Source organism: Arachis stenosperma, chromosome 9 (genome assembly GCF_014773155.1).
Source record: "Arachis stenosperma cultivar V10309 chromosome 9, arast.V10309.gnm1.PFL2, whole genome shotgun sequence".
In the NCBI taxonomy this organism is placed as follows: Eukaryota; Viridiplantae; Streptophyta; class Magnoliopsida; order Fabales; family Fabaceae; genus Arachis; species Arachis stenosperma.
The window spans coordinates 7785480-7853588 of record NC_080385.1 but is presented as its reverse complement, the minus strand read 5'-3'; the positions used below and the strand labels follow the sequence as shown (position 1 = coordinate 7853588).

Sequence of the window (68109 nt, the reverse complement as noted above, 5' to 3'; positions counted from 1 at the left end):
CTCACCAACTCCTTTAGAACCACTTGCATGCTGGGCCTTTCTTTTGCATGAATTCTCAAACACTTTGCTGCAAGTAGAGCAACTTGGATGATTTCCCCCTCATTTTCTTTATTCACAATCCCAGTTTCAAGAATATCAACCAAGCTATTCTTTTCCAAGGTTAAGATGAACTGCTTAGCAAGAAGGGGAAATCCCCCTTCTGGTTTCTCAACATAAATTTGTTTCGCCCCTGCTATTATCAATTCTGCTAGCACAACACCAAAACTATACACATCACTTTTCACAGTAAGGTAGTTTGTGTGAAAATACTCTGGGTCCAAATAATAAAGATCTAATCCAATTTCATGCATCGAACTCAAACTTACATTCGTACAAAAATCAAGCAATAATTTGGCAGTATAAGTGTCATCAAGGAGAATGTTGGCACTTGAAACATTTGAATGGATAATTGGTATTCTGGTACCTGAGTGCAAATAATCTAGAGCTGTAGCTGCCTCTATTGCTATCTGTAGACGAGTTTTCCATGAGAAGTTGATGTTGTTTCGCTTGTGAAGCTTGTCAAAAAGGGTACCATTATTGAAAAATTCATAAACCAGTAAAGGAACTTCACTCTCTAAACAATAACCCAAGATGGGGACCACATTCCTATGCCTGATTTGTTCTAGAAGAACCAACTTATTCAAGAATTCCTCAATTCGGCTCTGATCTATTTCCCTGAAGCTGAACTTCTTGATAGCAACATTAACATCAAGCATGTTATTGGACAAAATTCCTCTGAAAACCGTACTATTATATCCTTCACTAATGATTTGTTTTTTATCATAGTTGTTGGTGGCCTTGCTGAGTTGCTTTGCAGTGAAGATTTTAGCAGACGGGAAGGAAAACTTTTGTTCAACGAACATGTCTTTCAATTTGAATGGTTTCCATTTTCGATGCATCAGGTACACACTGGAAATTCCCACAATCAAGGTCAAAAGTCCAACGCCTACCCCTGCAAACAAATATATACATGGTGATGGTTGAGACGATGGGAAGCTTGTCAGAAAAGAATATTAAGAACTGTAGACATGTTCATCCTATCTAAAGTTGATATTTGTGAACCATTAATTAATAATTTAGTTAATAATTTTAAATAATTTAATATTTTTAAATATTAATTTTACATAAATATAATTGTATGTAAATTTTTATATATATATTTTATATAAAAATAACAATTAAAATTTATTAGATAGTGTAATGCATATATTGCACTTATCTCAACATATTATGGATTATACACTTTTCAATTAAATTTCTATGTTAGTACACCTACCTCCTTTGCATTTCACCGTCAGAAACATTTACCTCCACGTCTTCGATAATAGCATCACTTCTAACTCCGACAATGTCCACCACATTTTCAAGATTAAGTTCCACAACTACTCCAAGGACACACCTTTTTTCACTCTCTAACAAGCAATATAGATTGTTGGACATTAGGACATCATGAGAAGATTCTCCTTCAACATCAGATCATATGCAAATTTTCATTTAGAATGGATTTCGAGTGCTTCATTCCTTCTCTCTCGTAATCCAAGATGGCAGACAGTTTGAACCTCGCATTGAAGTTATCAGTACAGCAAGCAATTTCGTTGTCACTGCTTATATAGAAATTGAAGCAATTACTCAACATTGGTTCGGAGAAGAAGCTGAAGGAAACTATCGGAGTGGTAGACAATATGGCCATGGAGATGATAGGACAGAAGAGGAGAAAAATGGTGACGACGACGGGTCTTAACAAATGAGATTTGTTGTCTATATTTATGGGATCCATCGAAGACAACAAGTACTTCAAAGACATAATCATTAGTTTTTTTTGTATGAATTGGTTGAAAACAAGTTGAGGATTTTTCTTCTTGTGAATATTAAAGTTGCAAAGTGTGCATTGTGTAGTTTGAAGTTGTAATATTAGAGTGTTAAAATTATGTAAGATATGATGAAAATTGAGAGAGAACAGTGTCGTTTCAGGGACCATTTTGTCCCGTTAGAATTGTCAGAGACCATTTTGTCTTCTGTTAAAGTTGACGGAATAAAGGACCTAAGTGACTAACGAAATTAATTGTTAAGGACCAATTAAGTAATTAATTTTAATTAAAAACTAAAGTGCCTGGTTCAAAATTTTTTAAAAACTAAAATAGATAAATACTCAAAAAATATTATGAACCTACATAAATTTATTGTCTTTATAATATTTTTTTTAACCTATATAAATGATTGTAGAATTTTATTTAAAAATAAATATTTATCATGAAGTTAAAATTATAAATTATACTTTGTTTGAGCGTTAATAAATATATTATTTTTATATTTACTTGTCACATCAATTATTAATTTAAATTCAACTCATTTATCAAAAACAAATAAAAAAATAACTTTTTTATTTATTATCAAAACAATTCTACTTATGTAAATATATATATATATATATAAAAAAGTAAGTATATCGACTAAATTTTTTATTATATTATTATCATTGTATTATATTATAAAATTTATTATAGTATCATTTTTTATATTAATAAATAATTTTGATAACTAATTTTAGTATATGTCATTGTGTCATTCACTCAATGTAATATGAAAATATTTTACCGTGAATACCAAGAAAGAGTGAATTGAGCTAATTGTTTACCAATTATTGCACCCTTGGTTACAAGGCTTCGGTGGCATCCTTTACCTTCTCTCTTTCCATCTCCAGACTCCCCGGTAGGACAAAAGCACTCGAATGACCCTTCAGTTTCGCGACAATAATGTTCACTGATGCAGTTATGCATGTTATAGTTCTTGCATTCCTGAATATCTGCAAGGGCGGTGCGCCATCATTTTGGTTTTTCAATCCATTAAATGTTAAAAAAAAATTATAAATATCAAATAACAATAATATATTATCAATAAATATTATTATTTTAAACAAATATTTACTCAACAATAATTTGCATATAAATTTACATACAAAAAAATATAATTTATAAAATATTTATTAAATTTATGCATATAAGTTAATACAATTTATACTTATATTTAAGGTTAAATTTCTAAAATAGGAGCTAAAAATTTATTTCGTTTTGGATCTTTTTTTGCTACAAAATAGTTCCAAAAGTTTAACTAAATTTTAAAATTATTTTTTTTTATCAATTTTTTATTTTTATTCCAAAAATACCCTTAACTGAAAAGAAAAAAAAAAAAAAAAAAAAAAACGGGCTAAGGGAAAGGAGGAGAGTATCAGCTCGAGGGGGATTGGGTGTTGGTTCAGGGAAAAGAGAGGCAAGGGAAGGGAACGGGAAGGAGAAGAGCCACCACCGCTGCTCTTCGCTGTCGTCACTACCGCTCCTGCTCTTCATCGTTCAGTCCTTGCCGCTGGATCTCACCGTTTGGGTGGACGTCGCTGCTCCTCGCCCTCACCGACGTCATCGCCTCGCCTTCGCCGTCATCGTCGCCTCGCCATCGCCCTCGTCTCGCCGCACTTCCTCCTTCCCGTCGTACCTCGTTTCGCCGCACCTTTTTTTCGCCGTTGCACCTTGTCTCGTCATTTGTTTTGGTAATTATATTTATGAATTTTTTGTTTTTGTAATTGAAGATGAATTTAGGAATTTTTTTATTATTGTAATTGCATATGAGTTTTGTTAATGAAAGAGGGAGAATTTTAATTTTGAATTTCGTTGATAATTGGGTTTTGAGTTTTGTTGTTCTTTTTATGATTCCATTATCATTGTTGTTGTTGTTCTTCTTCTTCTTATATTTTTTCTTATGATTTCATTATTGTTCTTCTGATGATGACCATGATGATAATGGTGGTGGTAGTGGTGGATTTTGGTTTAGCTTTGGTTTCTTTTTTTTTTGTTAATTTTAGAGAAGTTCTGATAATGATGATGATGATGACTATGATGATAATGGTGGTGGTGGTGGATTCTAGTTCAGCTTGGACTTTTATTCTGTTTATGGTTGACGTTGGTTGATTTTGGGAAAGAAGGGGGAAGAGTATTTTCCTGCGAACGACGATTTTAAAACTTAGTTAAAACTTTGGGATCATTTTGTAGCGAAAAAAAAGTTGGGGACTAAATAAATTTTCAGTTCTTACTTTAGAGACCAAAATCATACTTAACCCTTATATTTATTAAAATTTATACACATAAATTAATAAAATTTATTTATTAAAAATAATTTAATATTTAAATTAGTCAAATACCTACCAAATTTACTAAAAAGTGCTCTCCTAATTTTTTTGGCACCTACTCAAATTAAGATGTTAAAAATATTTTTTATGAAGATTCTTATATTAAAAATGTATTTTATTTGTTTAGGCACATACATTTTAAAAAAAATAATAGTTTTGTAGTACATCAAAATCAAACTATATCATTCATAATCTAATGATAAAAAAGAAGTATCTTTATCTAAAGATAATTATAAAATCTTCATAGTAGTATCTATTTTTTTTTTTTTTTTTGGATACTATCATAAAAATTTTACTATTGTCTTCATATGAAAATGCTTCTTTTTTACCATTAGATAATAAAATATATGGTTTGATTTTGATGTGTTACAAGAATGTTATTTTTTTTAAAGTGTAGTTAAACAAATAAAGTATACTTTTAACATAAAAATCTTTATAAAAAAATATTTCTAACATTTTCATTTGAGTAGTTACTTTTTTTTTTTTTTTTTTTATCAAAATAAACATAGTACCTCGGCAGCCGTCGGGATGGTAGGGGTTTCCCTCAAAGCCTTTGTTACATCTGCATCGGTGACCATATCCACTCTTGAAATCCTCGCAACTGCTATTACCGCTGCATATATACTCAGACATGTTGTGGCGGGAAACTTCACAGCCGTATTCTCCAACGCTCCAATCAACAACCATGGGAACCCTCTCCAACGATACCCCCTTCATCAAATGACTCACCGAAAATTTGTAGATACCCTTTTTCGCTATAAAGGAGTAGCTGCAGTTGTTGAATCCCCATGATCTATTGAAATTGGAGAAGCTATGTGCTTCTATGCTCATATTATTACTATTATTGCTCTTCGTTGCAAAAGGAATGTCCACCTTACAGCACCCTATCCCCGTACAACTCCCATCGTTTTGCACATCAGCCATGCTGTTGCACCTTGTTAAGCACCCTGCTGTGTTCCCTACGCTGCCATGAATATTGTTGATGAACCCATAAGTGTCACACCCTACACTTATGAAGCTGTTTTCTCCCTTAGAAATCGCGAACGCCCGGCTTTCTATAGGAAGCCTGGCTTCGTTGCCATGCTTCCTTTCACTGATGTAATCATCTCTACATACCTTCGAAGTCAAAGCCGGCACGTACAGTTGACCTTTGAGGAAGATGTTCCATATTTTTAGGTCAACGCCTTGGAGATACAAAGTTGAGTTGTCTTTGCAGAAAAGTTCCAAATTTTGGTGCAAAAAACAGCTTTTACTGGTGATTGATGAAACTCCTATGCCAAACGGGTATGGAATTGAGACATCCCCACATGTTTCGGTGCAGCCAGGAAGGGCTTGGGTAGCTGCGGCTACTATCTTTGCTAGAACAATTACCATCCCAAACACCAACCGTATTTCAAGTTCCATTACGTTAAGAAATAATTAACCGTTCTAACATATCCGATGTGTCTTGAGTAGAAGGTGGTTTAATTTGTTTTTGAGTAAGGCTTTAATTTCGTTTAACTTTCTCATCCGGTTTGAGTTGATCTGGAAGGAGGACTTACTAGTATAAAATAAGACAATAAAAAGGGAAGAAATTGCCTTGTCCTTTCTCTTTTTGTTTTTTTATTTATTCACTTTTTCCACAAGCGTTTGATAACTGATTTGCTTCGTTATTTCCTTGTGTTTACTGATTTACTCAGCTTTCCGCGTTTCTGAATTCTGCAAGAACTTGCTACAACAGTCAACAGGAGACTCCGAGTAGGGTTGGATATTTTTTTTATGGTAAAAACTCATGTCAGATTTCACGTGAAGTTGATATTTGAGAGTTGTTAGATAAAGTTAAATAGTCAAATCATCTAACGGCTCTCAACTATCAACTTCATGTGAAGTTGACTGTTGACTGCACCTAAGTTTTTATTTTTTTATTATTTTTTATTTTATCAGTTACAAAAAGAGTCCAAAAATTAAAAACGAAGCATATGTTTTTATCATTTTTTTTACATGTATCCCAGCTATCAGCATGTACTCTATTATATAATGAGAGGTAAAAAATAATTATCTTTTATATCGATTATATAAATAATTATAATAAAAACAGCTGCAACTTAAATAAATGTGTAAACTATTGGCAAAATGTTTTTATTAACTTTTTATTTTAGATAATTTTTTATCCTTAATGTTAATATTATTTTTTTATACAGTTATAAATAAACTAAAAGAAATCATACTTACACTATATTTGACCTAATTTAATTTCTTTCTTATATTATAGTACTTAAATATAGCATAATATATCACGATTAAAATTTTTTATAATTTATTATTAAAATTTGTCTCTCTCTAAATTATTTTAAATATGAAAAAAAACAAAAATAAAAGAAAGAAAATGGTCATAAGTGTTAAATAGATCTATTATGATTGAAAATATTTTTTTTTACCTTTTCTCATTCTTTTTTAATTTTATCTCTTTTTTAAATAACTTAATAAAAATAGATTAATATTTAAAATAATTAATATTTAAAATTTTGAAAAATAATATACATTTAGTAAAATAACATGTTTTTAATATAGTGAAAAAAATTGGATTAATAAACAAGTACTATATATGTACAAAAAAAACAAAACTAAATTACAAAATAGTTTTATCTTATATAATAATAAATTAATAATAAATTATTAGTAATATCCCTGTAAAATAAATAGACAAATAAAGTACTATATCGTGCCAAAAAAAGTCATCTATCTTGAAAAAACGAAAAAGTGGAAAAAAAACAATAACAAAGAGAGATAAAATGATCAATAAAAATTGGTTAATAGTTAGAAAAAAAATTGTAATTTTCTCATTCTTTCTGTGGGCTAAGGAAACAATTTGTCTCTTTTTTATGGTGCTCTCCAAAAAAAATATTGTAATTCTCAATCTTATCTTTTTAATTATTTTACTATATATCTTAATAGTAAAAAAGAATGAAATATAAGTGTACCAAAAAAGTATTGTGGTAAATGTGAAAACCTTCCTATATAATGATAGGTAAAAAATAATTATTTTTTATATTAACTATATAAATAATTATAATAAAAACAGCTCCAACTTAAATAAATGTGTAAACTATTTTATATTTTTATCAAAATTAAATTAAGTATTTTTTGAGATATATGAATATAATTTGAGAGAAAATATTTTTTAAAGTTAGTTTTATAGTGTCCATTATTTAGTATTTAATTTATATTTTATAACAAATTTTAAATATTTAAAATTTATTAATTTTATATTTTTAAATTAAATATTAACCATTTAATTTTTTATAATTAGATACTAAATTTTTAAACATCACAGCAAATAATTTTTTAAGTTAATAAACATTTGCTTTTAGAAAAAAAATTAATTGAAAAAATATTTGCTGAATACATAAACAAAAGATAATTACTATAGTGTCTATACTCTATATGTAACTGTCTAATTTATTAAAATAAATTATTTTTAAATATTTAATATTTATCAAAATTCAAATTTATGGCAAAGTCAAAGGCACCAAAAAATTTGTCTAAACAATAATCAGCGCACTGGCGAGCATGATGATATATATATATATATATAGCAGAAGAACTGCAGAAGCCTGGTTTCTATCTATTTTTGGGTTGACCTCAGTCCTCAGAAATCGGAATCATGTCTTCCTCCTCCAACAGAAAGCACGATGTTTTCCTTAGCTTCAGAGGTGAAGACACACGTGTCGGCTTCACAAGCCATCTGCACAGTGCACTTGACAGGCACCAAATCCACACATACGTCGATTATAATCTCACAAAGGGAGAACGAGTTTGGCCCAAACTATCCGAAGCTATCGAGGGCTCACGTGTCGCCATCGTGGTTTTCTCTGAGAATTATGCCTCTTCAAAATGGTGTCTGGAAGAGCTGGCTAAAATAATGGAGTGCAGAAAATTAGAGGGACTTGTAGTGATACCTGTGTTCTACGAGACTGATCCTTCGGACATAAGGAACCAAACAGGGACTTACGACAAAGCGTTGGCGAAGCTTGAGAGAGATCTTGGGAGTGCCCTCAGATTAAAGGTGCATAAGTGGAAGGCTGCTCTCACTGAAGCTGCCAACTTATGTGGATGGGACTCTCGCACACACAGGTAACTGTTTTCTATTTTCATCTTTCAATGAGAAGGGTTTAAAAAAAAAAAAAAGTGTTTGTTATGAATAGGATAGGGGGTATATAATTGAGGTGCCAATACTTACTGACAAAAATGGAAGATTCTAAAATAGGAGTGAGGTGTTCATATAGTAGAAAATACTAAAATCTATTGTGCTGTTGTATGTTTGTCATTTTGCGATTGAAGAAAGTAAACAGTACAATTAATTTACTAATTTTAGGATGTTATTTTTAAGGCTGTTTGTATAGAATTTAGAAAGACTCTAGAGTGTTGAGATTATTCTAGATGATTTCAGAAGGTTCTAAAATACTTGGAAGACTTTGAAAGATTTTAGAATGTCGCAAAAGCCTGTGGGGGATCATAGAGCATTTTAGAAGAATATGAATATGTCTAGAAGTATAAAGAGTGGTATAAAGTAATTTAAAAGTATTTAGAAACATATGACAGGTTAGATATTATAATGAAAGTTCTGGATGATTGATTTAGACGGTTGATTAGATTTAATCATAACTGTTCATAGGGTGAAAACTTTGAGTTTGGAGTGCAAATCATTTGTAACAAACGCTTGCATAGTGATGTGCTCTTTCTACCAAAACTTCCTTGTGTTCTTGGATTCTCTTGTCCTTAGCTTTCTTGCCAAGTGTTGAGGGTTAGGGACTTAGGGTGACCTTGTCTTTGCTAAAGTGATTGAGTGAGTCCAAGTATCAACACGATGGTCTTGGAGTATGTTAAAGGCAGTGACATTTAAGTGTTTACCTTTTCTTCTTTAAAATTGTCTTTATTTAAGTTCATAACAATTTAACAATAAGCCTACATAGACAGGGCTTTTGCTTCCAGCTTAAATTACCTTTGTAGTGTTTTATAAGTACTATAAAGTATAAACATTAAAAGAACTTAGAAGTTACATATTTATAAATTCTAATAGAAAGACTAGTCGGGACTTTTCCAGCTTAACCCAAATCTTGGGTTTAAACTCTAATTGTTCAGTTGTGTTAAAACTTAAAATCTTACTCAAATAAATAAATATATATATATATATATCTTAAAGAGAAAGTTTGACTGTCTAAGACTCTAAGTTTTACTGTTTTCTTTTTCTTTTGTTTATTCTTTCATATGGTAGGGACAATTCTCAACTTATTCAGAACATTGTTAATGACGTTCTGCAAAAATTGTACCTGAGATACCCTAATGAAATAGAAGGACTCATTGGAAATGACAAAGCCAGGACAGACATTGAATCATTATTGGAAAAAGTTCGAGTAATTGGAATATGGGGCATGGGGGGTATAGGCAAGACAACCATTGCAAAAGCTGTGTTTGCCAAACACTTTCCTCAACATGAAAGTTCATGCTTCTTGGCCAATGTAAGAGAAGAATGGACAAAGCTTGGACCAACACATTTACGTGATAAGCTTCTCTATGACATACTGAAGGAACATATTCCCTCATCTAATGTTGTAGGATCCACATTCATCAAGCGCAGGGTCCTTAGTAAAAAGGTCCTCATTGTTCTTGATGATGTGGATAGTATTGAGCAATTAGAGTATTTGTGTGGAGATCATGGTGACCTTGGACCAGATAGCAGACTCATTATAACAACAAGAGATAGACAGATGCTTGTGGGAAGAGTTGATGAAATATATGAACTCAAAGGATTGAACTTTCAAGAATCTCTAACTCTTTTTTCCTTGAATGCATTCAAGGTAAAGTACCCTGAAGAGGGATATAAACATCTCTCAGAAAGGGTAGTTGATTATGCCAGTGGAGTTCCGTTAGCTCTAAAGGTTTTGGGTTCATATCTTTATAAGAAGAGTAGAGAGTTTTGGGAAAATGCATTGAAAAAACTCAGAGATTATCCTAATTTGAAAATTCAAAGTGTGTTAAAAGTGAGCTATGATGGATTAGACGAGCTAGAGAAAGACATATTTCTAGATATTGCATTCTTTTTCAAGGGAAAAGATAAAGATTATGTCATAAAGATATTAGATGCTTGTGATTTCTACACGGCACTTGGAATAGATGTTCTTGTGAATAAAGCTCTTTTAACAGTATCTTATAAAAATAGACTTCAAATGCATGACTTGCTAGAGGAAATGGGTTTGGATATAGTTCGTCATGAATGTGAGAAAGACCCTGGAAGATGCAGTCGACTGCGAAATATTAAAGAAGTTTATGATGTCCTTAAAAATAACAAGGTAAAGGTAAACATAAACCTTTTATCTGATTTTTTTATATAGAAATTTGGCTATTAATTTGTTGTTGTTTTGGTTTCATGTCTTTTTCAGGGGACTGACAGAATTCAAGGCATAGCATTAGATTTATCTGAAGTTCAAGATTTGTACTTGGAGGCTGATACATTTAGCATGATGATCAATTTAAGATTCCTTAGATTCCATCTTCCTTCGGGTAGGAGATCAGCTGATGTGTTCCACCCTAAAGCCCTCAAGTCATTTTCTGATAAATTGAGGTACTTTGAGTGGCATGGATACCCCTTTAAGTCTCTTCCACCTAATTTCTGTGCTAAGTTGCTTGTTGAGATTCACATGCCGCGGAGCAATGTTAAAGAACTTTGGCAGGGGATTCAAGTATGTATATGTGAATGTATGCTTTTATATTTGACATTATTGAATTACCATGGTTTCTCATTTTGAATTGACACTTTGATAGGACCTTGTGAATTTGGAGGGCATTGATCTGAGTGAATGCAAACAACTGATAAAGCTTCCAGATTTATCCAGGGCATCGAAGCTTAAATGGTTGTGTCTCACAGGCTGCGAAAATTTGTGTGTTGTTCATCCATCTGTTTTGGGTTTGGATACACTTGTGACTTTGATATTAGATGGATGCAAAAAATTGAAGAGCCTTAAAGGTGAAAAGCATTTACCATCTTTGGAGAAGATCAGTGTCAATGACTGCTCAAGTCTCAGGGAATTTTCGGTGTCATCGGATTTAATTGAAAGGCTGGATTTGAGTAACACCGGAATCCAAATGTTGCACTCATCAATCGGGCATCTACACAAACTTGTGTGGCTCAATCTAGAAGGTCTAAGACTTAAGAATCTTCCAAATGGGTTATCTTCCTTGAGATTTCTTGAGGAGCTTAGGATTTCTAACTGCATACAAGTAATTGACAAACAAAAACTCCATATCTTATGTGATGGCTTAGAATCTTTGAAAATACTGCATTTGAAGTATTGTGACAAATTGTCTGAACTACCTGATAACATCGATCGCTTATCAAAGTTAAATGAATTAAGACTAGATGGAAGCAGTGTGGAGAGGCTGCCGACAAGCATCAAGAATCTTCAACAACTAGAGATTCTGTCCTTAAAGAATTGTAGGAAGCTCCGGTTTCTAGCAGAGCTTCCACCATTCATCAAAGAGTTTTGTGCTGATAACTGCACATCATTGGTGGCAGTATCCACTTTGGCGAGTTTTGCAGCAAAAATGAAGGGAAAGAAGAAACTCATTTCATTCAAGAATTGCATGAAACTGGATAGACGCTCACACCAGCGCATTATAGAAGCAGCACAATTAATAATGATGAGTGCTTCATATTATGATGTAATATTAAGGTGGTACAGTGCAGATGCACAAAACTACAACTGTAACAATGTTGAAGTTTGTTTAGTAGGAAGCAATATCCCAAAGCAGTTCAAATATCGAACAACATCCTCCTCCATTGCCATTCTACTTCCAACGCAATACAACATGCCAGGTTTCATTTACTCTCTGGTTCTTTCTCCATCTCATGGAATGAAGAAGCATGGAGTTAAAATCCAATGCCAATGTTACTTGGCAGATGGTAAAGAGGTTGGGAATACAAGTACACTGCATTACAATGCCATCAGGGATTTGAATTCAGATCACATTTTTGCATGGTATGATCCACTCCATTGGGACAGCATTTGCAGATGTCGCGGGCAAAAAGTGTGGTTTGAATTCAGTGCCACAATTGATAACAACAATGAACATCATGATGGCCTAGTCAATGTGAAAGAGTGTGGGGTGCACCCAGTATTTTCAGGCCTTGTGAGTGTTCTACAGGGAGTGGAATTGGACTTGGAGTTGAAAGTGGACTTTGGGGTGAAGATGAATTTGGCAATTGACATTATGAATCACAAAGATGTGGATGAGTACAAACTATTGGTTGCCTTGGAGAATGGATTGGAGTTGGATGATCAACTGAAAATGGATTTTGAATCGCGAAGTAGAGCAATGCTAATGCTAATAGGGAAGGAAAGCAGCGGCACGGAAACTAAGTTACCCGCTCAAGAATGTGATTCAAGTGAAAAATGTTCATGTTCATGTGACTGCCTACTAGGTATGAAGAATAAAAACACTCACAATTTCAATAAACACATTGTTTTACACAGAACTTTACTGTGAGGGACTTTTTATTGAGAGTTAATCTTTCTCAATTTTCTTTTTCTATATTTTATGTAATAAGGCATTTGTATTTTTATTTGAGCAGATGTCCTTGGGTACTTATGGAGATTAATCAGGATTTTGAATGGTGACACTGCATTAATCATGATCATGATCTCAGGAATATCTGCTGTAATGGCTTTAATTTTGTAAGAGAAGTTGAAAAAACAAAGAGAAGACAAGGCAACTCCAGTTACCTAGTAGCTTGAAGATGAGAAGGTATTGTTGTTTCTCTTCAGGTTTTGTTTGTGCCTCTGAATTTTTGTTTTTGCTTGCTTTTTTTTAGTCCTATTTTTACTTGGCAATTATTCTCTCTCAAATAGTCAAATCTCAATTTATAGTTGATTTGGATTACAAGTTTTAGTTACGGTTGCAATTGTTGTCAACCAAGCTTGTAAGCTCAATGTTAATATGCAGTGCAACTGCAAGCAAGACTATTGACAGATCCAAACAGAAATGCAGATGACTCAGCGTCGAGATGTCGGCTTGGTTATCTGTGTTTTCTAGTTTGATACATATCTTTTATAAAATAAATAGTAACTCATTTTCTTGGCATCTTCTTTTCTTTTCTTTTCTGGATTGGTAATTCTTTTTGCTTTTTACTTTTTGGTTAATAGGTACCTTACAAATCAAGGAGCAGAGATTCACCTTCAAAGGAAGAAGCAGGGGCATTTTGATTAGTGAGACTACTGGTTTTCTCAAGTTTCCATAAGATCAAAGAAATCAAGCTCAACTCTGTGTTTGGTTGTTTGAGGACTGTTTGTTTTTAAGGTAAGATCACAGATTTGTCTCTTGTGAATGAAAAGAAATGAAAATGGTACTGAGAGAGTTTTATTTGTATCAATTAATAGGATCTTCAGATACTGATGATTAAGAGCTTGTTTAGACACCATTTAATATGAGAAGAATTCTATTTCCTTTAAAAAAAGAATTTATTTCTATTTGAAATTTAATTCCATGATTTAGAATAACTATAATATATTAATATAATAGAATTCAAATTTAAAGAGAATGAGAGTTGATTTAGAAATCAGACCCTTCTGGTCTACTTTATAAATGAAGGAAAGATGAAAATTAAAATTCTCAAAAGAATTCAAATAAATTATTTTTAGTTGTTCCGAAGTAAAAAAAAAAAAGAATTCAATTCTCGAGTGAATTCTAATTCTTAGCCTTCCAAACAAGCTTTAAGTCTTGTAAACTACCCAAATATAGGAAAGCTTTGAGCAGTCTTTTAAAATAATATGTTTTCCTAACATGTCCTCTAACCTAATAAGTTAAACAGAAAAAAAAATACTTTTTTTTTTTAAAAAAAGGTCTTTATTTTGTCTTACTGCATTAGTGTATTCAGATATTCTGTGAATAAAAAATTAAATAAATTCTGTCCTAACATAAATATATCTTACCTATTTTTCTATATATGTATAATTTTTCAAATATGTTTCTATTTCTTAATGTCTCTTTAGTTCCACACCTCTGTAATGAAATGATCCTAATTGTTGTTCGAATTCATAAATTGGTGTAAATGTCACGTCATTTTCGTGTATATTAAGCATAATAAATTGTCGTAAATTACCATTCGCATCAATAATTTCTTTACCGCAATCCACAAAATAGTAATAATAATAGTGAATCAGTGGTGCAATTTAAAAAAATAATTAATATGATAAAAGGAAACCTTTGTCAACACTCAACAGAATGGAACGATATCATTGCTCTCGTTGGCTAGACAAATTAGGGGGACAGGAAACGAAACTCTCATCAACATAAAAATTATAAATTTAAAATAAAAACTACCCAAATACAAGTAACTCGTTTCTAGTGTATTCGATCATTTTAAAAGGGTTCTTGTCAAATGATCTCTGGCTGTAGCCCATGCTTGAGTTAGTGTCTACAAAATAGATCAAATAATATGCGGTCTGTTATTCTAGAGAAAAAAAAATGCACAACCAAATTGGGGTTCACAAAAATTTCACTTATTGTATGTTTGAGGTTCAGAAAGTAATGTAGGTTTGGACTTAGGGATGAAAATTAAACAAACATTACTTTAATTTTAGCAACACTTAAGTCACCATAGCTACCATAGGGATGAAAATTAAACAAACATTACTCTAAATATATCATTTCTCTTGGTACCTTTAATTATTTATTATTGCAGAACCATACTATAGATTTAAGTTCTTTTAAATTTTTTTATTTTCTATTTTTGAATTTCAGACCTTCTAACAGGATTTAGACCATATCAAGTTTAATAACATGTCAAGATTAATAGTTATAAAAGCCTATAACAGGCCTGGCCTAAAAAAAAGTAAGGCCTGATCTTGCCCTGTTTCTAACCCTATAATTTGACTACTCTAGCAAACTTTGGTTTATATTGTCAAAAATGTTTTTTGTGCCTTAAATATGTGAGATTAGCTTTTATGCACTATTATCAGTTGCAAAAGAATTTATGCTCTATGCCGTTACATAGACAAAGTAGTTTTCTTTTTATATGATAGCATGATTAGATGTTAGCATACAAGAGAATAGAAATTAAACTCAATGTGCAGTCAAAAGGAGTACAACTTGGTGACAGTAACTGAAGTGAGATGAAAGAGAAATGCATTACCTGCTCAGACAAGGGAGCATCCGCATCCAAGCTACTGGATGTCACTTTTTCAGCAATAAGAGCTCCATTTGTTTCAAGTATGATCCTTCAAGGGCAAAAAACAAATAACTATTAGAAACATAGATTACTAAGGAGTAAGGACCTCGTTGGTTCACGCGAATATTGCTGATTTCATTTCTTATTCACTTTAAATTACAAGAATGGACACTTTGTTTTAACATTTCTTGGTTTTAGGATTTTGTAAAGGAAATAGTAAGAACATTAAAAAACTTGTTTTTTACTATTTCCTTTATAAGATCCTAACCCAGAAAATCAGATGCACCATTTATGTGATTAAAAATGAAATGAAAATACAAACATGTTTTCTAAAGCCAGGTTGTAAACTTTATTGGGAAAGAATTTGTGGCAAAGAAATATATACACACCCTCCATCAACAATTTCATCAAGACATAAAAGAATTAGATCCAAGTTCTCAAGTGCCTCTCTCTTGTCAACATTGCTCCTGTGAGAAGACATTTAAAGGGATAAAAGAAACAGAGGATGAAGAGTATATGGCAAAATAAATTCACATCATTGGTTTCAATTTAAATAGGAAAATACAACAAAGAATACCTTAACAAAAGGGTGACCGCGTCAAAGAAACCCTGAAGAACCGACGCTAAAATGAGCTCATTTTCATCATCACCACCAGTGACAAAGAAATGCAGGTCTTGTACAAACTTGTAGATAATGATATTGTTCTCTAGTAGTGTTACCTCAGCTGCGGATGATTGTAAACAACATTATCAGCTTCTAAAGCAAAATATTTCCATGAGAAAGTTAGTGGATAACATCAAGGACACTAATAATTAGAGTTGAACTTCTGTTGACAGCATTTGGATTGTTGGAAGACTTATATTCAAACATAACTAAGGTCATTACTCATTAGTGATATTCATATCATTAGTCAGTATAATAGAGAATTGATATCACTGTTAGTGTCTCGATAACTACCCTTTTCGATAAATATCTACTATGAGATCTCACATGCGTGCAGTTAAACAATGGGGCTTCGAACTATTAATTTCTTTTCCTTTTAATTTTTTTTAGCTAATATACTAACAAATAGCAAGGATGTTGAAAATTTATGCTTAACTACTTACACACTTGATAAATTGTCTACTCCAAGGTCGAAGATTATGGCCAACTAACAAGTGAGTGCAAAAAACTAATTCTGAAGTGAAAGTAAATGGAATCTATAAGCAGAATGGCTACTGAAAAACAGTTTTAAGGACAAACATGCATAGTTGAATAACCTCTTCAAAAAACTACATATCTGTTGCATCAAGAATAATTTTAGATAATAGATAGATGATAGATCGATATAGCCACCCCCGTGGCACTAAAACCCAATAGAAATTAAGTGACTTCTTATTATATATCTCCAAGCTCTTTTGCTCACCTTCTGTACGCGCATTTGTTTTAACAGTCTTGCTGAATACAAACTTCTCAAAAGCTAACTTTGCATTGTTTGTTGGCCAGTCATCAGAGTAATACTTGACTGCCACACGCTTCCCTTCAGAGTCTAGAAGAAGAATGTTCTTCACTGAAGGACACATGCCCTATAGATGAAAAACAAAGCAATAAATCAAAAAGAAAGCAAAGAGAGGCAAAATTGACAAAATAAAATCAAAGGGCAGGTAAAAAGGGTCTGTGAAAATTAGCTTATTCAATTTCACAGCATTCATAGGAAAATCAAACTTCTGTACTCAACACTTTCCTGTTAAAAGTCCACTATATTTCAATATCTATGGCATTTGAACTTGTAAAAGCCACAAAAACCCCAAAAGTCACAAACAAGGATTTCAATGTAGGAACCATAGCACATATAAAGAGTATTAACTTCAATTATCGGTTTAATCACTAGACCAAAGTAATCAAAGTTGAGAGTTCATCTAAACTCATGGAACTTAGGCAAACTTGAATTATGAGCTCAACTCAAACTCTATTTGGAGATCCAAACTTGGAATCTCCTAAAGTTCAACTCGAGAGTGTGAAAACCTTGCATCACACTATAATGCTTTTAAAATAATAATGATAATAGTAATAATAATGAAAGAATCTCTTCCATTAGAATGATTCATGGTTCCACAAACTGATGAATACCCAGCTACAAATTAGTACATTGGTGCCAGATAAGTTTATTAAGCGAAGCACCACAAATGAACACTCGTACTCATTGTTCTGAACAGATCTGATATTAGAACAAAGAGAAAGATATGATTTGAACAGCTAATCACAGGAATAGAACTTCAAACTCCAAATCACCCGGTTATCTAACAAATAATAACAAATCAGGAACGTCATGAAAACGCAAATCTGAGAATCATTGACACAAGCTACACTATGATTCATGAGCACACAAGATCCACTGCAACATAAAAAGATCAAATCTTCACTCAGCTCATTTCTTCATAAACCTAATAATTATTTAGCTAGATTGTGATTTGTGCACATAACAAGATATTGATACTATATCCGATGCACTGAAGTTGAAGTGACAAAAAATGTTGCAGAGAGAGAGAGAGAGAGAGAGAGGCTTACATGAGACGCCATATCTGAGAAGAGAGAGAAGAGACTCGAAGAGAAGAGAAAAGAAAAGAAGGAGATTCAGCAACTGCAGTGTACGTTGAAGATCTGCGAACTCAACAGGATGACTCTCTTCTCTTCAGTTTTCATCTTTCCATTGTCCCTGGGGGAAGGGTAATTCGGTAAATATCAATAATGCCACATTTGTATTTTTTCCTTCTTCGTTTATTATAATCCAAATTTAAAAAAAATAATCTGCTAGATAGATTAATATTTTTTAATATGATCATAAAAGAAATAAAAATCCAAAATTTATTAATTTGTTTGTTACTAACAAGTTATTTTTTAAGAAATTTTGTACTTCACACCTTTTATTTTTGTTTTCTCGAGCACATTAATTAACTCTCACCTAAGTAACTAAACCTTTTTTTTTGCCAAATAAGTAAAATATAACCAACATTTATAAGGAAATGCAACATATAATTTAAGTTTATTTTTTAAGTTATAATTTATAAAAGGATAATGTTATAGAACCAGTATAATTAATTATTTTTAGTCAACAATTAGTCTATAATACATTAATACTTAAAAGTATTGACTAAAATCATAGTGTTATACCACTAAATTAAAAGTTTTTTGGACGGATGACCAATATAAATTAGAATTATTAATTTTTAAATTTTTTTTCTTTATAAAATATGCTTTTAAATAAATTTGTGGACTTATCTAACTTTTAAACAAATTTGATTCAATCTAAAAAAAGATCTACCATAAATAATAAACCTAGATTTAGACCATATTTACAATATGGGTTAAGTTCATTTGAGTTAAATCTCAGCTCAATCCAACTTATTTTTCATCCCTACAAATAAGCATTTAGCTATTAGTAATCTTGAGTTTGAATAATCTATGAAATTAATACATATTAGAAGAGAGAGTTACATTTTTTTCTATTATTAGTTAAATGAGTCTAAATATCGATAACAAAAACAAAAATACAAGTTAATTTTGTTCACTTAAATTATTATACAAGTTTGTAATATACCAACTTTACAAAAATACTATCTCAACAACAAAAATAATCATCAAATTAATTATTATATATTTATATAAATATATATAATTTAATTTATTTTTAATATATATTCTATATTAATTATTAATTTAGTGGTTGATATACAACTAACATCATCCCCAACTTTAATATGGAGTTGAATTCTCATATAACCTTAATTGTGTGCTCTGATCCAAAGGCATTGAGTTAGTTACTTACAGGTGATTAACGTTATCACAAACCTTAGAGTATGCGAAAGGATTATATATTATTAGAAGAGTTTCAAGTGTGCTGGAGATATTGGTATTTCAGTTATTTTAATCGTTGATCTGAATTATAAAAAATATATATAATATATATTAATTGAAATCAACGATTAAAATAACTAAAATACTAGTATTTTTGGTCCACTTAAAATTTTTTCTATATTATTTTCCTCATGTAAAATATAAGAATATAATGTCTCCAAGCTTTTGTTTTTTTATGAAAGTACATGTCCCTAATCTTGTTGCCTATTACAATTATATAAATTTATAATCACATGCATACGTCATAAAAAAAGAGTATTGTTTAGTCTGGTTCCTATAAATTTATTATTGTAGCTAAGCTGGTAAAACTGTAAAAGTAAAACTTTTAAGCGATTGGGGAAGAAGATTGGAAAGTGCATCATAGATTGGAACTTCAAGAATCTGCAGCTCCTATCCCAAGAAATCTTTTTTCCTAAAATGAAGATTGCGATGTTAAGACCAAGCAAACGATTTGAGTCAGACCTTGCTTATGTATCTTTCATAGTTTGCACCCATGCCATTACTTATCTACATTTTATCAACTATAAACATCATCTTTTTTCTTTTTTTTCCCCCTTCCAATTTTGTCTTATGTAATTCTCCAGTTTCTATAAACTCTTATTGTCCAATGAAGACTAAAATTTGAGAATAAGTTTGTTATGGAAAGTATAATGAAATTTATTATGTGTTTTTAAAGAAAAAAAAAATTAATATTAAAATAATCAAAGAAAATAAATAAGTGTAAGAAGATACTCTACTAGTATAGTAGAGCATTAGTGCTTATCCTTTTCTTATTAGTTTGTTGGCACTTTATTAAGTAGGATAATTAATCCAAATTTAAAATTTCTTAAAAAAACTATGTCTAAAAAAGATCAAGTATTATATAGTTGTGTATAAATTATATATATTATTTAATTTATTTTTAATATATATTTTATATTTTAATATATATTCTATTTTATTAGTTAATTTAGTGGCTGGATTTTGACATACGTCTAATACTGTGTTGTAAATTTTTTTTTATCTAAAGAAAAAATGGATCCATCCCCTTTTGCTAAATTCACTTCTAAATTCCTACTTTCATGATAGGAAATTCTTTGAGGGGATTAGAAATAATTTTAGAAGAAGGGTAAAATTAATTTTGTTGTAGTTTGAAAGAAATATATATTTTTTTAATTTTTTCAGTATTATCTTTAAGGGAACCAACAAATATACACAAGTATGTGTATGTTTTTCAGGTGGTACATCATTGTTCTGAGATTAACATCATGAGATTTAGCTGCTTGGCAATGATTGTAATCACAAGGAAAATTTTTACTAATCAATTAAAGTTTGTACAAAATACAAACTAACTAAAAGAGTGATGCAGAACTCAGTATCAAATGAACTTACATAATGTAAAATAAATACATCTATAACTACTCTATTGAAGAATGTTTAATTTCAAGGGCTGTAGAAGGAAGGGCCACACTTGCATTTCCAACTCTCAGGCTCATAATTTGTATACTGAATCCCCAAATGGCTTCTCTTGTTGCTGCTTGTGTTTGGAACTTGGATTGCTTCACATGGAACACAACCATAGCATTTGTTCTCACATATTGGTGGACTTGATCCTATTTTGCTCACTCCTCCTCTTTCATTTCTTACTTGCTTCTTTCTCTCTTCTATTCCCAACATACCCTTTAAGAATAAAAAGGGAAAATAAAATAGCATTGATTATTAGTCACCAGAACACCAAAGAAACCAAAAAGAAAAGGGTAACAAGTAACAACACACTTACTTTTTCTGATTCTGTAGTATCTACTTTTAAAGACTTCAGTGGATTTTCATGTGCTGATAAAGATGAAAGGTGAGAATAGTTAAGATAAAATAAAGATACTTAATTATAATAAAATGTTTGTGAAGTTTCAACAAGTAGTAACAGAAGAATTAATGAAGACAAATTTCTCAAAATTGTTTTCTTTTCTGAATAACAAACCTGGATGTGAAATGCCATGATGATCATTTGGAAGAAAAGGGTTCCTTGATACTACAGCAACAACAAAGTTCACAACTTGCAAAGCTATTAACAAACCCAAGAATCTCCCCTTCATTCTTCTTCTTTTTCTACAAAAAAAGAGGTAGAATATGATGATGTTTGTTGTTGGTATTTGTTATTGGTAACAATAATGTTTGTGTGAGAGAGGGTGAATAATGCAGATGTTGAAATGATTCAGACCAATAAGAGAGTAGGCATGAATGATTATAAGTCTATAACTTCAATATATACATACATATATATAAATATGAAGAGATTAAAATAATATACATAAATAAAAAGTAAAAAAACCAAAGGAGGGTGCATTCTTGAAAGTCCCCAAAAGCAGAAGCCATGACCACAAAACATTCTATGGTCACACTTTAAAACCTTTGCATTGGCCGAGAGATCTTTGCTTCACAAGCAAGTGATGTGTTTCTTGTCACACAGTTAAAAATAAAAACAAAAAAACCTTCAGCAACTTTCACCTTCATGTATGACAACTCATCACTTGTAAGTTCTAAGACTAGTCATTTTTTGTTTCTGCTTCTAATATTGGATAACTTACCTTTCAATACAAGCCAAAACCTTTTCTCAAATCAATCAAAAATAGTACTAGTGTTAAGGTGGTCCATAAATTCAGAATAACAGCACCCTTTTTGGGTCTGAACTTCCCTGCAACACCCTTACACTATTAATTGATCTCATATTGGAAATCACTCTTTTTTTTTTTTTCTCTTTTAAAATATTATAACCCTCAAAATTTAGGGTCAATATGCATTATATTTTTATTTTTCTGTTTTTGAAATAGAAAATATTTTTTTCAAGCTATAATATGAATTTCATTTCCTAATTCTTTTAAATAATTAATTACATTAAAAAATATATAATTGATTCTCTGTATATTTTTTTACATTGACAATACATCAAAATTAAATTTTTATAACTGCCGAAAATAAAACTAAGACAATGTTTTAAGAAAACGTTTTAGCACTACAAGTTCCTTTTCTTCTTCTGAGAACTAAATTATTAATGTTTAGAAGCTAAACTGATGGTTTTACCATGAAGAATATCTCACTTTTTTTAATTGTTATAGACAAAAAAATAAAACTTTAGAGACCTAGAATACAGAGCCTTTCCTTTTTCTTGATGATTTCATTGCCACATAGGGAAGAAAGAAATCAATGGCAGAGTGCCAGTTATATCTTTATATGAAGTGGGAAAAATGCATGAGGCTCTGAGGCAGTTTCAGTTGTGCAGGTAAAAGCAAATAATTTAATGAGTTAGTTAATGAATTAAATAAGGTACTTAAATATTCTCAACATTGTAAAAAGGGTAGGTTGTTGGAGAAACATGCAAAGCTCCTCTTACAAATATCCAATTTCAGCTATTCCATATTTCCTCTTTACCAGTTGCCATTCAATTTCGGGTGTCCATTTCACCTGCTGGATATTTTATTTTACCGCATTCAATGAATAAAGCATATTCCACTTACACCATTTATTTTGATCTAAATTTAAACTTTTAATTTAAATATGGAAGTGAAAATGGTGTAGGACGTAGTTATGGAGTGTATGGGTACTTTACGCAACTATAGTGTCAGAAGTTAAAATCAGATTGTTCGATTTGTAAAAGGTATAGAAATCGAAACGTCTGATTTTTTGGTACACAAATCAGACCTTCTAATTTGTGTGTTCCAAATTTTTAAAATTTTTTAAATATAAATCGAAGGATTGATTTTATGTACATCCCACAATTTTAAAAAATACCCAAAATTACCATGTTAAGATATATCACATATCTCACTTTCATATCCAAATTTCTTAACCTCTAAATTTACATTGATCAAGGACCAACTAACTAAGGAAGAAAAAAAAAAGGCATGCACTCATGAACAATATCAGGTTAGTATTAATTGTTACTTTATTAATGATAAAGGGTTAATTTTTAATCGATAATATTAGAAAAACAATATTTAAAATTTTCTTATATAATATAACACAAAAAAAATTATATAACATAATATCTATAATTTTATATATATAATATCTTTTGTTTTAACTCAAAAATTTTTCTGATAACATTTATCTTTACATGAGATTCTGATAACTTCTAATAGCTGACAAGATAAAAAGCATCCAGACAATCGATTTGAACGAATTGATGTCTGACTAAATCCCTCCAAATGTCAAATAATTATGCTCTCAAAATGATGTTTTCTGGCACTTTACTAGAACACTCCCACATCCACTTTACCGCTAACATTGCGAACTAACACACCCAAAATCAGGCTTGTTATACCTATTAATAATATTTAGTAGTATCTCTCTATTTTTAGGAATTTTATTAAAAAGAATTCCATGGCATCATGTAAATAGTTTAGTATGTGTCAATATTTACTTTATTATTCTTAAATTTTAGTATCATTCTTAATCAAATATCCAAATGTCTCCTTTTTTTCCCCTTAAATTTAATTGAATGTCAAATAAATAAACACCAAACTTTAATTAGTATAGGCTAATTAATGAGTTATGTTAAGTGTATACTAAAATTAGCTATCAAAATTAGCTATTAGTATAAAATACATGTTGGAATAAAAATATACATTAAAAATAAATTAAACTACACATGTATTTATACATAAATACATTAATAGTTGATTTTAGTGACTAATTTTAACGTACAAATAGCATTTTTGTTAATTAATATGTCATTAATATTCAGTAATCTCCTACTCCAATTGATTGAGAGCACCCCTTTTTTGTGTGATAAAACTAAAAAAAAAAATCCTTTTACATAGATAAAAAAAGATAACAAAATTACAAGATTAGGTCATGAATGAATGAATCATGTTAAAATGGAAATTGTGGGAAGGAAGGAACAGCTAAAGAACAAATGCACCCACCTATATATAGACAAGTCATACATATACACTTAACACTTATGTGGTAATGTGCAATTTGGGTGTGCACTATTGACTGGAAATTATTACTTATAGTGAAGCAGTGTGATTTGATTTTATGTAAAAAGGGTCTTTCATATGTTGAAGTTGATGTGTTATATGGTCAAGGTGTGAAGCTGATGATGTATTGATTGATAGATGTTATCTTATCTCTGAGCACTACAAACAGTGTGCCAAAGAAAGTGACAGAAAAGAAGCCTAGTAAATAGTGTAGAGTTTTAGGACTGCTGAAAAGAAGTTAAGAAGAGAATTTGTGGCAAAGGAAGAGAAAATTCCAAAATAAATAAATAAATAAATAAAATAGAGGTGTTATATATGGGTTGGATCCTGTGCATGAGAGTGTCTAAGATGTTATGGGTGACGTTAACTAGGAAAAGAACTCGTTAATGCATGACATTGCATGCAATTTAAATAGGCTTAAATTTTAAGTCTTAGAAAGGAACAATATTATCTCAATTACTTTCTTAATTTTTAAATAAAGTAAAAAGTCATGTTCGAAAAACTCAAAAAAGAGAGACCAAGTCCTTTGAAAAGTAAGGTTTAATATCTTAAAAGAGAAAAATTAGAGAGACATCAATTTTAGTTTATATTGATCAATATTTTTAACCTAGTTTTCAACTTTATAGTTTTATCTAATACTTTTAAATGTTACTGATTAACTATTGGATAAAAATAATAACTTGTGCTTGTGTTGTTTATCTTAAAAATGAAATAAAATAATATATTTCTTAAAAATGCTTGTTCGCATCACTTTTTCTGTCAAGATAATTAAATATTTATTGTTCATTATCTTTGCATTTATATACGAGGGATAATATTCTCAATGTAAATAAACGATTAGACCAAGGGAATGATCATAACAAGTTTTTTTTTTTATCAAAGATAGAAAGACTCGAATTCGCGACTTCTTAACTGAATATAGAGAAACTCATTTGAGTTATAACTCATTGGGAACAAATTAACAAAAAGATTTTGAAGTGTATGTAATACTCTTTTCATTCTATATTGATAAGTTATTTTAATTCTTTTATATCTATTTATAAATTAGTGTATACGAAAACAATTTATTTCTAGTTACATTCATTTATAAATATATAAAAGAATGTATCAACATAGAATGAGTACATTTATGCAAAGCATGAGAGCACAAAATATGATCGCCAACCATGACAATCCATAGTTTCATACAACCCTAACTAATATCAGCCTATAACTATAGAGCTATTAATAATAATCCCAAACATATATAGGTCATAGAGTAGAATATAGCAGCTCCATCAAGTATACCCAAATCAAACACAAGCCTTTAAAATCAAGCAAACTCTTTTCTGAACCTCGAGGTAGTTTTTGATTGAAAACTCGATGACAATTGCGAGAAAGTTGAATTTTGTCAACCGAATAATTAAATAATATTAGCACGATCATACCCAGATTTCGTTTCATTTACAACTAGGGTTGGCAATAATAATTTTATTAGTATGTTTATGAAATATGAAATAATTGAATATTGTATTTGATTGAAAAAAAAAATCAATTTGTTGTAGGTAAAGTCAGGTAGGAATTAAGATAGAGTGGAGAAAGAATTAAGAGATTTTCAACTTACAAATGGAATAAGATTGAATTTTAAAAAGATTTTAAATTTGCAGATAGAATTATAGCAAAAGTAAAACTCTATCCTACTCTATCCATTTCATGTATAATACTCCTTTTATTTTATATTAACAAGTTATTTTAATGGTGAAAACTCAGGTTAAGTCGACTTTACGTGAAGTTGGTATCTGAGAGCCGTTAAATGAAAATTTAGTCAAATCATTCAAATCATCTAATAACTCTCAAGTATCAACTTCACGTGAAGTCGACTGCACCTGAATTTTCACCTATTTTAATTCTTTTTTATCTATTTATAAGTTAGTGTATACAAATACAATTTATATCTAGTTACATTCATTTATAAATATATAAAAGGTTATAAGATGTATCAATATAGAATGAGTACATTTATGCAATGATGGCTAACCATGATAATCCATAGTTCCATACAAACCTAACTTATATCAACCTATAACTATAGAGCTATTAATAATAATCCCAAACATAGGTCATAGAACAGAATGTAGCTGCTCCATCAAGTATACCCAAATCAAACACTAGCCTTTAAAATAGAGCAAACTCTTGTTTTTTTATGACAATTGAGTGAAAGCTGAATTTTGTCAAACAAATAATTAAATAATATTAGTATGATTATATCCAAATTTCATTCCATTTACAGCTATCAGCCTATATAGATGAACGTGAATCTCGAAGATATACCATATTTACATGCAAGAATCTACCATAGAACTTTCACATCAATAATGTCCCTGCCCAAAGGGTAAAAGCTTTCTCTGCCTTTCTTAATCTGTTAAGGAATGGATTCAGCACGTTAAAAAGAAATTGAACCAAAAAAGTATATAACAGTTTTGACTTTTGACCAAAATCTCATATGCACTCTATCCAAAACATTACTTCTTAATTACTCTGATCTGCTGAATACTTCTACCATCATATTTGTGACAACTATCACAAAGCTGGAACATTAAGATCCTCATTAAGAGGGTAGTTGTAAAATGAAAATGTAAATGATCAAAATTCCTGCATCATTTTAGTGGAATCTACATGTAATAGAAATTATTAATCTAATGTTGATAAATTTCTTACTTTTTTTTACTTTACAATTATTCCTTACTAATAGAGAATCCAAATCCAAAACAGAGCTGATATAGCAAGGAGTAATTGATACATTATAGCAAATTAAATAATGATTTGTTCCAAGAGCTCACAAAAGTCCTCATAGTTTTCATGGTTTACACCTTAAACAGTTAAACCATTGACACAAATTTTCAGAATCATAATTACAAAACATTTGAAGGGACATTCCTTCCACCATTCTCTTCACTTTGATGATGAATCATGATCCTGAGAGTCTTTATTTGGATGCAAGGCCTCAACTACAGCTTCAATCTCCTCCTTCACCCGTTCAAGAACACCCGGGGCTTTGACCTCGCTAGTATCTGTTTCCTCGTCAATGTCATCGTTTCTCCCATGAGTTTCTTTGTCATGGGTAGGCATCTTGTCGTGATGGAAAACCGCCTGTATCTCCTCCTTCGCTCGCTCAAAGATGTTTGGTGATTTGACATCTTTTTCTTTCAAGATTCAAAAAGGAATGAATTAATTGGTCTTACAAGAATCAGTTAATTGGTGAATTTAAGATTCAAAAATTCTTAGGCAGACGAAAACTTAAAACATTCGCAATTTCGCATAAAAGTTAATGGAACTAAGAAACAACTGAGTGCCATAATGGTGAGACCTACTTACTTTGTGGTTGTTAATCGTTGTGCCTAAACACAAGTTATTAAATGATTTCTACTCACATAAAAATTATGAAAATGATAGCTAAGATGTAATGGTTTTCAGCTATCATCTTTAAATTAAGTCATCTTTATGTGAGTTTTCAGCTATCATCTTTAAACAATCGCTTGTTTAAAGAATGAAAAAGATACCAAAATTACCATAAAAATATCATGTAGATAGCAATATTATCTACAGAAGAACAAAAATACAAACACTCAAAAGAAAATTACCTAGACAAGAATCATGTCACCGTCAATGTTACCTACTTTTTAAGTAGATTTGTTGAAGGAATCAAACTTTTTGAATAAACAGGGCATTTCTTTTTTGTTCTTCCTTGGTTTTTCAGCAACATAAGGTAATTTTGGTACTTCAATCCATGTTTGAATTAGTTTATTCTGAATTTAGAACAGCCTAAAATCTAAACCTTCCTATAATTCAATACAGTTTGTTTTCTTCAATTATATCCGAGAATTAATCTATTCCAAACATGCTGCAAATGTATAACAAGAAAAACTAGAATCAATTAAGCAATATTAACTATTACATCATGTTATTGAAAAAAATGAAAAACGTAAAAAATAAAAAAATAAAAATCAAATAATCTCCACACATTCCCCCTCACAAATAAAGAAAGGATCATTTACGAAATGAAATTCACCAAGAACTTGAAACAGATCAAAACACAAAAAGGCAAAAATGATTATGGACGAATATTTAACCATAGATGGAAAAAGCAGCATGAATGATTATAGCATGCAGAAATTTTGATTGCAAGGAACGAAAAGCATGGAAGAAGGTTTTGGTGATGGTTACCTGAATGAGAGTCGTGTGGTTCTGCCATTGAAGCGACAAGCTAAGTTCCGACGATACGATTGGTTAAAAGAAAAGGGCGATGTACTTTTTGCATTTGCTACTTTTCCTTTTACATCTGGAGCGGTAGCTTTTAGCCAACTGGGCTTAAATGGACCTTCCACCTCTGAATTGGACCTTTGTTTCTTGGGCTTATTTGCGAGGCCCAATATGAAATATTAAGCAGTTCTCAACTGTAGCAGTTTTTTTTTCTTAAGGTGTTGGTGTTACTATTTTGGTTTTAAATCTGAATGGAAAACAGCCCAAGTACAAAATGAAGGCTATTTTTTTATATATTGATTCAATACATGTAATACGTTATTATAATAAAAAAAACACCCATTTGAAGAAAAAATATAAACTATAAATTAGAGGTCTGATTTGTACTTTTAATTTTTTTTTTTAATTTTTAAAAACACAAATCGAATCGTCTAATTTGTGATTGTTTGTTCAAAAATAAAACAATACAAAGAAATCGAAGGCACCTATTTGTGCAACCTACAGCAGCGTAAAACACTTCTCTTCTCATACTATTTTATGATACACATCTCTTTATCACACACGAAAAATAATAAACGCAAAATGAATCCTCTGACGGTAGAGCTCACTTGGAAATTAAGGAGAAAATGATAAATAGGTCATTGACTTTTTATTTCAAAGACAAATAAATTTTTGACTAATTAAAAATATAAAAATGCTCTCATCTTTAAAAATGAGAGGCATTTAATTTTTTCGAAAGATTTATTTGTCCTTATATATATTTTGGATGAAAAAATTTAAATGTCTTGCATTTCAAAAAATAAAAAATATTTTTGTACTTTTAATTAGTCAAAGACTTATGTGTTTTTAAATTAAAAAGTTAAAAATTTATTTATTTTTTCAAAGTTGAAATCACCAGAAATTAATAGCTAAGATGCTCAAAAATTATCTATTGATCAATGACAAACTCTCAAATAAAACTCAAATTGATAATAAATGAATCATTAACTTATCAAAATAAAAAATCTCTTACAAAACCAAAAAAAAACACAACAAAAAAAAAAGGTTGAGATACCAGAGAAGAGGCTGAGCGATGACAAGCCAGAGGCAAGAGAATAAGGGAAATAAATTATCTATTTTTTTCTAGTTAGTTTGTTAAGTATGGTATTTTATTATTTAACATTCTTTTCATATATATCTTTTGTCCTACTAAAGAAGTGTATAAACTATGTTGAGAAATTATATTTGATAAAATAATTGAAAAAAATTGAAAGAATTTATTATTATTATTATATTATTATTGTTATTATTATTATTGTTGTTGTTGATTAAAAAAGGGGTTAACTCTGAAGTTAACACAATTTTTTTAATGAGTTTGAAGAGAACAATTTTAAAAATTAGGGTGAGAGGGAATGTCTATTTTACAAAAGATGAAAGTGGTATTTTCTCTTTTTTATAATAATATTGTAAGAACAATTTTTTTATTAAAAAAATTATTTTTAGGATATTCATTTTCAGCAATAATGACTAAAATATTTTACATTGAAAAGAATTATTCTTTACCATTTTTATATTATTAACCAATAAAATTGTTAAAATTCTACTTGGTATATTCCCTTCCCTACTCACTTTGATCTATAATGATGATTAAATTATTTTGTACTTAAGTTAAAAGTTAAAACTTCTTAGAGAGGTATCAATAATGCTGGACAAAAAGCACTATGTGTAAACAATCATGTCACTTACATAGTTTGTCACAACAATGTATACATTTCCCACTTGATAGTTGATAGTTGCTTTAATATTAGGGGACAATAAAAATAACTAAAATTTGTCTTATTTAGTATGAATATAATTTTAATGTATTATTAGTGTAAAATAATTTTATACGTATATTTAATTATGTAATAGTCATTCAAAAAAACGATGTGTAAAGCGTAATGCATCAAAATTAAACTTATTTAGTATTTATTAATTATAATTATAATTAATAAGTGTTAAATAAAATAAGTTTGGACTGTTTTAACTTATTTTTTGTATTTCGTAAACATTATTAAATAATTAAATAGTAAAAATGATGATTCACGAGAGACAGAGAGGGATTCATGGAAAAACAACAAAAATATTATTCACATTTCACAGGGGACGGTGTGTGTTGTGTTCGCAGTAGTGCACACAAGACACAACAGAGTCAAGGTCGTTGTCGCAGTTGAACGGTTTTACATTTTGTTTAGGGTACTTGTTTCATTCTTCTTTATTTGTTTCTTTATGGAAAAACATGTTCTTGTTCTTTCAACAGTCCCATGAGGACCATAACCATGAACCGCGTTGAACTTCAACAACTTATTTCAAACGGCGTAGATACTACAAAAACAGGACAGAAAATTAAATAAATTTCTACCTTTGTATGAACACAATGTTAATATCTCTTTTTAAATTAGATTTTTGGATATGATGTAGTATATATACTCTTCAAACGTGATTCATCTTCATTTTATTTCCTTATTATTAACTTTATTTCTTCCCTTAAACCAATTTGGATTAATCAAACAATTAACTCACTCAAATCTTATTTTGGATACGTAGTTATTCATTTGCCTTAGAATAAAATTTTAAGTAGAATTTTAATTTATAATAGATTAATTATTAACTTGTCAGCTTATAAAATATCATAAAAAAAATACTCTGTTTCTTCATTTTAAAGTTAAAAAATATTTATGATTTTTCAATTTGGATGCTTTTTTATGTTTTTAAATATATTTAATTAATATATTTATGCCTTTACTTTATTTAAAAACTAAAAAAATATAAATTATATTATAGAAAAGACCCGGTCACCACAATTACTACTAACATTTTGGCAGATATACTGTATCCATCAAGATTTAAACCTCATTTTTATTAATTATTTTTTATATAATGTAATAAATACAAAATAAAGTGATCCATAGATATATAGATATTATAAATTACTAAATTAGTTATTTGAGAATTCATAAAGAATATAACTAAAGAGAGTGAGAGACCGAAATTCAAATCAATCTATTAATTCTTTTAATATGGATTATATCAAACTCTAGCTATTGATCGATGTAAGAATATAACTTAATTTATTCCTTAAGAAGGACTGCATCTTTTTTAATTGCTTATGTTAAAATGTTTAAGTACAACAAAATTTAAGAGCAACATATACGGCCAAATAAAACAAAAAAATTACTTAGAAATTAAATTGTTAAAACAAAAGGAACTATTATTAGAAAAATGATTAAGTATGATTTTAGTCTTTAAGATATAAGTAAAAAGAACTTTTGTTTTTAATATTTTTTGCATACAAAATCGTTTTTAAAGTTTAAAATCGTTTTTTATTTAAATATTATAATTTTAGACTAAATTATTCATAATAAAAAATTATAAAAAATAAAAAAAAAATTAAGGAAAAGAGAATGTTTTTATTATTGCCAAGAGAAAAGGAAAAAAAAAGAAAAGAAAAAAGAAGAAAAATAAACTATCTATAATTTACTTCTGTCTTTATTTTTATCATTATTTTCATATAATTTTAATCTCTAAAATAAAAACGATTTTAAAACCAAGTTAAACTTTAAAAATAATTTTATATAAAAAAATTAAAGACAAAAAAATTTTCGATCTATATTTTATCGGCTCCGTAGAAAAACATATTGGAAGGATTTAGACTTGTTCTTTTCAACTTTTCCACAAAATCACATCCTATTCAATACGTTAGAATTTAGAAATATGAAAAGGATTGCACAGCATGCGTTGGTCCACGGAAACACAATGTTTGATGTTTCATGCACTGTTTGGATTTTATTGTCTGATTCATATCTTCATATATTGAGCTATCATTTTACATACTTAAAAAAATTCAAGGGTCCAAGTTAACAATTTTAATTTATATTAATCAGTATTTTTAGTTAACAGTTTAATATTTTTAGTTTATTAATTTATTATTATTTTTTAGCTAGTACTTTTAAATACAAAAATAATAAATTATATTGATTTTCTAATATTGTCCTTATATATATACATACATATATAAAAAAAATTTATTTATATTATTTATTAAATACTTAATGCATGTTTTGGAATTTTTAAGTACAAGCCATCAACTAGGATAAAAACTAAGTATAGTATGCAAATCAATTTGTTTATCTACTTTTCTATTAATAAAACAAAGAAATTTTCATGAGCACAATTTCACATATACCCTCCTAATATATCAAATAATAGTTTATACATTATTGTGCCAAAAAAATTTACTTGCTTATTTTATAGATCACTTTTGACATAAAAAAAACCGCAGACACACACGTTTGAATATTATTCAATTGACAAATATTTAAAGTTTTTTGAATAAATTAATCTAAAGGTTTAACATATTTCGGCAGATAGCGGCGGTTATGCGATCATATTACGGCGGTTAAACCAAATTTTAGAAGATAGGCCACGAATAAACGGTTAGCGACGATTTTAGCTAATTGCTGGAATAACCATTGCTAAACGTCTATCAATTTTGTGGCTGTTTAGAACCGCCGCTAAATACCAAATGAAGGAAAACAGCATTTGTTTTGCGGCGGTTTAGAACCGCCTCCAAATTTTAGTATTTCCGTTCATAGTTATTAGAATCGGTCCAACCGACTCAATCGTTAAACCCGCGCTTCCGCCAATAGACCCACAACGTGGAACCTAGAAGAAGAAAAAGTTTTAACAATGACATGTTACCACCAAATCAAATGTCTCTTCGATGTATATAGCGCTAATAATTATATATATCATATGAACACATTTGATTGCCACACAATTTTTAAATTGTATACTTTATATCTAATCATAGTTATTATAGGCACCTTATATGTTGGGTAAAATACACAATTAAATCAAATGAATGACCAAATTACACAATTCTATCAAATTGAAAAACATTACCAAGATCTCCCAAAAGCACATTCTTATGTAATTCAAATCAGTTTTATTCGAATTAGACAAACTAAGACTAATTCAAATTAGTCCTATTTGAATTAGTAATAATGTTAATAATTCGAATTTGTCCAATTTGAATTATGCTTGCATATAGTCTTAATTAGGGTAGTTCGAATCAGGGTGATTCGAATTATGCATGCTAGGACGTCCCTAGTAATTCAAATGGTCAGTTTCGAATTAATTTTTTACCATAGTAGATCGAATTAATTTACATTTATTTATATATGATCCAAGCATATATAAAGAGTACAATAAAGAGTACATTTAATAATATCTATAATGAACTCAATAAAGAGTACATTCAATCATAAATAAAAAAATAATAATAATAAATAGTTTTTTATAAATTATTAAAAATTAAATATTTTCTAAAAATATTTATTAAAATTTAGAATTTAGTCTTTAATATTTAGAATTAGTGAAATATTTGCCAAAAATATTATATTTTGTTGGTCAGTTAGTATTATTGAATCTATTAACCACGATAATATGCAGATGATTGATTGGTTTTCATATAAAAATATTTTTATTCTATTTAGTATTTAATTTTGATAAAATATTAATTAATTTTGAATTTAGTTATTATGAATTCTTATATCTAAGAATACAATTTAAGATTCTTATTTAAAAAAAATTAAATTTTTTATTTTAATAAATACTCAACAAATCATTAAAATAAAAAAATTAAAATTTAAAATTATAAAGTTTTAAATTTTTAATGACTTGTATAAAATATTTTTAATTATTATTTTTTATATTTTATAGAAAATATTTATAATTATTATTTTTAAAAAATGTTTGATTTTTAATTAGTTCAGAGTATGATTTTATTTTCTTCTTTTACATCTATGTTTGAATACAAATTTAAATACCAATAAAGTAAATAAGAAAATCTTATTGGTAAATTTGTTCACATGAGTTAACATATATAACTTATTTAACTTGTGAATTTTTTTTACGTAAAACGAATATAGAAAAAGTATTACGAGTTTAAGTAACAATGATTTAAACATATGTAGCTTAAGATAGTAGTTTTTACTTAAGTAGATTATACCCAAATGGTTATTACTAAAGAAAACATTGCAATACGTGGTAATACACATTTTGCGACGGTTTAAACAAAACCGCCGCAAAATGTAAAACAATAACTCATCCGCGGTACATATAGCGGTCGTTCGAGAAAAACCGGAACCGCCGCTATATGTACCGTCGGATTGCAGCCCCAACCAATAACCATCGCTATATGTAACGCAGGTTGCCGTTTTGTGGTGATTTTATAAAACCGTCGCAAAATTTCCGCTGCTATCTGCCGGAATTGTTGTAGTGCTTTATAAAGATGAGGTGACAGGCTAAATAATAAACACATCGATACTTTTATATGGAGTAAAATATCGTTTTTGTCCCTAACATTTGAGGTAACTCCTATTTGTGTCCCTAACGTTTAAATCGTTCTATTTGTATCCTTAACATTTATAAAAGTGATTCAATGTTATCCTACTATCAATTATACTAACAAATCAAATTATATTTTTCAATTATTCTCACTTAGATGTATTCATTCTCAATTAGGTTTTACTTGGATGTGTTCAATTTTAAAATTATACCCACTATTTGTGTTTAGATTCAATTATATCCCTAGAAAAGTGAATAATGTAAATGTTGTAGGAATTAGTTTCAACTTTTGATAAGCTATTTTCGGAATGGATCATCAATTCTATCCAAAATATTTGTATTGTAAATTCAAGAAGAGATTTTTAAAACTCAAACTAAAGCGTTTATAATGTGTAATTGACGGCAGGATAACATTGAATCACTTTTATAAACGTTAGGGATACAAATAGGACGATTTAAACATTAGGAACACAAATAGGATTTACCCAAAATATTGGAGACAAAAACGATGCTTTACTCTTCTTATATGAATTGAGAAATTCATTTCCAGAATTGTAATTTTTTTAAGAATTATAATAATTTAACAAGATTAATAGTAAAATTAGTATAAAAAGATAGTTTGATCTTTAAATTTATTTTTAAAATATTTATTAATTAAATTGATCTTTTAAATATTATAATTTAATCAATTTTATTCTTTTATTATTTTATTAACAATTTTCGTCAATAATTAATGATATAAAATGTTAACTGTTAACATACATAACATTTATCATATCTAATTATATATTGAATAAATATATTTATAAAAATTTATTAATTTAGTCGTTAGATTATATTAAAACTAAGATTTATATGATTAGAGAAAGAAACAAACTTGATAGATTTTTATAATTTTGTTAGTATCTAATTGATCATACTAGGTTGTTGACGGAAAATTGTTAATGGAACGACGAAAGAACAAAAATAATTAATTTATAATTTTAAAAGACCAATTTGATGAATAAATTTTTTCAAAAATAAATTTTAAAAATAATTTATCTTTTAAAGACTAATTTGACCTATAATGTATGAATACAGACACGGACGCAATACAGGACACGCGGATACACAAATTTTAAAATCTTATAAGACACGAAAATACGATATATATATATATATATAAAATATTTTTTAAATAATTATAATAATATTTTAATATTTTAATATTTTTAATATTTTTAATTATATAAAATATTTAAAATATTTTTATTTTAATAAATAATAATATATATTATTTTTAAAATCATTTCAATAATATATATTTAAAAATAAATAAATAAAATACAATAGATATACTTGCTATGTATAAAATACTTGCTCTAAACTTATTATAATATATATTATTTTTAAATTCATTGTACTTGCTTTGTTTAAAATAAATAAATAAATACAATAGATGTACTTGTCTTGACTAATAGAACAAAATTCCTATGACGCGTAATAATTGTAGCAAAAACACACGCACAGATTACGAGTGTTCAATTCAATCACCATCTTTCTCCATCACTTTAATTGTGAAAGAAAAGGCCATAATTAACTAAACTAAAAGTCTTCATTTTAATTCTTTATTTTCTAATAAGCTTATAAATTTGACTAATTGTCTTTATTTCACATCTCCGCGTACATCATAACATTTTCACATACTCAAATAAATATCTCTAAATATTTTATTTGAATATAAAATATTATATTAAAATTGAATCCTAACTAAGGTTAATTTTTTTTATATTAGATTATTATTGGTGTTTTTTATTAATATTATGATATTTTAGTGTAATGTAATGATATGGAATAAAAAAAATTGTGAGTAACAATTTTAAATAAGACAAAAAAGTTAAACAAAATTAACAGAAATTGTGAATTACGATTTTAAATAAGAAAAAAAATAAAAAATTATGAGTCACGATTTTAATTTTTTAATTTAAAAAAATATGATTTATGAAATTGTGAATAACAAATTTTTTTTGTTATGTAAATCCTAAGTAATGATTTGTATTGTGTATCACACTTGTGAAATACACCTATTTCAATTCATACCAACGTAATACACCATTTCCTTCATCATATAAAAAATAATTAACTCTTAATTTATCCCATCATTTCTATTATTACGAGACTATGAAGTTTGAAACATATATACTTACATAATTCTACAATATATTTAATACATATTTTAAAAGTTTATTTTTAGCCAAATTTTAACTATATATTAAATTAATAATATCTAATTATTTCATATATTAAAAATATATATAAAACAAACCTATCATACAATAATATACAAAAAATTTTAAATGATTCCAGAATAATTGCCTATGTGTATGTGACACTTTCTCTGCAAGCTAAGTCAGAGTACAATTTGTTTTTCATTTTTTCAAATTTTTCTATGTTCAAAACTACCCATTTAATAGGATTAATCTTTTTGTGTGTCCCTTTAATGGGGCTAATTAAAACCGTTATACAGACTTTTCTATTAAAAAAATAAAAATATTATAAAAATTTGTCTTATTTAATATTAATTAATTATTATTAATTATTATAATAATGAATAAATATTAAATAAAATAAATTTTGATTATTTTTAATTAATTTTTTTATTATTAAATATTAAAAAAGGTCTCACAGGTATTAAAATGGAATGACAAACGTAAGTGGTGACACATCACAACACTTTTTATTGGTTGAACTTTTGTAAGACATTTCTACTCGAGGACCTTTTGGTCATTTCATTTTTCTTCTTTTTATTTTTTAACATTAATTAGAGTTTTAATAGATTATTCTAATTTTATAAATACAAAAGTTGAGAATTTCCATACCCAAAATAGTAGGTGAACACCCACCAAAGATGTAGTTGTCCGTGATATAGAGAACAAAATTTCATATATTTTTTTAGATATTAGCTAACGCATTTAAATTTTGTTGGCAACTAATTCTAATTAAATTAGTCTAAATTTAATAAAAATTATTTTTATTATACGTAATGTATACATATATATGTTTTATTAATACAAATATATCATTTTTTTATATTTTTTTTTTACATATGTTTTTATTATTATTCTTTTATTATTATTGTTGTTATATTTTTTTTTAGTAATTTTGCAACATTAATTTTTTTTATTTTATTCCTCTTAAGAGAATGCAACAAAAAGAATTATTAAAAAATGATAGAAGAAAATGATGAAGAAGAAGCAGCAGAAGATAAAAAGAAGAAAGAGAACTAATTTTGAATTATACAAAACTTATGAGAATAAAAATACACCAAAATTTTTTAACAATAACACATAAAGTTCTTAATTTTTATACCTAAATTTTACTATAAAAGTACAAAAATATCTTCTTTAATGCTGCATTTTCTTCTTCTTCCTCTTTTTTTTTCTTTCTTTCTTTTAGTTGAATGAATATTGGTTTATTCTCTTCCTAATAATTTTTTAACATTATGTATTTTTTTTTGTTAAGAGAGTAAAACAAGAAAAAACTTGAAAAGGTAAAACAAGAAGAAAAAAATGAATAAGAAAAAAAATGATGATGATGAAAAAGAAGAAGAAGAAGCAACAGAGGATGAAGAGGAAGAAGATGAAAAGTTTTAAATTATACAGAACTTATCAGAATAAAAATATATTGAAATTTCTTAATAATAACACATAAAGTTTTTAGTTTTTACACTAAAATTTTGCTACAAATGCACAAAAATATTTCATTGATGCTGCATTTTTTTCTTATTTCTTTCTTTCTTTTAGTGAGTGAATGTAGATTTATCATTTCCCTAGTAATTTTGTAACATTATGTTTCTTCTTCTTTTTTGTTTGATTTTTTTATTTTTATTCTTTTTAAGAGAGTAAAATAAGAAGAAACTTGAGAAGGTAAAACAAGAAAAAAAATTGAATAAAAAAAGATGACGATGAAAAAGAAGAAGAAGAATCAATAGAAGATAAGGAGGAGGAAGAGGAACAGTTTTAAATTATGCAAAATTTATCTGAATATAAATGCACCGAAATTTCTTAACAATAGCACATAAGTTTCTTAGTTTTTACACCAAAATTTTGCTATAAAAGCACGAAAATATCTTCTTTAATAATGCTATATTTTTTTCTTCTTCTTCTTTTCCTTATTTCTTTCTTTTTTTCTTTCTTTTTGTTATACATATAAGAAGAAGATGACGACAATGATAACAATGATGATGGAGGAGGAGCAAGAGGAGGGAGAGGAGATCGAAGAAATTCAAATGAGAAAAAAAGAGGAGAAGAAAATAAAGGTGGTGGTAGTGACGATGACGATAATAAAAGAGAAAGATAAGGAAAAATGTGGAGATGAAGAAGACGACGATAAAGAGAATGCAAAGAACGAAAAAAACATAGAGAATGAAGAGCATGTATTTATATATATTCACACGTTAAGTCAAAAATTTATTAGAGATAGTATCGTGTGGAGGTGAATTAATTTATAGCAACTTGATTGGACTTAATTTGTTAAATAATTTAGATGTTAATTTTTATTAATAGACTAATTTATTATTAAATTTTATGATATTTTTTAAATTTTAAAAAATTTCTCACTATATATTATTACATGCTTTCTATATATTCTATATTTAATATTAATATATACAATACATCTCTTGCGTATTATATATTTTAAATATTAAAAGTATAATATATTTTTTGCGAATTGTTCTGTTTTTAATGTTTTTAAAATTTTAAAAAATACCATAAAATTTAATAATTAAATGTTACACTAAAATTTGGTTAATATCTAAAAATATTAGTTACAAAATTCCTATCATGCGTAGTAATACTAATATATATTGCAATACAACATTGTTAATTTAAAGGTGATGAGTTTGGTTTATATTTTAATTTTTTATTTATAATATTTTTTATTTTTATTTTTTAGTTTTTATAAAATATTAAAAATACAAATACAAACCAACTATATTCTAGTTTTCCAAAATTAAATTAAGCAAATACATTAATTATTAGGTGTTCAATTCAATCAATATCTTTTCTCCAATTTATTAACTTTCCAAAATTAAATTAAACAAACACACACCACATTAATTACTAGTGTTCAATTCAACTACTAACATCTCTCTCCAATTTAAATTCGTTTTTTAATTTCTATATAGAAGGAAGGCTGGGGTTGAACCCGGTTATGAAAAGGAGAGGTGCTAGACAAAAGGGTGGTGTCAGTTAAGAAGAAAATCGGACCGTGCGAGTAGGTGTGTACAACTCGGACCGTGCGACATGTAGCTGCTCTCAACTCGGACCTTACGACATGTAGCTCACAACACGGATGGTCCGTTTTGTGGCTATGTAGACACGCGTCGTGCAACCCTTCCTTCCCCAAACGGTGTCCTGATTACCAACATAGTGCATGAAGTAGGGACTCTCACCATCCGATATCTCACTCTCAGCATTTACTCTCAACCTCCAAACTCCATTCTTCTTCTTCATTTCTCTGCTGGTAGTGGGTGTGTTTGCTGAAAAAATAAAGAAAATGCCAAAGAAATATAAAATCAAAGATGTTGATCGCCCTAAGCTTCATATTAGACACTATCTCAGCCATTCTGATTATGTAAGTTTATTTAATATTTTGTTAAATTTTTATAATTATAAATATTGTTCTTAAAATTTAGTTATTTCTGTTGTTGTTAGGATTTGAGCTTAGAAATATATATAGAATAGTTAGAACTATTTTTAAAAATTTTTTTATTTTTTTGCTAAATTTTTTTATTATTTATTTTTGAAAATTATTATTGTTATGGTCTGAATTTTTATAATTGTTGTAACATAGAATCTGAAAATGGAAACGTAGTTAGCATGATGTTATATTTATGTAAAACAAACACAGTTTATTTTTTTTAAAATTTGTTTAATTTTTTAAATATATTTATTAGTGTTAGGAAGTGAGGTGAATATTAATATTTAGAAAATAAATTATAAAATATAAACCGGATGGTTAATAAAATTTTTTGTAGAATGTTTTTTTTTTGAAAATTTTTTAATTTTTTCTAGTTATAATTGTTAGGAAATTAAATATTATTGTGGTTGTCAGTAATTGAATGTAAGAATAAAACATGAACGGTTAGTATTAATTTTTAACAGATATTTTGTTTGATTTCGTTAATTATAATCATAATTGTTAGACAGTTAATTATTCATTATTGTTATTAGAAAACGAATTTAGGAAGATAATGAAAATGATTATTAGTATTTTTTAAAATTTACATATATGTGTTTAAATTTACTTAAGTAATAGTTAATAGATAATTAAAAATACAAATTATAATGTTATATATTAAAAAAAATTAGAATCTACCCGAAATAAATAAATAACCAGCATGTCTAATCTAATGTTGTCATATTCTTGAGAATTGATTAGGAATGTATTTATTAGTTGATGTCATTAATTGTTAGTTTTGAGAAATTTCAAGAATTAATAATTCAATTTAGAAGTTGTAAATATTTGTTTTATTTTGACTTAGTCAAATAATTTATGAATGTTGTCTGTCTTCCACTAATATATATTGTTGAGTTAGTTATGCAAATTTTATTAATGATTTGTTCTACTTAAAAATTTCTTGTCTCCTAGTAGTAAGTTAGTAATGGTTAATTAGTTGACTAATAATTTGTTATGTTTTTTTGTAGAAATTAAGAATGTTGACCTGTGACCATCCAGTTCCTCCTGATCGGTACGACGATTGGGTGGAGGAGTATTTACGAGTTACTAGGTTTTATCATGCATCTCAGATTGGTGTAGTACAGTGCTAGAAAGCACTTGTAAATGCTCTAATCGAACGGTGGCACCCAGATAAACATACGTTTCACTTTCCCATTGGTGCATGTGCCGTAACTCTTGAAGACGTAGCTTTAATTCTTGGTCTTCCGACGAATGGTCTTCCAGTCACGGGGATGACAATGAGTAGTTTCGAAGCATTGCAGGCTGAGTGTTTGGATCAATTTGGAGTTGCATCGTGTAAGGAAGAGTGTAGAGGATGCTGCATAAAACTGACGTGGCTGTGCGATCTAAAAGAAAATTTACAATTGACTGATGAGATAAGTATACGTAGGTATGTGAAATGCCACATTATGTTGCTGATCGGGACGATCTTGTTTGGGGATAAATCTGGGGCAGCTGTGCACTGGAAGTTTCTACCATTGCTTCGTGATTTCGGCAGTATTGGACAGTACAGCTGGGGATCAGCATGCTTAGCACACCTCTACAAGGCATTAGGGGTGTTCAAAACCGATCCGGACCGAACAAAACCGATCGACCGAACCGAAAAAATCGAAAATCAAAAAAACTGAAAACCGAAAAAACCGAAAAAATTGTGTTTTGCTATTTTTATTGCGGTTCGGTTCGGTTTTCGGTTCTGACAATGAAAACCCTAACCGAACCGAACCGAACCGGTTCAAAAAAAACTAAAACAAAACCAACCCTCCCCCTACACCCACCCCCCACAACCTGACCTAACCTAGCCGCCAACCCTCACATTCACTCTGCGCTCTCCACTCTCAAAACCGACTCCCACTCTCGCAACAGCCAACACCTCCCACTCCCAACCTGCGTGAACCCCTTCCTCCCACCATCTCCCTGCGCCGACGAACCCCTTCCTCTTCCCACCTCCCAGCGCCGCCGAACCCTTCCAGCTTTCACACAGCGCCGCCAAACCCTTCGTCCCAGCACCTCCTCGCGGATAGCACTAGCCAACACCATCGTCGCGGAGCCAGCACCACCCCCGCCACCCACAACATCGTTTCTGGCCTCGCGGAGACAGCACCACCCAGCCACCCACAGCATCGTTTCTGGCCTCGCGGAGACGCGGACAGCACCCGCCACCCAGCCACCGAGTCAAGTCAGATATAGAGCCTCCAATTCAGGTATTCAATTTCTGTTCAATAATCATTGATTCATTGTTGTTCAATTTCTGTTTCAATGTATATTTGTTGCTGATTTTTGTTCTTGGTTTAATTTGTTGTTGATTTTTGTATATTGTTGTTCAATTTCCGTTTCAGTATATATTTGTTGCTGGTTTTTGTTCATGGTTTAATTTATTTGTTGTTGATTTACTGAAATTGCTTCTGATTGTTGATTTTCTTCTTCCTTCCTTGAATATGTTTCACTTTTATTTCTATTCTGCTGTCTGATTTTGTTGAGCCTCTGCTTTTACTTGGACTTTCCAACACCATTTCTTGTAGCTTTCCATTCGATTCAAATTCGTGGCTTTCTTGTTATAAATTTGTTCTTGATTATTGATTGTTGTTTTTGGTTCACTGCCATTATTAAATTTTTAATTTGTTCTTCATTTTAATTTGTTTTTTTATTTTGAGTTTAGGGTTCACTGCTGCTATTATTGATTATTGATGAGGTAATCCTGAATTGAATAAATGTCTTTATTAATTCTGTGGCTGATTGGCTTTGTGGTTGGGTTTTCGGGTTGATTGCAGTGGTTTATGTAGGGGTTCTTTGTTTTAGACTTGTGAAGGCTAAAAGAATTCAGGACATGGAAAGACAAGCCAATGAAGATTTGGTTCTTGAAAGTAGATGGGTTGGCAATAGTAAAATGCCTTCTGCAGCTGTCACAAGAACTCAACCAGTTCTTGAGAGTGGTGTTCAGTAGTTTTTGTTTTTGTTAGTATTGGTTCAATTACTTTACTGCTTTTCTCTTTGGTAAACAGGGATCTTCTATTATTATAAGCAATGAAGAAAGCATTTGTATCTTCATCATAACATGAAATTTCAGTTTTCTTTTTATACTAAGATCACACTACCTTGTTATTACTCCCTTCAATGTCTGGCACTATACTTATTTTTCGCCATGATAAACATGTATTCGATCGTCAAGGAATCATCAAGAACGGACGTGATATATTTGTGGTATTTGTTTATGCAGTTTGTTCACAGCTTCACCAATTGCCACTGTCTCTGCCTCTTGCCTGCCTCTGTTCCGCAGTTGTCACAGATTTTAATATATGTTTTGATTTTTTATTGATGAAATTGCTATGCTTTGAATTCTGTTAATGTGAAATTAGGATTAGGTTTAGGGTTTGAATTCTGTAATTGATAAATTTGGATTGAGTTATATTCTTGCTCTGAAATTGAGGTTAGGGTTTGTGAAATTGGGACAATTTAGGGTTTGGTCTCTGTTAAATGTAAATTATTTTTTTATTTTTTTGTTTATTTAAATCTTTTTTAATAATTAAAAAACCGAACAAACCGAACCGAACCAAACCGATTTTAATTGGTTTGGTTTGGTTCGGATGATCTCGACAAAAAAACCGAACCAAACCGAACCGCAGTCTTAATAAACGATCGGATCGGATGACTTTTTCCTAATTAACCGAACCAAACCGCACCGCGAACACCCCTACAGGGCATTATGCAGGGCATCTCGCTTTAACTGCAAGGAAATCGATGGTCCACTAACACTTATGCTCGGATGGGCTTGGATTCGACTGCCTTATCTATCGCCGCTTCCTAGGGAACCCCGCAGTTTTCCGCTAGCAAACAGGTAATATTATGTTACAATGTATCCGTTTCTTGATATTTAGAATTCAGTTGCACTAAATAAATATATCATATTAGGTGGCGTAACTGGGAGCGTGGTGACCGACGATATAGATATCTGACGCTAAGTCACTTTAGGAAGGCCTTTGATGAACTTCAGGAAGGCCAGGTTAGTTTTCATTAAAGATGCATTTCTTTCGGATTTAGTGTTTAGCTAAATATGATGAAGCATTGGTATTGTAACTGTGATGTGGGTTGTAATTATGAGTTTTATTTATGATTGGCAGTTTGTGTGGGCTGCTTATTCTGTGAATCGCGTGGATCCGAATATAATTCCTCCTAAAATCTACATGCAATCGGTTGTCTGGAGCGCAACAGTGCCGTTGGTGTCATTCGAATGCATCGAGTGGCATGCTACTGATAGGATTAGGCGACAATTCAGTTTTGTCCAGGGAGTACCTAATTAGGAACGAAATCTGGACAAGGCGCATGGAGAAGTCCTGACTGGTCCTAAGAATCTTAATTGGGCCACGGCACCGAATCATTCATATTGGGTGATGCATTGGACAAACAGGTATAACCATGTTCTTTCTGAGGTTCCGTTGCCCTCACAATATCCATTGGAGTCTTACATGGATTGGTACCGATCAAAATTTGGGAACCGCTTGTACTTGTCGAACCTTGTTGTAGAAGAGAATGATGAGGGTAATCAGGATATGGATGAGAGTAATGAGGAGATGGATCAGGGTAATGAGGATATGGATGAGGGTAGTCAGGATGCGGATGATGATAATGAGAAACAGGAGCCACAATCGCCGCCACCACCACCTCCAAATCCGATTCCACAAGAGCAACCACAATCCTCAGGCCAATATGTACTTCAGACACATTTTACCCCGTCATTTCCAATGTATCAACAATATTGGGGTATGTCACAGTTTGAAACAGGAGAAGAAGGTTCTTTTAGCCAATTGCTTGGGTTCATGGCTGCAGATGCCGAACATTCACAATATCGCAATCAGCCTGATTTCATGGCAGGTAGGTATTCGTTGGATGCGAGGCTTCCATGCCATACCTCATCAGTTGCTTCTGGAGGATTCGTGTCTGTTGACTCTAGTAGAAGTGAAGGTGGACGTGGAGTTATTAATACTCAAAATCCTAACCGTGTTTCCATAGTACCTCTTGAAGAAGATGCTAACACACTCGAAGAGGACACCAATGCTTATCTAGTAGATGAACCGGATGACGAGGATGATGATGAGGATAATGAGATAGAGGAGTTCGATGAGGATGAGGAATCGCGCAATGATGGTAATATGATTGTGTATTTTGCTTTACATGTTCTATTAGTGACTCATGTTGTGTTCATAAATGGTATCTCCATCTGATTTGATTAAATGATATGTGGTATCTCTCTTGTTTTGATTACCTAAAACCATAAATTTAATTGTTTTTATTAAATTGTATGCAGGTCATTGTGACACTCCGGATGACAAAGTCAAAGGTTACAATCTGAGGATTGATCCGTCACGTCATAGCGCTAATCGCTACACTCCATCCATGTTAAAAAAGGCGGCTAAAAAATACAAGAAATTTGTGAATGATGTAAAATGGGCAATGAGAAAGGAGTTGTGGTGTAATAAATTTATTTGTGTATTAATGATGTGGACTATGTTTAGAGTACTTTATATGTGTTGGACATTATGTATGAATGACCTGGACTGTGGTAACATTACTTTGTATGTTCATAATATTTTAGTATTAATGAACTTATTTATGTATTAAGATCCTGGACTATGTATTAGTGTTTCAAAATTTTGAATATATTACTACGAATGGCATATCAAATTAAGTCATTTTGGACAGTTGATGTCATATTATATAATGATACAGATGGAGAATAATACTAGATTGTCATACTTTATAACGCTATATAGAGCAGGTCAAGTTACATAAAATAATTTGTTAACTAAGATGGACAACTCATGTCATATTATATAATGCTACATATGTATTATCATCTTAGAATGTGAACCTACTGAGTATTTCCACAGGCATTTACACCATCGGACTGACGGCATCTGCTACGGCTGTGTCCTTCAGCTCCACACAGCCTACATCGCCTAGGCCGACGTAACATACGCGTGTCCATCTCATTCAAGAAGCGCGTTATTCTGGGGCGACCTTTTGTCACTCGTCTCAGGAACGAATTTGGCATGAACCGAGGTCCATTATAAGCAGGCCATGTAGTAGGATTACCTAGTGGCCTAAACCTTGCTCGGTACACACGCCGAACTTGGTCCATCTTATACACATCATGCACATACAGTTGCCAGTCCAGTCGCTGGTTGGCACAACATGCGAACACATGTCGACAGGGGATTCTATCCACCTGGAACTCACCACAATCACATCGAAGGCCTCGTAGGTCGACTGCAAACTCCAGTCCACTTGGCATCTCACGAACCTCAAACACCTCATTCTGCTAGTCAAAGCAACTAACCTGTATGTTTCCTGCTGCAAGTTGATTTGCATGCAACTTCAAGGTCACGACATCAGAAAACACATGCCCAGCATTAATCCAGGCTTTCGCCTCCGCTCTTTTTTGTGTAAACAACTCGTTAAGCCTGTAAAATGTTGCCTTCACAAGGGCAGTAACGGGTAGATTGCGAGTACCCTTCAATACTGAGTTGATGCATTCCACTAGATTCGTCGTCATATGACCCCATCGATATCCACCATCAAAAGCCAACGCATACTGTTCTCGAGGGATTCGGTTTAACCAGTTAGTGTAGGCCTCGCCCCGTTCTCGTAAACGTTGGTATCGTACTTCATACTCCCGCACCGTCCTCAAATATCCTGTATGATAAAAATATACAAAGAAAAATAAAGAGGTAAACACACTTATAGAAGGTAAATCTGTTAGTGTATTAATTAGCTTTGCTGATCGTTACCTAAATTGATGACCAGTTTCTGCAAGTACGGCGCCTTGAATTTTCTCAGAAAATTCGATTCTATATGCCTGATGCAAAACATATGGAAAGCTCTTGGAGGTAACCAAGCACCGTCACTCCTTTCCACGGCGGCATTTATGGATTCATGACGGTCGGATATCAGTCCCACACCATCCCGAGTTACAACATGCTGACGAAGGTTACTACGAAAAAAGTACCATGCATCAGAAGTCTCTCCCTCCACAATAGCAAATGCAATTGGGACGATATTGTTGTTGCCATCTTGTGAAACTGCCACTAGTAGACAACCCTTGTACTTTCTGTACAAGTGTGTCCTATCCACCTGGACAACTGGCTTACAATGTCTGAATGCTCTAATACAGGGGTAATAACTCCAAAAGACCCGATGCAATACCCGAATATCAGTCACCAAGTCATCACCTTGATATGCAGGCATAGTCTCAAAATGAACAACAGCTGATGGCTCCTTATGACACATGGCCTCAAACCATATAGGCAAGACTTCGTACGATGCTTCCCAGCCTCCAAATATTTTTTTCACTGCCTTTTGCTTAGCCAACCATGCTTTCCGATAACTAACCATGTAGTTGAACTTCAATTGCACCTCTGCTATAACCGATTTTACCTTTAAGGCGGGATCAGCCTCAACCAACGGCTTTATTGCTTCTGCAATTATATTCGAATCCAACTTCAAATGATCCTGAGAAATTGTTGCTCTGGTACATGTGTGACTGCCATTATACCTCCTTATAACCCAACAGTACTTCCGGCTGATCATGCTAACCCGGATAAGCCAATCACACCCTGACCCATACTGTGTACACTTAACATAAAATGTCAATGGCTCAGACTCATACACTCGGTAGTCTACGCTTCTTCGTATGGTATACTCTTTTATCGCCTTAATAACAGCTTCCCTGAAACTGAATTCCATACCAACGGCAAATTCACCATCTGCGACAAAAGAAATTTCTGCCACAAGGACAGCCATACAAAACATATTTAAAAAACAAATATTGTAACATCGAAAATAAACGTAAACAATTTTTTACTGCATTAATTATGACATAACTCCAATTTTTTTATATTTAACTGATTGACTTATTTACAATGACTGCGAATTTATTTTCAACTAATTTACTAACAAATATTAATTTCTATTTAACTAATTCACTGATTTACTATTTTGCTAAAAAATACTAATTTATATTAATCTAATTTACTAATTTACTAATAAATACACCTTTATATATTTACTGAAGTTTTCTAACTTAATTCATAAATCCTAACTGATATTTAACTGATTTACTAATTTTTATATAATTTCTAATTTGTATTCAACTAATTCAATCACTTGCTAAAAAAAACTTTCTTAAACTTAAATACACAAATAGGTAAACAAAATTAAATACTAATCCAGTATATTTTCACACTTTACTTAGCTAGTTGGTCCAACTATCACCATAAATTATTAAAAAATTCTAATACATTTTATAAATACAGAGAATTACGTACCTGCACTTGTATAATCCAGAAACTCCGAAACATGCATGGCTTCCAAATCCAAAACTCGCATGAATGATGGCTCCTCAAACGGCACTTCGTTTGCCAGTGCATTTGCCACATCTGACACATCCAGAGCCATAGGTCCGTCACCTTGATCTTCATCTCCATCTGGACCAACAACTTCGTAGTTGCTTTCGAACTCTTCTTCGCTGTCGCTATTGTAATATTCCCGTAGGATATTCCGATCAGCCTCAGATTGCTCAAACTCAACATACAACTCGATGAACGTGAGTTAACTCCGATTTTCAATATACATTGAAAACATCTCTTACATGCTCGCTTCGTCCGTTACATATTTGGTTTGAAACTGGACGAATCCACCAAACACTTGTATAGGGTATCTATATAGAATACATGCTACTCTTCAAATGAATCTTTTCATAGATCACACCTTTGAGCTCTTCAAATGAGATTGTGAAAGGAATCACAACATCTAACGAATTTTCACAAACAAATGTTACTCCTTCAGATGTTTGTAATAAAATCTGGCTAAAATAATACACATTCAATAAAACTCTGTCACTCATTACTCTTAATCACATAAGCAAAATAAAAAATTTGAGAACTAGATCTATAACTATTATGCTAAGTAAAGAAGAAACAGAGAAAAAAAACCAAAGGAAAGAATCGTTGAAGAAAGAGAAGAAGACGCGAGTAGGTCCTCACCAGCATTTAGACACTTTTGTTTAGAGTCACCAACAAGTCGGACCCTCCGATTAGGTATGCTTCATTCAAAAAAATATTAAAATAACCTAATCGTACCCTCCGATTTGATTAAACGAATTAAAAAAAAATACACTCTACTAACAATTCGGAGAGTCCGATTATCACTATCAGAAGATTCAAAAATCCATCATCCTCAAATCGGACCAACCGATTTGTTGGTCCAAAGCTGAAAAACAAACATGTTGCATGGTCTGACTTCATATACCTGACACCAAAAAAAAGACTGCCCCACAAATTGGTATGGAATCCCATAATACCATATCCGGGAATGACATGCACACTCCTTCCATATCAATAAAATTGATTCCCAAAATTAAATTAAGCAAACACAAATATTAATTATTACTAGTGTTCAATTATTTAATCAGCATCTTTCACCAACTTAACTTCCGAAAAGCAAACACACACACACAGTTCAATTCAATCAACATCTTTCTCCATCACTCTTACACTAGTAACTGTGAAAGAAAATGCCATCATGAACAAACAAAGTCTTCATTTTAATTCTTTATTTTCTAAGCTTTTAAGTTTGACTGATTGTGTGATTATTTCACATCTCCGCGTACACCATAAGCTTTTCACATACTCATAAAAACACTATTACCGAAAACATATTATATTATAAACTAAATATTCGAATTAATCCTAAAAATATTTTAGATAAGACATTTTAATTTTTAATAAATTTTTATTTAATAAAATTTTTTAATAATTATTCTCGTCAGATAAATTAGTTTTTAGTCGCTTTTAATCAAACTTTTAATATACAATTTTATAAACAAGTCACTAATAAATTTATTAAAGGACAATTAAGTCTCAAAAATATTATTATTGATTAATGTCTATTCAAAACGACAAAAGAGACCAATTTATCTAATAAAAATAATTTTTGAAGACTTGTAAAAAATAAAAATTTATAAAAACCAAATATTTTATTTAAAATTTATTGAGTACCAATTTAAGTATTTATTTTATATTATATTATAGAGTTTAATTTTGATGTACTAATAGTATAAAGTATTTTATATAATCGTTTAATTACATCTGTTCTTTTGAATGACCATTCATACAATAAAGTAGTTATTTTAATTATGTGACATTACACATGTGACTGTACATCAAAATTAAATTCTATATTATATATTATATTATGTGTAATACTTGCTCTGCAAGCTAAGTCACACTGTAATTTCTTTTTCATTTTTCAATTTTCCTTATATTCAAAACAGCCCATTTAGTGGGACTAATTAAGAACTTTACACAAATTTCCATTCAAACAAAAACCTGTTCATTGGTGCCACAAAATTCCAAAGAGGGAACCAATTTTCTGCAATGTCTTGTTCTCTTGCGTATTTGAAACTACAAACTCAAGAAAGTGAACTTCTATTCCAACCCTTTTTATATGTCTTCCAATTCCAAACTCGTGCATTATAAAACATAGAACCAATCCCCATTTAATTTCTATTCTAAAAGTGAATCATACATACAGAACAATATTCTGACTTGGTATAATTTCTAAGGTGATTATCCTCTCTTTCTGCCACTTCATTACATTGTTCTGTTTCTGTCAAATTTCCCTTCCTTTTTTCTTTTAATTTGAAAACCTCACATGACTTGTATAATACGTGTCACCTAAAGCTTCAACATTATGGTATGATCAAAGAATGAGTAATTATTTAATAGAGAATTAAATCATGGGGTGATGAAGATCAGAGGTAGGAGTTGCTGTCAATTTAATTAAGATGTTGGTCGAATGCCATTAATGTTTATTTATTTTTTATTCATTCTAATGATTGACTTGGTCATGTTTGATTTTTCCTCTTCTTCTTGATTTACTTATCTGACGGGGTAGTGAATGGTTCTTTTATTGAATTTTCTGAGAATTATTGTATTGTATATGTTTCATAATTTGACAAATTCTGGAAAAGAATTGTATTCCATGTAAACAATAATGCTACTATATATTCTAAGTTTTCCTTCTTCAATTTGGTGCATTCAATGTGTTTAGTTAGTAGTTAGTACTTCACAACTCTTCTCATTAAATTGCAAACTAATTAACTTACATTGCTTGAAAATTTTCTTGTCTTATGTTTAAATTTTTCTGCAGAGGAAAATGGAAATGGTTACTTTGAGACCAATGGAAAGAACAATGAGCTTCAAGAAAGGAAGAAACTTTGATGAGTTTTATGAGCCCCAAAGGAATGATTTGGATGAAGATGAAGTTGTTAATTCTGAAGAATCTACAACATGCTTGAAGAGAAGAAAAATTGGGAACTTGAAACTTCAAACCACATTCTCATTCAAGTACTTATTACTCCCATCAGAGAATCATTGTGATGATTCAAAAAATGAGAATAGAGTTGGAGGTGGTGGTGGTGGCATTATTGTAAATAATAATGAGCAAAAACCAACAATTGTGGTTCCAAAATCAGAATTTTGGTTCTCATCACCAAAGCCAATTAGGGAGCTTGATGTTGCTGCAATAAAGCTTCAGAAAGTTTATAAGAGTTACAGAACTAGAAGAAATCTTGCAGATTGTGCTGTTATTTGTGAAGAGCTATGGTAAAGTTTCAGTATTTTAATCTTGATTTTGGTAAAGTTTCAATATTTTAAGTGTTTTATATTAATATATACTCCTTGTCTTCTTCCTATTTCTAACTAATTGTCTGCTTAGACATAGTGCTATATTAAAAAATATGATTCCACCCTAAATATTTTGTGTCTAAATATATTTATTTTTCAATTTTTTTTAATATACTATTCTATCCAAATAAGTAATTATATATAAAAGCAAAAGGAGTATGTGATGTTTTTAAAATAAGAGCCAAATGTTTTTACTTTTTAATAATATAAATATATAAGGTATTAAAATTCATGAAAGGCTTGCATATTCTAACAAATATATTCATTTAGATTTATAATAATGATATGATATATATTAAATATTATATTATTAGACCACAGTCTGACAAAAAATAATTAAGTGAATAAAAACTTATTAATTCGATTTTTATGTATGTTCATAGGAGAGACATATATATAAAACCATGATTAATTATTACTATTTAATAAAGAATATATAGAACTTATTATATTATTTTGTTTAAAAAATTGTAGGTGGAAAGCTTTGGACTTTGCTGCTCTGAACCGATGCTCAATCTCACACTTTGACTCTGATAAATCGGAAACAGCTGTTTCAAAATGGGCAAGGGCTAGGACCATGGCTGCTAAGGTATATATTATAACCCCTAAGAATCTTTGAATAAATTTGTCACATGACTATAATAATATCTTTCTTTTTTCATGAGGAATTTTTATATATTCTAAATTATCATCATATTTAAAATAAACAATTACTTATTTATTTTTTTCTATTTTTATGATGATAAATAAATAAAATTTTCAATGTTTAGAAACTTAAAATATAATTAAAAAATTATTAAGAGAATATATATATCATTTATTTTATTTTAAAAAATTGTGGGTCCGGATTTTTTTTTTCCTTTAAAATCCCAATTATATATTTGACTGGGACCACAGAAAAGAATTCAAAGTTTTCATTCTCTTCCGACATAATTTCTCTTTGGCTAATGTAGTTATCAATAATATAAATTTATGCTCCATTTTTGGTAGGTGGGAAAGGGTTTATGCAAAGATGATAAGGCGCAAAAATTGGCTCTAAGGCACTGGCTTGAAGCTGTAAGCTCATACGTCCAAACTTTGACTTATATATGACTTTTTAATTCACTTTACCATATGTACTATATTACTATATTTTGGTATTGGTCAATGCTTATTACTTATTAGCTTAAGCATTAAGATTTGACTACAAATTAAAACAAGTATATTTTATTAAGTGAAAACTATTAAAAAAATATTTTTTTTAAGATTTAATTATTTTATTGATTCGTTATAATTTTATTAAATTTATAATTAAATTTTTATACTACTTTTTAATTTTATAATTAGATATTTTTATGTTAAAAACATTAAAATTAATAAAATATATTTTTTTTAAAATATGTAATCAAATATCTAACTAAATTTTTAAAGATAGATATTTTTAATTTATAGATAAATATTCAGTTATTTTATTTTTTATATTAAAAAAATTAATTATAAAATTAAAAATAATGTAAAATTTAATTACAAATTTAATAAAATTATAAAATAAAAAGGTAATTTATTTATTTTTTAACTATTTTGTCTCATTAATATGATGTTGATATTGTTTTTTCAGATTGATCCTCGTCATCGTTATGGCCACAACTTACACTTATACTATGACATCTGGTTTCACAGCCAGAGTTCACAACCGTTTTTCTACTGGTAAATTATTATTATTATTATTATTATTATTATTATTATTATTATTATTATGTGATAAGTTAATTAATTTTGTAATTTCATAATTGTATATTGGTGAAATGAAGGTTGGATATTGGAGATGGAAAAGAAGTAAATGTTGAGGAGTGCCCAAGAAGCAAACTACATAAGCAATGCATAAAGTACCTTGGACCAGTAAGTTATTCATCACTTATTTTGACCTCATGAAATTGTGTGTAATTTATCAAATCAAAGCAATTAAGTATTATTATGTCATTTTTTATATTGATGAAGGTGAGTGCGTACGTTGACTAAGCAATGCTTGGTCAATTCTAGAGTGCTATTTGGTGCTTGGGAAAAGAGTCAGAAGACTAGCTTTGTTGACTATTCAATTAATTTAGGTACAAAAACCTTAGAGTAACTAATTAATAACAACATGATGACATTTAATTTGTATTGAGTGCTTCAAGGAGACAAATGATTTTGTTATGCATTTTAGTAGCAAATAAATTCTTTTTAAATTTTAGTAGTAATTTTTAAGGATTTAATGAAGGTATCCTTTTAAAATGTATGTTAAGATTACTAATGAATTTTTCTATTAACAACAAATAATATTTAAGTTTTTAATGAATTTCTTATTTATTTATTAAAATAAAATATTTAAAAATTTTACTAATAATAATTTTAACATCAAGCACATGTTAGCTAAATTCATTTCTTTATAATTGCAGAAAGAGAGGGAGGCATATGAAGTAACTCTGAATAGAGGGAAGCTTATTTATAGAAAAAGCCAAGATCTTGTTCACACTGCTGAGGGATCAAAGTGGATTTTTGTTCTTAGTTCATCAAGAATTTTGTATGTTGGTGAGAAGAAAAAGGGTCAATTTCAGCATTCAAGTTTTCTAGCTGGTGGTGCAACAATTGCATCTGGAAGAATGGTTGTCCACAATGGAGTTCTCCATGTATGATATACATTTAAATTAACTGTAATTTTTTTGATAAATGTTATGATGATATAAAAGTATAATTGATGATAATTCTTATATATTTATGCAGGCTATTTGGCCCTATAGTGGTCATTACCGCCCTACAGAGAAGAATTTCAAGGAATTCATAGGATTCTTGATGGAACATAACGTGGACATGACAAATGTAAAGGTGAATATTGAATAATAAATCACATTATTGAGACAAATCCCTTTGTTTGTATTTAGACATTGGTTTCATACTTTCATTTTAGTCTTTTGATTTGAGGTCACCAAGCACAATATTGTTGAATTTAATTAAACATAACCTTTTAATGTTAATTTGATGGGTTTTTGTAGAAATATGCAATTGATGATGATGTCCCACCTTCTACACCTCAATTTAAGTCCAAAGAAGGAAATGTTGATTCAAGTGATGACTCATCCAATGGCAACAATAATTGTAATAATCAAGAAAATGTGGGTCATTTTGGTACCAATGTTGAAGATTCAAAACCCAAAGATAGCAAGAATTTATTGGGTAATAAATGGACCACAGGAGTTGGTCCTAGAATTGGTTGTGTCAGAGAATACCCTCCTAATCTCCAAGTTAGGGCACTTGAACAACTCAATTTTTCACCAAGAGTCAACCATGGAAAGTTTGACCTTAAAGTTCCAATTCCATCTCCAAGACCAAGTCCAAAAGTTCATCTATCCCCTAGACTTGCACAAATGGGTCTTCCAAGCCCAAGGGTAAATGCTACTCCCACAAATTAATTTCGATCCGCGACGGATTAGTCTTTTAACTTGCCGGGTTGGGAAATACCGTAAGAAACCAAAAAATTAGTTCCTAATTCCTATATATGTTAGGGTTTCACATTATGTGATTCATCATTTTTGAGGCATAATGTGATCAATAACCATCTTCTAATTTGGACCATAAGATTTAGTACAGAAAAATAGGATCATAAATCTTATACAGCACAAAGGATCTAACCACACAAGATTTATTTTTTCCTTTATTTATTTATTTTTATTTTGATGGTCCAAGATTTTTTTATTTGGTTTTTTCTTGGCCAGTTCTTTTGGTCATTCGGCTTCTACTGTATCATTTTTCCCCTTCTCCCCAAATTGTATTGTAGGAGGTGGGTTAATCTTCCATACTTGTAAGCCAATTAATAATTTAATATATGTAAATTACTTTCCTCTCATTACTTTTCCTTTGGTTTTTCTACTTTGTGCCTCAAAGTACTCCATTCAAATCCAAATAAATGGTTAGTTTTAAATAGGTGCATAAATTAATGAAAGGGGTTGATAATATCCTTTTTTTTAAGTAAATATAATTTATTTTATTTTCTTTCTCATTACTTGCATAGCCATTTCAAAGTTTAAATTTAATTAATTGACTATGCAAAAAATTTATATTATGGCACATGCAAATTAGTGAAAAAATATATTTACTATTTCTTAAAAATTTTTAAATAAACAAATACAATAATACATAAATATTTACAGATATCTTTTGTTTATGCAATTCTTAACCAAATAGAGAACTCTAAGAGGTTCTTTACTTGGTTTGGATTTAAATAAAAAAGGTATTAAACTAATTAAAATTTAATTAGGTGAGTTTCGCATGAAGTTCAACCTTTTTTTTAACTCAGATTTAAACTTATCTAATTCGTTTAAAATTAATTTGTAAGATGAAACTTGATATCCAATCTAAATAAGAATGAATTTAATCGATTTTTACAAGATTATGTGTTAAATACTAAAATCGATTAAATTGAATTCATCCAATTAATTTGAGTTATTTGTGTGGCCATTTCACTCGTCTTAGCATGTTTAAGTAAGTGTCAGAGATTTGAATTCTATCTTATGTAGGCAGCAATTCATTAGCCAGCGACAGACCTTTAAATAAACTTCAGATACGCGATAGAATAGTCATTAGTTATTGAGTTGAAAAATATCGTGGACACAAAAAAAATATAGTCATTAGTATTAATTGACTTAATTTTATAGGACCCAATTAAAAAAAATAATTGGTATAGAAACCTAAATAAAAAGAAAAAAAAAAGTGTAGTGACCCAATTAAAAAATAAATTTTGGTGCAAGGACTCAATTAAAAAAAAAAAAAGTATATGGACCTAATTAAAAATTTTGTGAAATTATAGAAACCAATAGAGTAATTAAACCTATTATTATTCGAAGTATAGGCTCTAATTTCTCAAGTACTATCTCATTCCATAAAAAAAACTATAAATTTACAACTATACCCTATAATTCACCTTTTAGTAGAATAATGGAGTTATCCATTCTTTTCTTTGTGATGAAGGTAAGTATTGTAGCCATTAAGCACGCATGCAGTTAGGGATTGCGTCAGTGATGCGCATAATTGGTCTCACATTCTACATTCGAATAACATAGACCAACAAGGAACTTGGAACCCTGCATCTGCCTCTGTTACATGTGACTTATTTGCATTCAATTCACTCAGCATATCAAAGTCAAGATTTGGCTCATGTTTCCAAAAGACAAACCAAAAAGAAACCTTTTTTTTTAAAAAGTGGATCAACATTTTGCTTGGTTCAATAATGACATAAAACCCCCCTTCATAGTCATGAGCTGAATTGACCAAATTGGCAAATTCTCATTGTGCTGCCAATGATTCTAGACACAATATTATTTTTAATCTTCTTTTTCACATGCTAAATAGTAATTTTCCCTTGTTAGTGCCTAATTCATGGGAATTTTACTTAATAAAGAAAATTTTTACATTCACAAGGTATGAGTTGTCTTACACCAAATTAAATTAGACCCATCATTATGGCTTTCAGGAGTCCCATTCAACTCTACAATTGTCTATATATGAAAGCATGCATTGAATTATTTATTTAATTACCAATTTAGTGATCCGTCGTTAATAGGAGTTTAGACTAGAATTGTAGAACAATTACATAACTTCAATTATTAGCTACGTGTTTGAAGGTGATTAATAGATTAGATGCACTGACTTTGGCATCTCCCATTGTCAAAGCTGGTAATCAGATTAGATGGAGAACCTGACTAATGTTTCTTACTCATCCTGCTAACAGAATAGTCCAATCTTTTAACAATGGGAATCTTAGGGTGCATGAATGAATTATGTTTTTATATTCATTTTAGATAATAGTTATTTAATTTTTAATTAGTCAATTGTCCTTGTTTTGTTAATATTTCGAAGTAAAATTATAGAAAATTAACTTTTGACTTAGCTAACTCTTCTCTTTTTTGTTAACATTATTTTTTTTAAACTATGATTGTTGCTATTCACACTCATATCTATGTTCCCTTTTCTCTCCATCCCTTCTTTCTCCTCTCTCTCACTCTTGGTTTCTTCTTCCTCTATCTGTGCACCAGGTCTGGAATCGGCCTCAATGCCCAATGCCTGATTGGGTTTCGCAAGTCTCATTATCTATTTTATATTTTGACTTATATAAAGTAATATTGGTATTGATTTAAATAATAAAAAATTAGGGATCGAATTAGTTTTGTATTAACAGACATTGAAATAGAAATTATTCAATTTGGCAATGAAACTATTTGGAATAATAGAGAGTTACAATATTTTTTAAGAAAAATTATTTGTTATATGGAGAAGATTTTTTTAGTCTAAAATTTGTGGTAAAGAAATGTGATTTGTAAAATAAATTATCTGAAAACTTTTATTCCTATTAATAATTCTAATGTCGAATGTATAAATTGTTTGGTACTTAAAGTTAGAGATATGATTATCACCCCTTTTAAATTTCTTAGGACTTTTTTTTTTTCTGCTTAGTTGTTTTAACTTTTAAATTTTAAATAAAAAAATAAGTCAATATTACTTATTCGTTGGAGTCTTAATAGTCTAATATAAATAGAGTAAAATAAGATTTTAGGCTCTATATATACTAAAATTACGACTCTTACTCATAAGAGAATTGTTATTCAACCTCAATAAGAATTTAGTAGATTTTTATTGAAAAATGTTAAAGCATTACACGTTAAAATTAGAAATAATAAATGATTATAGAGATCAAGAACTGAATCCAAATCAAAAATAAAAATCTTTCGATTATGTTCACAAATTCATATGCGCGTTCATCAATTCTTAGGTGTCTTTTTCAATGATAAAGATGCTGATATTTTGAGTTTGATCGAAGTGGAGGAGCGAAGATCTCATCGTCATCATCCACATTGTCATTGTATATGATGGCACGTCCATCACCATTCCTCAATCGCAAGGTGTCTTTTGACATCAGAATTGGGACTTGTATGGATGGGAGTAGATTGTTGAAACATTTTAAAAAGTGCAAACTACATTAGATTTGCCTATTTATTAGCTGATGTTTGTTGTTGTTTTTTTTTATCAGAGTAAATTATTATTATTATCCAAATAAAGTTAGAAACACTGATATATTTATCTATAAAAAACGAAAATTATTATTTGTATCTATAAAATATGAGTTTTATACAATAAAATTATTTAAATACTAAAAAATCACATAAACATTCTAAATTATCTTTATCATCATCGTTTTCAACTTTTTATTCAACTCAAAATAGAGTGTTACCACCTAACGTCTCTGCAACAAATCAATTGCCAAACTCAAACAAATCATGTGGGGAATTGAACGAATTGAACAACCTTCACCTGAGCCAAATTCTGAGAGGCAGTGATGAGCTTGTTCTATTTCGGCAAAAGAGACGTTAACTACAGTAATTACTCTAAAGGTTCAGCGACTGAGAAGCTGATGATAATAGTGACGTGGTCGGCAGCTCATTGGAGTAGAAGAGAGAGTGAGAGTTGAGTTAGGGTTTGGTGGAAGAGGTGTAAGACTGGTAAGTGGCTCGCTAGCAGTGGTTTGAACCTAGAGAAAGAACGACAGGGACGGTGAGGGTGGCTCGGATTCGTCGCACATGGTGGAGACGACGGTAGTTTGTGGCAGTTCTGGCGGCTGGAAGTGCGAACGACGATGATGGCATGGCTGTGATGGTGGTTCGGAGGTCTCTGATTCTTGAAGAGGAAAGAAAAAAAGGAAGAAGAGGAGAAGGAGAAGTGAATTAGAGTTCGGGGGTTTAAAATAGAGGGCGAAGAGACAGAAAGAGAGAGAGAGAAAGAGAGCTTGCCGCGGTTTTGGTTCACAAAGGGACTGCGGTGGTGGCGGCTGGCACGGTGGCCCGTTGGCGACATTGGTTTAGTGATGAAGAAAAGGTAGCCACGTTAGGTGAAGAGAGGAGAGGGAGGACACTGCTGCTCTAGGGTTGCTGGCGACAGTGAAGTAGGGACTGGTGTAAAAGGTCCCCTTGTCGGCGAGAACGAGACAGAAAAGGAGAAAAGGAGGAGCGACCACGGCGGAAGAAGAACAACAGCGGATGGAATTAGTGATGGTGGTGGTAAGATGATGAGCAGATGAAGATGATGGAGTGGTTAGTGGGGAGGAAAAAGATGATGTGGATGATGATAAGGATAATTTGGGGTTTTTATGTGACTTTTTAGTGTTTAGATAATTTTGTTGAATGGAATCCATATTTCATGGGTACAAATAGTAATTTTCTTTTTTTATAAGTAGATATTTCAGCGTTTTCAATTTTCGTGGATAGAAATATTAGTTTACTCTTTTTATTAACTAGCTAATTGGATTATAAGAATAAAAAAAAGTTTTTAAAAAATGTTAGTTAAGGTTAGCTATTATTTTTTTTTTAATTAGACTCTCTTGTAATAAGTAATGACTCAATACCTTAATTGAGTTTATTGTTAAAAATGCTAGAACGTCAGTATTTTTAGTTAAAATAAAATAAAATAAAATAATTTTAACTCAAATATAAGATGAATGAAAGAAATTATCGATTACTTAATAAAGTAAATATTTATATGCAGATGTTTATATAAAATTAATAATTAAAAAAGGTCAAATAATAATTTAATTAAATATATTAAATTATTTGATGCTTCTCATTTCTTAATTAGTATACAACTGGACCGTTTAACATTTGTTTAACATTTGTGTTTGATAATTATGAGATGAGTTTTTCGATTTTGAGTTTGGAATTTGAAGCCCATTGAACTGAGAATATTTGTACGAGATATTCGCATTATACGGCACCGTTTTCACCATTCAGAGGTCGCATTCATGAAAAGGTCAACTCATAGCGGTACACGTAAGAGTGTAAGACAGAGAAAACAAAAAGAAAAGTCCTCGTATCCGTTATGTTCTGTTTTTGTTTCTTTTGGACACTTTTTCGCACACATTTCAAATTTCAAAAAAACTTCTCTTTCATTCTTCTCATCTCCTCTTCACTCTTAAGTCTTAATTAAACCAACCAAACTCAACAACATTTTGCATTCTTCACATTTTTCACAACCCCATCAATAAAAATCTGATCTTTGTCCTTTGCTCTCAAGTTTTTTTTTTCTCAAATGGGTGGCTCAGGAAAATGGTTTAAATCACTCATATCTCACAGAAAGCCCTCCACCAGCGATCAAGTTTGTAACTTCATCACAATCTTCTTCTTTGTGTGTGTTTGGTTATGCTTTTGTGATTCTTATTTATCATTTTCTTACAGGAGAGGGGTGGTGGTGGTGGTGATAAGAGCAAGAAGAAATGGAAGCTATGGAGAAGTTCTTCAGAAGGGTTTGGTTTTGGATCCTCGACGAAGAAGGGTGATGGTTCTCACAAGGCCTTTTCTTCTTTGGTGGATGATGAAGTTGCTTTTAATGCCGCGGTGGCAACAGTGGTGAGAGCACCCCACAAAAATTTCATGGTGATCAAGCAGGAATGGGCTGCTATACGCATTCAAGCCATTTTTCGAGGCTTCTTGGTAAGTCACCGTGTCCACACACTTTGATGTTTTTGATCAATTTCAAACTTTTTGTATGATGGTGATCCTGATGCTCCTTGTTCTTCGAGGGAATTTTTATTTATTTAGTTATTATGTGTGTTTAATCTTGATTTGTTTAATATGGAAATCATTGATTTGGCCTCACATCTATTTAGACTGTAGCCTTAGGACACTTGTGGGTAAAAAAGGCAAAATCTTCCAATCCATCAATGCATTGAAAGTTTGAACTTTTTTTCCCTTTAATCAAAACTCTCAACTTCTAATTCTAGTATCTTTAACATGCAATAGTTAGTTGATGTTAAATTACTAAAATTCCGGGTCAGGTAAGGATCAGGATTCCTAAGATCACAGCATGATCTTTTGCAGAAGAATTAGTAACTAGATCCTAATTTTGAATGAGTTTAACCATGGTAAGTCTTTGACCTATTGAAGTTTAGTCCATGGATAAAACATCAAGCCACAATTTTTTCTAGTTTCCTAAGGAATGCTTGAGGACAATGTTGGTGGGGTTCGATTTGACCAGAGAGAGGTAGTCATAGTTGCAAACTTGATCCTTGTGTTAGTATGTTAAACTTGTGTTCCATGTTATTGTATTTGTATTTCTCTTACTTGTTTATTTTGAGTTTTTTTCCTTAATTATGTGATGAATGTTGCAGGCAAGACGAGCTTTGAGGGCGTTGAGGGCAGTGGTGAGGCTGCAGGCTATATTTCGCGGAAGGCTAGTGAGGAAGCAAGCTGCTGTTACTCTAAGGTGCATGCAGGCTCTTGTTCGAGTTCAAGCTCGCGTCCGTGCTAGGAATGTGAGGAACTCTCCAGAAGGGAAAGCCGTGCAGACACTATTAGATCAGTACCGCAACCAAGCTGATCCTATTAAGGAGGCTGAGGTATTGTAAAAGCTTTTTAAATTCCTCCCCTCAAAAAAGATTCTCTAATGGAGAAAAATACTCATGTCGTCCAATGATATATACATAACACTCAAGTTAGTCCTGCAGTGATCTTAAATGTCATTGTAGTCTCTCTTTTTTGAAATTGATATAAACTTATAGTTTTCTTAGACATCAATTTGTTCTAATTGATGTAAATTTCTTTCAAAAACTAACATCTTTCACGGATCACTTTTGTTCTTGTATGTTTGATTCCAATTCAAGTTGATATTGAGATGTTCAAATTTATGAAAATTTTCCTTCTTGTTGCTATCAGGACGGCTGGTGCGACATTCCAGGAACAGCAGAGGAAGTTAAAGCAAAACTTCAAATGAGGCAAGAAGGAGCAATTAAGAGGGAGAGAGCAATGGCATACTCAATGTATACCAAGGTAATGTATTCGAGCTAAGAATTTAAATATACATGTGATGACATTCAAGTTACTTTCAGAATTCAAGAAAGTTTCAAATCATACTACTAACTATCCATTATAATTTCCATTGTTCTAGATTTCTATTACTTAATTCGATTAAATGGTGAACGAAATACAGTTCATTACTTAATTCGATTGAAATTGTTTGCTTTCAGCAATCAACAGCGTGTGCTAGTCCACGCTCGAGAGCTTCCAAGCCAGTCACACCTCTCAAGCAAGGCAGCCTAGACAATAAGAGCTCGCGATTGAGCATGTTAGAGCGCTGGATGGCGACAAAGCCATGGGAGAGCAGGCTACTGGAGGAGAACAATTTCGGCTCGCTTGACATGACTCCAGTGTCTGGAAAATGTGATGATCTTGTTGCTCCCTTCAATTCACATCAACAAAGAGGCATATCCAAAGCAAGAAGCAGCGGTGCGATAACAAGAATTTCTTCCAAGTCTCTCACAACTACTCAATCAACTCCATCTTCTTCGGGTGTTAGCTCTGAATGCATGTATGATGATAGCCCTGCCTCAACCTCATGTACATCTGGATCACTGCCATCGATCAACAATGTTGTGGAGGAAGCAGCAGAGGATAGAAGTGTTAATAAACCAACCTACATGAATCTGACAGAATCAACCAAAGCTAAACTGAAATCTTGTAGGTGTTCCTCTCAGAATTCGAAGAGACTCTTAATGGATGACTGTCATTCTCATGGCTCAAGATCAGAATTTCTAAATGGAGACAATAGAAGCAGTTGTGGATCCTATCCTTCAGTCAATTCGTGGAGGGATCTCTATGCAACACCTTCAAGAGCAAGTTATCAGAAACGATTAAATTCGGATGATAAGTAAATTGAAATTCCAGTGGCTGGTGATAAAAGGATGTTTGGTTTAGCATTCAGAATGCTTTGAACCATGATTCAGGCAAAAGATTGTCTTTGATGATAATGTTTGCTTGAATAACGATTCTGGAGTTTTGAAAGCTAAACCAAGCATGACATAAGTCTGTTAGAAGTGTGTTCTTTTGATGAGTCCAACAGCTGGTTGTTCATTGTCACCTTTAATGTGTGCACAATTCACATGTGAAAATTAGCATTTTGTTTCAAGTTTTCTTTTTTAGGAAAAAACTTATGTTTGCCCTTTTTCTTTTTGAAAAAAAAAAACAAAACTGAAAAAGATGAGCGCCCCCCCCCCCCCCCCCCCTTCCCCCAAATTTACTTGAAGCTTGTGTAATTGTGTTTGGATGCAAGGATGACTCTGTGTATGTTGAATGAAATGGAGCCCTGTTTTCATTGCTAGTGTTCACTTTCTTACTTCTATAGTTCTATTTCTAGGAAATATTTTGCCAATGATGTGTGAATGCACTGGACTCGGTGTAGTGTGCTACTAATACATGCTCTCAGCGACACAAAAGAGACAACATCCATATCATTTTTCACGATGTGTTTCAACTTCCAAGCCTTTCCCACCTGTTTCACTTCCTTGCCAGAGATCTCTGTTCTCTGTTCTCTGTTCTCTTTTTTTTTTTTTTTGACACCAAAAAAAGAGAAAATGCCTTTAGAACATCCTCAGCTGCTCAGCATATATCATCGTTGTTATCACCCAGCCAGTTCGGTAACCGAATTTATATATCAACATATCAAGCAAGCTTTGATCATCTAGCTTATGAATAGATTATTGAAGGAGTTGGAACTTAGAACAGAGTCTTTTCCATTCGCTAAATTGTTTGCGTTTACTAGAACATGATATTAGCATCTACAAGCAAGTTTCATAACTAGTGTTATTTTCCCATGGCTGGGCCATTCTTCTTCCAAAAACTATCACATGAAAAATGGCTATTTATCGAAATGCGTGTACAATTTTAACTTTTAATCTACTCATTTGGAAATGAAAAATGTTCACACATCAATACATCACCATGATCGTCCATTCATCTGATACAAGTCTAGTCCAATAAGAAAAGGGAGACCCGAAAAATGAAATCACTATCGAATTTGTCCATACACAACCACAATTATTGCATCAACATTCCAGAATCACAACCACAATATAAAAATATCCATACATATTAGATGCCTCAATATTTTGCTCATTTGCTGCACCAACAAACATCCCCAGTTCCCCATCCCTGTTCAAAAGATATCTGAAGATAACAAAGTTCAGCATCTTTTGCTGGATCATACCATGAACTGCACTAAGTTCTAAATTTGATGTCTTGCTCCAAGTCAACGACGTTAAGCTGTAATCCTAAACCTACCCTTAGCTATTCTTCTTGCAATTACTCTTCTGCCACCCTTGGTTGCCTTCCTGATCATGAAGAAGAAAAATTATTTCATCAACACGGCACAGATCTGTTGAGGTTACTCGAGTGAATTTTCAGTAGCAATTCTAATAAAGAAAATTTTAGAAAGTAGTATTGGGCCAACACTAGATTGGTTGTGTGGAAGACAGGCTTGTCCACTTACTAATGGTCTCAAGTTTGAGCCACACATAGTCACATATGACAAACACAATAAAAAGAGGTAGTACTTGGCAGTTGGGAATAGTAACATACACCAGGTATGCCACCTTATGTGGCCATAATCTAAAATGTTATACTTATTTAGCCTTTTATTTTCTTAGTTATGAAAAACAATTGGGATTATATTAAAAGCTCCCCAAGGCCATATCTACCTATGCTTGCCCAAAAACAGAGCAATCACAGTCTAGAGACACAAGCAACACAAGGAAAAATATTACTCAATGTGGTGTGATATTCCATAAAACAATTTGTATACAACTGAAGAATTCTAACAGATATAAGCAAAAAGTCATAGAATGAAATTGAATGATGTATCAAAATTAAGTGACAATCTACTTCATCCAAATTCTTTGTGTATGCATCATTAGCCTTAGCGTAGAGTATGGACATTCATGTGAAAGAAGAAAGGATAAATAGTCATATTTTCCCATCTCTATAAAGGAGTCATACACAAAAGTATTTACCGAGCAAAAAAACCATGATTCCTCTTTCGTCTAATGATGCTAGGTTGAAATGTCCTTTTGGGGAATAAAATCATTGGATCCTCGGAAGAAGCATCTCCTACAGAACAGAATAAACATTAATTAGAAAGAAATCTTTTAAGATGGAATAAGTGTAACCAACTGCTTTAAAATTTTCAGAAAACAAGTGTTAATGTCACCCTAGTGTGGGAAATATACTTCTGAATAGATATGCAAAGCATGACATGACAACTGGAGTGCGTGATAAAGGCTAATTGTATCACCAATGTGACATTATTCCCTTTTTTCCTTGATAAGAACTCCTTTAACCCCACTTATCTCAAGGCTTGCAACCTAAACCAACAAAATAACAATAACTCAATGACTTTAGTTCCACGAGAGCTTCCTCATAACAAACACTACGTTGACATGAAGATAATGAGAAAAAGCGTCAGTCTTTTCTTCCCAAAATGCAACTGAAGCCAAAGTAACTGTCATCCAAGGAGGCATTACCCCATCTGCTTGGTACACAAAAATTATTGTTGTCGAAGAGATGGCACAGCTGCATGCCTCTTATCTTGGATGAATAAATAAAATTTGTATTTGAGTAAACCAGTGATACACAATCCAGCTCCAGGTGCATATAGATTTCCTTTCTCTGTTCTATCAAAATGGATACTCCTTTGATGCACATACCGTCAACATAAATCCAAAAAAGCCAAACTATCAGCAGCCTATTTTCCACAATATCTTGCCTTAGGTGGTATTAAGTATGAACATCTTCAGATAAGACATGTAAAAGGCTCTAGTTATGAAATTGCATCAGATGGATGATAGTCTTATAGCTAGAGGTACATACATGGAGGAGGGAGACCGAACAAAACATCAAAAGAAACTATTAACAGAGATCTGAAAAGTGAATGGTTTAAACATTGGTATGATGTATTATAGTACGGTTGGCATCATTTGATCAATGTAATCGAGAGCCCAGCGAGTGGGACAAGGCTTACTTGTTGCATAACAAATAAAATCCCCAAAACTTTAGCATTGAAGATCCTTTCTCATATATTTTGTCCTAAAAAGCACAAATAAAAACCAGAATTGAAGTGATCCTCTTCTTATCATATCTTTTCATCTTCAAGTGACATTTCGACCAACCACAAGCCACAGCAGGAAAAACCAGAGTCAAATATTTCTAGTCTTCTAGTTCTAATCAAGCAGAACCGATTAGAACAAAATGAACAAACTAAACGAGATGAAAAAGACTGTAAATGAACAAAATGTGTTGCAGAACCGATTTTATCCTTCGATAAAATAAACGAACCGAATCAGAATTCACATTTCAAATGAAAATGAAGTGATAGAAAGAAAGAAAGAAACAGTTGATAGAGAGTGAAGTGTACCATTTGGTAAGAAGAAGCGGAGAGAGGGAAGGCCGCAGGGGTAAACGAAGCCTTCGGTGTAAAGATTCTTGAGCGATTCGGCGTCGTTTTGGGGAAATTGTGGAGAGCTCGGGATCCTAATGAGGGAAGGGAATAGCTGCGGCGAGATTTGAGGGTAATTGAGATGCGGTAGTGGAGTTTGATTGAGAAGCGATTTCGAAATCTGATTTAGGAGAGAAGCTCCGCTTCTGAGAAGGGTTTTCGACGCCATATTTTAGTGCGTGGAGTTTCAGAGAGCCAGCGATAACTAAACCCTAGAGAGTGTTGCATCGAAGGAGACGATGAAGAACAAAGAAGCTCATTTTTTTTTTGGATGATAGAACAATTGGGCCCAATCGGGCTGTGGTCTTGGACCGGAATGGTCCAAAGCGGAAGATTGGACTTCTACATTTTTCTTGTGGTTTCTTTTGCAAAGAAAAAGTGTTTAGAGCAGACCATTTTTTAATCAATTTTAGCCAATTTCCTTTTCCTTATTTTTCTTTCCCTCGCTTTCATTC

The 68109-nt window shown here is 30.8% G+C and overlaps 9 protein-coding genes across 12 annotated transcripts in view; 3 read left to right on the top strand and 6 right to left on the bottom strand.

Moving 5' to 3' along the window:
• LOC130950555 (wall-associated receptor kinase 3-like) overlaps positions 1-5765 on the bottom strand; it is a 6005-nt gene extending 240 nt beyond the window's left edge. The window contains exons 1-4 of one of the 3 annotated variants that reach the window (XM_057879085.1): positions 4729-5765; positions 2675-2842; positions 464-991; positions 1-244 (exon numbers count right to left, since the gene is read on the bottom strand). The exon at positions 1-244 is cut by the window's left edge and continues 240 nt beyond it. In XM_057879085.1, the coding sequence (XP_057735068.1) occupies positions 1-244; positions 464-991; positions 2675-2842; positions 4729-5620 (1832 nt within the window). In that variant the 5' untranslated portion in view covers positions 5621-5765. Of the gene's footprint in view, positions 992-2674; positions 2843-4728 lie in introns of all 3 variants that reach the window. The other 2 variants (XM_057879083.1, XM_057879084.1) reach the window with 2 other exon arrangements.
• A 2032-nt stretch (positions 5766-7797) lies between these two features.
• Positions 7798-13679, top strand: LOC130950553 (disease resistance protein RPV1-like). Its single transcript, XM_057879082.1, has 6 exons — positions 7798-8329; positions 9471-10545; positions 10636-10935; positions 11018-12674; positions 12825-12997; positions 13396-13679. The coding sequence occupies exons 1-5, from the start codon at positions 7860-7862 to the stop codon at positions 12929-12931; spliced, it is 3609 nt and encodes a 1202-aa protein (XP_057735065.1). The 5' UTR covers positions 7798-7859; the 3' UTR covers positions 12932-12997; positions 13396-13679.
• A 741-nt stretch (positions 13680-14420) lies between these two features.
• Positions 14421-18145, bottom strand: LOC130948012 (coatomer subunit zeta-2-like). The gene is made up of 6 exons (XM_057876725.1): positions 17968-18145; positions 16826-16985; positions 15997-16144; positions 15809-15886; positions 15384-15468; positions 14421-14666 (listed from the first exon to the last, which is right to left on the bottom strand). The coding sequence occupies exons 1-6, from the start codon at positions 17977-17979 to the stop codon at positions 14607-14609; spliced, it is 543 nt and encodes a 180-aa protein (XP_057732708.1). The 5' UTR covers positions 17980-18145; the 3' UTR covers positions 14421-14606.
• A 2591-nt stretch (positions 18146-20736) lies between these two features.
• On the bottom strand, positions 20737-21650 carry LOC130948982 (EPIDERMAL PATTERNING FACTOR-like protein 3). The gene is made up of 4 exons (XM_057877828.1): positions 21602-21650; positions 21272-21399; positions 21074-21126; positions 20737-20973 (listed from the first exon to the last, which is right to left on the bottom strand). The coding sequence occupies exons 2-4, from the start codon at positions 21384-21386 to the stop codon at positions 20737-20739; spliced, it is 405 nt and encodes a 134-aa protein (XP_057733811.1). The 5' UTR covers positions 21387-21399; positions 21602-21650.
• Positions 21651-27031: 5381 nt separating this feature from the next.
• Positions 27032-28588, bottom strand: LOC130950939 (uncharacterized). 2 transcript variants are annotated; one of them, XM_057879543.1, is made up of 2 exons: positions 28476-28588; positions 27032-27448 (listed from the first exon to the last, which is right to left on the bottom strand). In XM_057879543.1, the coding sequence occupies exons 1-2, from the start codon at positions 28501-28503 to the stop codon at positions 27204-27206; spliced, it is 273 nt and encodes a 90-aa protein (XP_057735526.1). In that variant the 5' UTR covers positions 28504-28588; the 3' UTR covers positions 27032-27203. The 2 variants fall into 2 exon arrangements, with proteins under 2 accessions (XP_057735526.1, XP_057735525.1); XM_057879542.1 differs by having other exon boundaries at positions 27032-27454; positions 28476-28583.
• A 17876-nt stretch (positions 28589-46464) lies between these two features.
• LOC130948981 (uncharacterized) lies at positions 46465-49049 on the bottom strand. The gene is made up of 4 exons (XM_057877827.1): positions 48920-49049; positions 47384-48376; positions 46933-47288; positions 46465-46821 (listed from the first exon to the last, which is right to left on the bottom strand). Exons 1-4 carry the CDS (start codon positions 49047-49049, stop codon positions 46465-46467), a joined length of 1836 nt encoding a protein of 611 aa, XP_057733810.1.
• Positions 49050-51179: 2130 nt separating this feature from the next.
• LOC130951064 (IQ domain-containing protein IQM1-like) lies at positions 51180-56189 on the top strand. The gene is made up of 9 exons (XM_057879675.1): positions 51180-51202; positions 51804-52258; positions 52814-52928; positions 53330-53395; positions 53937-54025; positions 54130-54217; positions 54754-54984; positions 55079-55180; positions 55348-56189. The coding sequence occupies exons 2-9, from the start codon at positions 51810-51812 to the stop codon at positions 55762-55764; spliced, it is 1557 nt and encodes a 518-aa protein (XP_057735658.1). The 5' UTR covers positions 51180-51202; positions 51804-51809; the 3' UTR covers positions 55765-56189.
• Positions 56190-61387: 5198 nt separating this feature from the next.
• On the top strand, positions 61388-64321 carry LOC130951471 (protein IQ-DOMAIN 6-like). The gene is made up of 5 exons (XM_057880125.1): positions 61388-61489; positions 61570-61824; positions 62502-62729; positions 63046-63159; positions 63357-64321. Exons 1-5 carry the CDS (start codon positions 61424-61426, stop codon positions 64038-64040), a joined length of 1347 nt encoding a protein of 448 aa, XP_057736108.1. The 5' UTR covers positions 61388-61423; the 3' UTR covers positions 64041-64321.
• A 721-nt stretch (positions 64322-65042) lies between these two features.
• Positions 65043-67874, bottom strand: LOC130947751 (uncharacterized). Its single transcript, XM_057876455.1, has 3 exons — positions 67574-67874; positions 66174-66270; positions 65043-65495 (listed from the first exon to the last, which is right to left on the bottom strand). Exons 1-3 carry the CDS (start codon positions 67821-67823, stop codon positions 65423-65425), a joined length of 420 nt encoding a protein of 139 aa, XP_057732438.1. The 5' UTR covers positions 67824-67874; the 3' UTR covers positions 65043-65422.
• Positions 67875-68109: the final 235 nt, after the last annotated feature.

Coding starts and splice junctions, on each gene's coding strand:
- LOC130950553 (XM_057879082.1), top strand. CDS start 7,860: ATGTCTTCCTCCTCCAACAGAAAGCACGATGTTTTCCTTAGCTTCAGA. Junction 8,330..9,470: donor TGGGACTCTCGCACACACAG/GTAACTGTTTTC, acceptor TTCATATGGTAG/GGACAATTCTCAACTTATTC. Junction 10,546..10,635: donor ATGTCCTTAAAAATAACAAG/GTAAAGGTAAAC, acceptor TGTCTTTTTCAG/GGGACTGACAGAATTCAAGG.
- LOC130948012 (XM_057876725.1), bottom strand. Junction 15,887..15,996: donor GCGGTCACCCTTTTGTTAAG/GTATTCTTTGTT, acceptor GTCTTCTCACAG/GAGCAATGTTGACAAGAGAG. Junction 14,667..15,383: donor ATGCTCCCTTGTCTGAGCAG/GTAATGCATTTC, acceptor TCTATTTTGTAG/ACACTAACTCAAGCATGGGC.
- LOC130948982 (XM_057877828.1), bottom strand. CDS start 21,386: ATGAAGGGGAGATTCTTGGGTTTGTTAATAGCTTTGCAAGTTGTGAAC. Junction 21,127..21,271: donor TCATGGCATTTCACATCCAG/GTTTGTTATTCA, acceptor CATCTTTATCAG/CACATGAAAATCCACTGAAG. Junction 20,974..21,073: donor ATACTACAGAATCAGAAAAA/GTAAGTGTGTTG, acceptor TTATTCTTAAAG/GGTATGTTGGGAATAGAAGA.
- LOC130950939 (XM_057879542.1), bottom strand. CDS start 28,503: ATGGCAGAACCACACGACTCTCATTCAG. Junction 27,455..28,475: donor ACCACACGACTCTCATTCAG/GTAACCATCACC, acceptor GAATCTTGAAAG/AAAAAGATGTCAAATCACCA.
- LOC130948981 (XM_057877827.1), bottom strand. CDS start 49,049: ATGGCTCTGGATGTGTCAGATGTGGCAAATGCACTGGCAAACGAAGTG. Junction 47,289..47,383: donor GAAACTGGTCATCAATTTAG/GTAACGATCAGC, acceptor TTTATCATACAG/GATATTTGAGGACGGTGCGG. Junction 46,822..46,932: donor TTGCAGCAGGAAACATACAG/GTTAGTTGCTTT, acceptor GGTGAGTTCCAG/GTGGATAGAATCCCCTGTCG.
- LOC130951064 (XM_057879675.1), top strand. CDS start 51,810: ATGGAAATGGTTACTTTGAGACCAATGGAAAGAACAATGAGCTTCAAG. Junction 52,929..53,329: donor CTAGGACCATGGCTGCTAAG/GTATATATTATA, acceptor CATTTTTGGTAG/GTGGGAAAGGGTTTATGCAA. Junction 54,218..54,753: donor GCATAAAGTACCTTGGACCA/GTAAGTTATTCA, acceptor TTATAATTGCAG/AAAGAGAGGGAGGCATATGA.
- LOC130951471 (XM_057880125.1), top strand. CDS start 61,424: ATGGGTGGCTCAGGAAAATGGTTTAAATCACTCATATCTCACAGAAAG. Junction 62,730..63,045: donor ATCCTATTAAGGAGGCTGAG/GTATTGTAAAAG, acceptor TGTTGCTATCAG/GACGGCTGGTGCGACATTCC. Junction 63,160..63,356: donor CATACTCAATGTATACCAAG/GTAATGTATTCG, acceptor GTTTGCTTTCAG/CAATCAACAGCGTGTGCTAG.
- LOC130947751 (XM_057876455.1), bottom strand. CDS start 67,823: ATGGCGTCGAAAACCCTTCTCAGAAGCGGAGCTTCTCTCCTAAATCAG. Junction 66,271..67,573: donor CCGCTTCTTCTTACCAAATG/GTACACTTCACT, acceptor TCTGTTCTGTAG/GAGATGCTTCTTCCGAGGAT. Junction 65,496..66,173: donor AATCATGGTTTTTTTGCTCG/GTAAATACTTTT, acceptor CTTCATGATCAG/GAAGGCAACCAAGGGTGGCA.